The sequence below is a fragment of the Harpia harpyja genome, chromosome 2 (genome assembly GCF_026419915.1).
Source record: "Harpia harpyja isolate bHarHar1 chromosome 2, bHarHar1 primary haplotype, whole genome shotgun sequence".
NCBI lineage: Eukaryota > Metazoa > Chordata > Aves > Accipitriformes > Accipitridae > Harpia > Harpia harpyja.
The window spans coordinates 11,481,550-11,553,638 of record NC_068941.1 but is presented as its reverse complement, the minus strand read 5'-3'; positions in this window follow the sequence as shown (position 1 = coordinate 11,553,638).

Genomic DNA, 72,089 nt, shown 5'->3' with positions numbered 1-72,089 from the left:
ATGCCTTGCATTTTCCTTTTGCTTCCTCAGACCCAATGAATTGGGTTATATTGTGGAGCAAAATGCTGGAAGTTTCCATTTTAAAAATTATGGAAAGTAAAGTAAATAGAAAGAAAGCATGTGTTCCTTTTTATTGTATTTTTATGGAGGTTATAACCAGAGTTGTTTTCTTACAGCTTTAAGCTGAGTTGTTATGAGCAGTTATTCTTATGGAGTCAGTGTGGACCAGATCCAAAGTTGTTCAAGCAAATAGTGAGATTTCCAATGATTTCAGTGTTCTTTTGATCAGGCCCTTAATCTTCTAGAAAATGGTGAGCTTAATAGGACTATTGTGTACACGGTGCTGATGGTGTATGGAGTTTGCTTTTGTGCCTAAAGGAGAAGATGGAGATTTACTAACTGGTTGTCTGTAAGTATTGTTTTACTTCATTGTCATTCTATTCCCTTTCCAGCTGTTTTTGTATATAAAAAGTTCAAGTAAATCCCCTTTAAAAGGTCTGCTTTTGTGTTAAGGTACTTAAAGTTTAATGTCTTTGTGTCAAAGAGCTTTTATGAAAGAAGATTTGTCCAGGCATATCCTATAATAAACATCTGGAAACTGCAGGGGTTGGCTAATGGTGGCTATATAGCAAGAATACGGTTTAACTAGCTGGCTTTACATCAGGATTAATTTTCCCCTTTGTTTTTTTTTTTTTTTTAATCTTCTCAATTCACTTATTTATTTTGTAATCTGAATATTTATGTCCTATCACGGTTAAACAGTCTTAAATAGTCTTCTGGTTCATAGGTAGTACAAAACGCCTCATCCTGGATTGATGCAGGAAGGGCTGTATGAAAGCAGATTACATCTCTGCATGGTATTCACTGATTAAGTGTTTGAAGAGCAAAGTTGCACATCTTTAAAGACAACTTCCTTTAGTACAAAATATATAGGAAAACGAGTATTTCTAGATTAGTCAAAAGGAAAAGCTGCCACAGAGGTAATAGACATCATTTGTACGTGGGCCAGAAGTTCAATTAGGATTAAGCAAAACAGCAAACTAGAGCTTTAGCCTATCTGATATAAGCCAGAAGTGAAAGCCCTCAAACAATTTGGGGCGGGGAGGGAATTTAAGGTTTTTACAAAATGGAAAGGGAAAGGCAGTGAATAGTTTCAGTAGTAATAATGGAGACGAGGAGGAATTGCAGAAAATACCATAAAAGAATAAGGAAATATATGTTTGCAAAGGTCCCAGAGGGAAAACTAGGTAAGGAAAGTTCTAGCAAATAAGTAGAATATGAAGTGGTAATCCCTCCACTACATTTATAGTCCTGTGAATGAACAAGCAAAACCATAATCCTTATTTCGGATGTGATGATGCTGAAGGGTAACGAGCTGTAATGACAAGAATCACTGTCAAAGTTCTCGGATGACAATAGGAGGTTTTAGAAAACAATTTTAAGTGTATGACTTAATCAGTAATTCTTGGAGAATTATTATCACTGACAGTCCAGGAACAGATTAATTGAGTGGACGTGCAGAAATAAAGTTATCATCTCCCAGATTTAGCTGCACTTACCTAAAGTACAGCTTGACTCTTACAGACGAAATGGGGCTAGGTTGGTCAGGGTGGAAGTCAGTTGTGTGAGTCAGGCCTTGGGCAGAGGCACAAACCTAGATTCAGTCCATTGAGCAATGGAAACGGCATTTCCACATGCCACCAGTGCCTGCTGGGGCGCACAAAAAAAGGTTTACGGGGAGCGCTGCACTGCCAGTAGTACAGTGGAGATGATGCTGACTGAGGACCCAGAGGAAGCTGGTTCACCTCAGGACCTCATCATCTCTCAGAACAACTCCCCTGCGATGACTCCCCACAGGCCTTGCAGCGAAAGGAAGATTTTAATTACTTTGAGGAAGCAGGAGAAAAGTAAAGATGTAAATGAGAAATGCATGTGGCTGCAGATGCTTGCAGGTGTTCACTGTCAATCCCTTTGTTCAGAAAGTCCTCAGCCCCATTTGATTCCAAAGGAGGAAAAAATTTGCTTCTGAGATATTTAAAACTGATTCTGTTCTCATTTATGTGGGAAGATAAATTGTGATACTTATGAAACTATTTCATTTTAATTGCGTATTTTAAAAGATGTTTAGTATTCAAGGATGGTTTAGATTTAGTCCTAGAAAGTATATCTTATTGCTCTGTGTATTTCACCTGTGGATCCAATCTCAAAAAAGGCAGATTACAAAGCTGCAAGCAAAGTCTCATTGTATTTTTCTGCTGTGTTACCTCCGTTTTTTTCTGAAGAGGCCTGCCTTAAGAGGCCACACTTTCTAAGCCCATAGACTGTCTTGTATCTCAAACTGCTAATAAATGCCAACTAGTATTAATTATGGTGTTGGTGTGTGGCTCACATTAAGAACAGCAGGATTACTTTTAAAACTGAAGTGGCTGCAGTGTGTTGCAACAGTATGAGCAGGTAGCGGGTCTTCCCAAGTAGGAGTCAGCCATAAATAAACTTTCTCAGACCAGAACTGTGCAGACTTGTGTATTTTGAGGTTAATCAGTGCTCACATGGTGGTGCCTCTCCTTCCATCATCAAGCTTTTAACAGAGAAGAGTGCAGGGAAGAGCCATGCATAGCCATCATCTAAGTTTGGGTTGTGTCTACCCTGTGCAACCTGCGGGCTCATGCTTTTATCTGTATCCTGAATCCGTAGCGGGAGAAGACTGCAGGAGACGTTAGCTCTGCCCTTCTCCCTTTCACACAGTGTAATTTGGATGAGATTATCAGAGTGCTCGGGTGAGTTCATTGCCCTGAGCACGTGGGGAACTTGTGTGTCCTCTCCCCCTTCTGTTTTATTGACTTCCTCCTAAACAAAGAGGCATTCTCTCTTTTTCCTTCCTTCCCCCCAAATGTGATTCTGCCATCATTTTATCATGTGTGGAGGTGACTTCAGACTTACGTGGTTTGGGTTTGTCTCTCTTTGCTGGCTTGACAGGTTGTATGGAGCCTACTTGTCCACACAAACACTTAAATTAAGTGCCTGAGGTTAGCCAGTGGGGAATGTGCCTTGAACCCTCTACCACGGACTTCCACGTGCTAGACCAGACATAATACGTGCCTCAGATTTGATAACTGTAAGTATTTTAATTACACAGGTGCGTGTTACTAATGAAGGAATGTAGTAAAATTTAATTTTACTATTATAGTATGTAGTATGGATTCAGTTTTTAAGTTGAAATGGTCATACATAGGGTCAAATTCTTCAGCTAATTCCATATTTAAAATTGATTCAGACAATTTTTTTCATTAATTAAAAAAAAATCTAAAATACTTGTTTGAAATTGGCTGAAACAAAGTTTACTTCTGGTGTTCACAGTTTCTGCAATTACATGAAATCGTAGAGTTCAGTTTAATTGACCATGCACAATGTGTTTGCACGTTACTAATTTTAAAATCCAAGGCTTATTGTTAAAGTTAGAATTTGAATGAGATAAGTAGACAAATACAAATTTTTTATATACACTAAGTTTTTCACTCGCTATGTTGCTGATGCTTAGATACCCTATTTAATGATAGTTAATACAGTGATACTGATTTTGTCCCTGCTGTCTTCATTATTAACCCCAGAAGGTAATGGAAATTTTATTAGACTCAGTACTGGATATTAATACTGTGCCTGACTATGGTATGAAAAAAATGAAGAAAGAGCCTGCAAACATTTGTAAGTTAATTGCCTGACTTGGAAACCACTAATGTACATGAGTAACATTTACTCACGCAGATTGTCTCGGTGAATTCAAAATCCCTCCGATGGGTGGTTGTAGAATAAGGCCATAAATCACACCTTTATGGAAAGTCTAAGAAATGTTAATGGGAAGGCACCCACAAGGTACTATGGAAACTTACTAGGTTTTCATGAACGGTATTTTAAAGGTATATATAATTAAATAAAGGTACTGGTCAATGTTTAAAAATAAAGAAGAGCCAGAAGTTGAGCTCAGTTTGCCTATATATATTTAAAAAAAAAATAAAATCTGGAGCAGCTGTCAGCTCACAGTAGTTATTTCTATTCTACACGACAACCACAGCTGCTATGTCCGTGTTCCTTCACACCTGACACATCAAAATCAGTGGCTGAGTTACACATGCCTCCACATAGGTTTTTCCTTGATTTTTGTGGCTGGCCAGCATTGCAGTAGCATCAGTGGTTGGGCAGGCACCTGAGCCGCAGAGGAGCCTGGCACCCTGCTTTCACGTGGGAAGCGATGTTAGGACAAACACTGATGGGGCCTGTCTTACAACTAAGTGAAAATGCTGTCGTGGCCCACCAGGGTCTCAGCTATGCCTTGCGTACATGAACGGTGTAGCCATACCTAATGGAGATGATGACAAGCTCATGGTCAAACACAATTTTACCACCTGACTGCAGGTAAGTGATTATCACTCCCCTTCTGGGCTAGTTTATTTGCGTGCCTGTAGCCAGGTGCCACGATGTTCTGCAGGTGGAACATACACAGCTTGAAAGTATAAAGCAATTATTTATTGATCAACACACATGAAACATACCTAGGATTTAACGAGCTGCTAGGGGCCAGCCCTGATAAGGCAGCTGGGGAGGTTTTGTTGTCCATGTTGGTGTCAGCTCAGAGGGGAGGGTTTTGTCTTTGTGATTCTCTGAAGCAGGTCCTTGATGTTGCTGTCTTTCATCAGCACTGATGTTGCAGTCATTCATCTGGTGAATCTTGCTGGCCTGGCTGGATTTCCTGGTACGTTTGATTTGTGTGTGATTTTTTTTTGTTGTTGTTGTTTTGTATTTTTTTTTAGGATTGTGTATCTTTCTACGTTGGTGGTTTTGTTTCTGGCTGTCTGGTTGGGAGGCAAGGGCACCCTGGGGTGACAGGGGCTAATGGCACCCCGGACAGAGCTGTAGTGAGACCCGGTGCTGTGGCAGTGCCCGTCCCCACCGGCCTGCTGCCTGGGGGTGTCCTGCCCTGCCTGGGGGTGGCCTGGGCCCTCTCTCAGCTGGAGGATGACCAGCCCCTGTTAGATGCACGGGCTCCTTGAGCCCAGGCCTACCAGCTGGCTCAGAGGTTGCTCGCTCTCGGCCAAAATGGTCCTCGCTGCTGGCCACGCGGGTTGAGGAGGAAAACGGGCCCTTTCCCAGGGTGAGCCCCAGGGCTGGCTTCAGATACTCGCTAAACCTACAGAGCTGTCACGTAAAAAAAGTGAATTTTGTGGCACCGACTCTTTCTTTTCCCCTGCCCTGGCAATATCCCATGCAGGCTGGGGTGAGGTCCCTTCTTGGTGTGAGTCCCCTGTGGCTCTGCTCCAGCGGGGTGCTGGCACCGCAGGGGCCTGGTGGCCACGGGCAGGACCTCTGTGGGTGTGCAGCCGCTGCAGCAGGCCCGGCTCCCTGCGAGCAGGAGGCCGTGGGGTGCAGGAAGGCAAGGCCCTGTCTCCACTGCGGTGCTTTGGGGAGGCCTTGTATTCAACAGGGTTCAGAGAGCTGGGAAATGAGTGACTGGATCTATATATTTCTTCTAGTCGATGGTTTGGCTTCGTCCATGTATTCTCTGGTGTTGGTGGATGATTGAGCATCAGAAACGGTGGCAGAATTGGCATACAGTTACTTGTGGTGGGTGATGAGGATTTGGGGCTCAACCACGAGGAGTGTGAGGGTGAGTGTGCTGCCTGGAGAGGTCAGTCTTGGGATCAGGAAGCAGGCTGACAGTTTTGGAGGTAGATCTTCAGTCTATGGACTTTGTTACAGGACTTCTCCAGGCACTGAACAGCCAGAAAACCTTTTTAGCTGCCTCTCCAGGTGCCCAGCACTCCCAAACTGTAATTTCATGACTCTTCGGCTGGCTGGAAGTATACCTACAGTGGCTGGTCTATAGCCAGCTTTTTCCCCCCTTTGTACTCTGGTCCTATTATCACTTTTACCCATATTGCATTAAACTTTCTCTGCCGATATGAAGGTAAGCTATGTATAGCACAGGTTGTAGAAGAAATTCTTCACTACCACAGGTAGAAGACCACCTGTTTAGCCTGGCAGTTGTGTATCTAGGTGTAGCTAAAGCAAAGTCTTATGACACCTACAAACTGTAAGTGCATTAATTGGGATGTAATTAATGCTAGTTTGCCTTGAACCCAAGTAAGAACTTGCTAAGATGGTTAACAAAAACCTGTATGTGAGTATTTTGTAGCACTGATGGCGTAACTAGATATAACATATAATCAATGTGATCACCAAAGGGGTAAGATGAGTGTATTCACGCATTGGAAACACCCATAACAAAAAGTTGCAAGATAAATGTGCAGAGTGTCCTACCAAATGCACAGGGGTGAGCAGCAAAACCAAGATAAGCATTGTTGGTAGCAGGTGAGCCCCCCCTCTGGAGGGGTGGAGAGGAGCAAGTTGCACAGAAACCTCAAGGAGGAAGAAAGGCAGAAGAGAAGGCAAGCCTTCCTCAGCCCCAGCTTTCCTAGCTGAGGAGCTGTCAGTCAGGCCTGATCACATTCACCTCTGCAATGAAGAACTGCCATCAGCTCTGTGGTGCTGTGTGCTACTCGCAGCTGGTTTAGGATAGAGGTGTGAAAGGCTGACAGTTCTGCATGCAGTGAAAATGATTAACAAGGTGTAAGGGCTAACTATTAGCATGTTGCTGCCAATGAGTGAGCTTAGTACAGTTTTGATTTAAAGTTTAAAGCTGGCCTGATTTGTCAGTCTTCCAAGCCTTTCCAGCATAGTGCACTTTAATTCCCTAAGCGCTATATTGAGATAATATGTATTAATTTGCAGCATAGAGCTGCTTTTCTTGACAAAGCGAATTTGCAGCCAGAAGGAGCAGAAGAAAGCTAGTGTGTTTAGAGGAGAGGAGATGGTTGTGCTCTTTTATTCTGAGGAAGAAATCTGTATGACCATAAGACTATGATAGTTGACTTTGGCTTGAAGACAGCTGTAGATGGCTAAAAGTAAGATAAAGGTCTGAGGATTGACTGTCCCATTAAGGGCAAGTGCTTCAGTGTTATGATTTAAAACTTACACCTGCTGCTGCTCTTGCAAAACTGAGGCAGGGCTTTAAGACAGACTGTATGTGTTTAGCCAGAAGTCAAGGAAGGACTAATTGCCAACAAAGAGGGTGGACTACATTCACTTCCATTTACAGTGAATTGTTCATGTCGGTGGAAGTTAGTGGTGTGAGCTGCTGGTGCAACTGGTTTTGCTTTGCTTAGCATTTTGCTTGTGATGATCAGCTCCTTGCTAGGGAGCAGAGAGTCTCAGGCCTTGACCTGTAAAATGTTGGATTAGCCTTCAGAAAGGTGGTTGCTCACAGATTGTTCTGCCTTCAAACAGTTAATGTATAACTGAGATGCTTACATTAATGGCTGTTATCTTTTCATGTCAAGTGACTGAATTATTGGCAGGGAATGTTACATGCTCACATAGAGGCAAGCTTTGTGCAATGAAAATGCAGGCGTCCTTTATCTGCTTTAAAGATGTGATTGCATTTAAAAAAAAAAGTCTGTTACAAATAGAATACGGAGCAGTAACCCTTGCTCCTAAATGTAGGCAGTAATCTAATTTGAGCTGTGGAAACTGACTTCTTGAGCATTTGGTGAAACTTCTAATCCTTCTGGAGGAATAATTGTGTGTTAATTAAGAGCCAGAATTCCATGAGGCTTATTAGCTGTCTAGCTGGATCTGAGAAGCAGAAGGTTGAACAGAGTTTAACTAAAATTTAGAACTGTTAATTAGTCTCCTTTCTTCCTGGTCTCCTTTCTATTTTCTTGTTTTTGGTTTGTGTAGCGCACTTTGAATGACCCGTGAGAAACTACTGTGCTTCTGACATGATAGCTCCCAATTGTAAATGCTGTACTTTACTAGCTGTGAAAGAATAAAGCTTTAAAAGAGCTTGGCTTCCCTTAGCTACAAGCTAGCTTGTTATGGAAGAAGAAATGACAGAAAGTGGAAAAAAGCGGGCTGGCTAATCTTGTTAAATTGGCTGAATAATGTTGCATTCAGGATTCGTGAACTCCATGCTGGAACGCACAGATGCTTTAATAAACTTTAGATGACCTGTCTTGGTTTAGTGCTTTTTACAGGGTTCAGAAAATGTTTGATAGGTGTGTGGAAACATAACATGAAACAGACTTCCTCATAGACCTCCATTTTGGTAGTTATGAATATGGGAATTTGTGAATGTGTGAAGGTTGTACTTTGCTGATGCGTACCTGGGCAACATTGGGGAGGGGAAAGTAGACCCTGAAACTTGTTTTAGTACCTTTGAAAGTTCGCACATAGAGATGTGAGCTGTTTCCTGAGTTTTTCCACTTTGATGTTATGATTAAGTTTACTTTTTGGTGGGGAGGGGTGAGGGGCATGCTAGCACACAGTACAAAACTCCCCGGGATTCTGGTATGATGTGAGGCGAGCTGAGCAAAACAGCTGCTATTTCAGCTCAATAGCCCCTGCACCCCCCAGTGAAATCATTTTGAGCCTGCTGAGTAGGAACGGTTTAAAGGTCTATTGTAAAAGACACAAGAATTCTATTCATTAATTAGACTTGTCAGAGTCTGCTTTGTATTTTCAACAGTGAATACACTTCATTCCAGGGGTGTAGTTAAGCCCTTAAGCTAATTTGACTTCCGGCTCTGGTCCTCTTATATTTAATGCCTCACCTTTAGATGTTTTGTTGTTCTAATCACTGAAATGTTTATATTTTCCTTTCAGTTTATAGTATGTCTCAACTAAGAATTTGCATTAATATAAATGCATTTGCCTAATACAGATGCACTGCAAAACAGAATATGCATCAGAATGACTAATCCTGGTAAATTAACTGGTTTCACACCAATATGGTATGCCTGTATTTTAGTTCCCAACTTTGGCGGGGGGGTGGGGTGGGGGGGCCAAGCTGGAAAGGGAAGTGCATTTAGTGTAGATAGCCCTTGAACTATAGATGGAAAAACTACGTGGATCTGTAAAAATGTCCTAACTGTGCAGATTAGAGTAGTTGTGTATGACTATCATACTTCTACCGTCCTATTGTTCCAAGTATTTGGGGGTAATGGATTTTCTCCTTCCATATTTTTGTTATTTTCCCTCTTTTTAAAAATACGTATTTGCTTTTTATTAAGGGTAGCCTGAGTATAACTCTTAAAGCTAAATTTGAGGAGCACTTGAAACAATAGGGTGCCTGATCATAACTGTGAGAATCTAGGTATGCATGAATAAGAATCCCCAAAGCTCTGTTACAGGGTGCACTTATTGAGTGATTCTTTTGGCAGTGTTTGAGTAGTTCCAGTACTGAATCTCGGGTTGGTTTCTTGTTACTACAGTAGCTTTTCTGTCAAGTATACCGCACGCCATTCTGATCTGACAGCCACTTGGCAAGAGTTGCTTGCTTGGAACTATACTAAATATTTCTAGTTTCATTTTAAAGTTAAAGGATTGTTTTATGAAGGGTTGTTTGCCATATGCAGATCAGGCTCTAAACTGTAGTTTTGGACAACTGAATCCTCTTCTCTTTGACAGAGGAAGAAAACTAACTTTTAAAAATATTAGTGGATTTATAATTCCAGTTGTCTTTAAGTGACTACGATTTGGAGAACACAGTATCTGGAATGGAAGAACTTGGATCTTAAGGCAGCTCGCCTAACCCTGTTTGGTTGAGGAACATCTCTGCATGTATGCCCTGTTGCTTACTCCACAGGGTTTTTTTTACTTTCTGTTCTGTTTTACCCTCTGAGACACTAACACTGAACTTTCTGATAGCTATTACCTCTTCATCTGTAGAGCCTCTCTGTTGTTGGAATGTCCTGGATATAATTTATTCCCATTTCCCAGTTACAGACTCCTTTATACAAAATGTAACTGCAAGCAAAGGTACCGCGTTGTCCTCACCGCATCAGTTCAAGACAACATGTGTGTAAGGTCTGTGTAGACTGACAAAAGTAGTTCTAAGATTATAGCAGTGTCAACAAATAAAGCTGCACTGAATTTTAATATTTTGAAGAAATACCTTTATAGTGGTACCAGTTGAGGTGTAGATCCTGTCAGGAAGCAGCTGGTTACTTTAGAAGATGACAAAAAAGATTATTTTAACATTGAAAGGGGAAAGAAATCCTTTTTTTGAGAAATATACTAACATGAATACATGGTATTGTAGAGCACCATTTAGAATACTTACAGTTACTTACTAGAACATAACAGAAAATATATGCCTGCCTACTAGGAGATATACAAATACAGGCCTAAATTACATGGAGTTATATTGTAAAATCTCTGGGATAATCTGGAGAAAGACAAAGTAGATAAGTGTTCCTTTGTTCTTCTGTTATTTTTATAGTCTCCTGTGTTGCAGGGTAAGGTTGGAAACACTCCTTGGTGATAGCTGGTGGGCTTAGTGGAGAGCTATAGAAAACCATGGACATCTACATAGATGGAGATACTGCTTCTATAATCAAGTCTGCATCCCAGGTTCAGCTTCCTTCAGTGGTCTGAAAGGAACTATATGGAAACGACGCTGTAAAACTGAACTCTTTTCACTTTTCTAACTTGCAGGGGGTAGAGGAACATGAGGCTTGCTCTCCATACCTTACATATCCACTTTTTCTACTACAGTTAATTAAAAGTATGCCTTCAAAGAAGGTATTAACACAAGAATCTAGACCAACTGTGAATGTCCCATTCAAAACCATGCCAAAGACACTGTGACCTTATTTTCCTAGTCTTGGTGTGTTATTAATTTGCTTGGGGTTGTACCCTGTAATTCTCTCTGCTGAAGCAAGCTGAATTTCTGAATCTTTCCTGGCAAATCGAAGGTGCCCTTTCAGGATGTAAGGTAATGACTAAATCTGTCTGCTTTTCAGGCAGAAAAGAGAAATACTTGAAGCTTTTAAGCTTGGATTGCAGTAGTACCCACATAAGAAACCCATAGACATCTGAAGTGATGGCATCAGCTTTCTCAGTGTGGGACAAAACAACAGTTGCCCCTCTCTGTCATCCAGGGAGTGTCTTAGAGGTCAAATCTCTGTGCCAAAAGAGGGAGATTAGCACATGGAAGGACACCTTTGTGTATAGCTCTGTGGGGTATAATCCAAACTGTAAATCCTTCTGAAAAGAAAGGAGACAAATCATTACAGGTTTGGTATTCAGAATAAATGAACCTGTATGACCTAACCCTTTTTTAACTCTTGCAAGCTGAAGTCAAATGAATTCTAAAACTGGAAATCCTGTTAAGCTGTTTGCTTTCTAATGGTTAAATGGCTTAAAGGCTTTAGAAAAATCAGGAATTTGCAAAGTGTAAGTCACTAGTGTTTTATACTGTAGTTGAAAAGTGCTGTATCTCCATCCCAGTTCAGATCAGATCTGACAGATGTGTTTAGCCTTTGTGCCTTAATGCTACTGCATATGTATGTGTATATAATATTCAAAATATGTATTCAATGGAAATTGAATTTCAGTTAATATCTGCATTAAAATCAGGGATTCATGAGTGATAAATTGTTCACCTTTCTTTCCTGACCTAGGAGATGAACAGAAGAAAGCCAGTGATGATATGTTGTCAAGGTAAAATGACATTGTTTAGAAAAGGGGAATATTTGGAGTTCCTGTTTCAATGAATAACATCACTGGAATGCTCACCCCATCAGGCAGCTCTGGAAAACAAGCTTTCAGAAGGTCACCAGCTCGAGCTTGTAACCTTGCTGCCATTTGTCTGGTAGGATCTCTCTTCATCGTAAACCTGAATGTGTTTATTAGGATTGCAATGAAGAGAGTCTGAAGAGAATATTAAAATAGTCACTATAGTGCCTGGAAGAAAATGTTTGTTTCTGCAAGTAGTGGAGCCCACAGAGCTGTTGAAATAAAAGGTCATTTTCAGACTGTAGAACTAAATAGGATATTCTTGTGAAAGAAAAGAGGGGAGATGCTAATGGGGGAGAAATGAACATTGTTTCTGTTACTCCCACAAAGAATCAAAATGTTTAGATGTTCACTTTTTAAATTGTTTATTTTTTTAAACCTATAATGACTAAATACTATGTTCAAATGATCCTTCAGACAGACATAAGTTGGTTTTTTTTAGATGCAGTGATGTTGGAGAAAGAGGCAGGATAAATGTAAATACTTTTGTTTTATCTATCAAGTTGATAATGGAGTTCACTAAGGCTATTTTTGACTGTGAGGGACTTTTTGAATTGGGGACGATAAGACACCCCACTTGCACTCTGTTTTAGGACTGGAACTTAAAATTGCAGTGGAGAAAACAGGTATAACTGTTGTGCCCAATTTACTTTAATAGGACTCTGAAGTTGCAAAAGTCCGGTCTTACGCTGTCAGTGGCAGGAAAAGTCTCAAAGACATTCTTTTGAAAATATTAAGTTGCCAAGGAGGAAGTAAAGGTTGTGTTCTCCTTTTTATTTACTTTTCTGTTCATATCTATTTATACATTATTTCTAAGAGCACAGGAAAAGAAGTTCTCCAGCTAAGAACTGTGGATTATAAATTGGTACCTTTGGAGTAAAAGGAGGGAAAACAAATGAGTGCCCTTCTTTATCCTGATACAGAGGTGTGATGGTGTATTATCTGACAGAAGCAACCATGGTTCTAAAGAGAACATCTCACACATGTTTATTCTCCTAGAAAACCTTTGAGACCTAGTTTCATATGATCTGTTTTTAAGCAGTGAGCAAGGGAGAAACCTGCCAGGAAACTAAACCAAAGCAAATTTTTTTCCTCAAATGTGCACTAAACTGCATCCCAATTTAAAGTTCAGGAAGAAGAGAATTACCAAATCCTGTTCTTGTATATATCACTCCTTTTTCTTCTGACAACAACAATTTAGGCACATGAAACAAGTTTTCTGTACTTAAGCATGGTTCCCCCCCCCCCCCCCGCCATAGGTGTTAAGATAGTGAAATTTGGCAGTTAGGCACTCAGATCTTCCTCTGAGAAATTTAGTGCTACACAGTGTTAGGGGGTATGTTGACATCTGCTGTAGATATAGTTAAATTCAAAAGAACATGGACAAACATCAACAGTTAGATGGTTGGTTTCATTGCATTAGTAGCACCTGCAGGAAAAAAAATAAATCCGTGAAGTCAAGATCCATGCTGGCTGAATCACTTCACTTCATCTGCAGGTGGACAACCTGCCATTGTTTATATGTATTTCCTAGACTTAGTTCCACTAGATCTATTGATATTTTAGGAATTGGTATACCAAGGACCGTGTCATCTTGAAACAGTTTACCTTTATGCTAGAGTCAGATTTTGTATTGTGAAATGTGATTGCTTCGGGTGAGAGAGACGAGGCTCGAGTTGCATGAACGATGCTGGGAAGGGTGGGCTCTGAAGGTGCTTCCTCTGCTTCCATGGATACGGGTCATGCAGAATTAGACAGTCTCACCCACACTCTGTGGAAGATCATCAGCTAGCTTCAGTTTTTTTCTTTGAAATGCAAATGATCAGTGTCTCAACCACTTGAATACTAAACCCAGCAGATCAGAGCAAGTGTAATGCTGGATTCTCTTTAACTCGTCTTCTGAAGAGTGCTGTTCTGTTTTCTTTTTCTACCATATACTACTCCTTTTTCTGCTGTATCTTGATTTATCCTTTCTAAACTTGTCAGCTGAAAAAGCTTTTATTTGTTAGTAGGATTTTGTGGGCACATTATACATAAAGGTCACTCAAATGCAGATTTGCTGGTTTGCATTTGAGCTTGATGCTGTGTTGGTTCCAGATTTTTATGTAAATGGTGTTAGGATAGTATATTTACTACCAGTGAAAAGACAGTGCAATCAATTTAAAAAAGCAAATGGTGCTGCACTAGATCACACAGTTTCATGGCTAAAAATAGCAAGTTAAATGCTGGGAGTTGCTGAATGCTTTCAATCCTCACTCTAAGGTAGAATTTCAAATTGGGAGTATTTCCTAACACTAGGTCCCTGATTTAACAAACTTCTTAAGTGTATCTTTCTGGGCTTAAGTTTATTGTTATACGGTAAAAGAGTTAAATTGTAGCCCTCTGTGGAAATATTGGCTTAATATTTCTGAAATAGGCAATGTATTTTAGAAAAGAATTGTAAGATCACAGGAGCTCTTTTCCTTCCCCTGCCCCCAGCTGTGTGTTTGTAACACCTGCTGAGAGAAATGGGATCTGTAGGTCCCTGATAGTCTTTAAACTCTAATCTTTTGGTATGTAAGAGAACCAGCTGGCTAATCTAAAGACATTCTAGAACAAATAATGCTTTTTCCCTGTGTATTAGCAGCAACCTTTATAGAGTTTGCATGCGTACTTTTACTTAAAGGTTATTGTGCTAATTTAATTTTTAGATGATTTTCCTCATACTATAAACATACATAATCCCATTTGTTTATTCTAAAAATACTGAAATACTAACCACAGTATAAAAAGTGGAAAATATATTACTTCCATCGGCTTCATCCTTTGTGCTAAGTCAAATGGTAATAATAATGGATTTTAAGTTCCCTGTGCCAGCTTTTCTTGGCTGTGTACTACTAATAGGAAAAGACAGTGGAAGCAGGCCTGGTATTGCCTTGGAAGTAAAAGAACTGTAGGTGCTTGGGAGAAAGAGAGATTGCTTAGATTGATCTTTCTTCCTTAAATTAAGGCTATTTTCCTTTTTTCTCAGGCCTTCCTTTTTAAAATGGGCTGTGTTATCAGTAAAGGAAATCTTAATTGAGTATTCTTTTTTCTGCCTGGATAATTTTTAGCATGCTATAATATTGGCTATACTGTTCTGGAGGCTGCTCTGACCTGAAGTGTTAAGTAAAATTTCTTACATAAGGCAAAATATCCTTCATATGTACCTTAGTTGTCCTTGGATTTCTATATACCTTACAGCTCTTGGTAGTATAGTATTTTCTTTCCTTCTGTCATTTTCATGGATGCTGTGAAGTTACAGCCTACAAACTGTGGGTTTTTTTATTCTATTTTTTTTTGATTTTAAGTCTATGAAAGCAAGCTCATGGAATGACTGCACAGGTCTGGACACACAGGCCTTTCTTGTTTGGCCCCCATAACCTCCATGCTGGTCACTTGCCTGCCACTTGTTCCAGTACAGTTTTTTTTGGAGTTGGCCCTTAATTTATCCTCTCATATTATGGGGCGATTGGAAACTGGCTTGTGCAAGGTTATGGGTCTACACCTGCGCAGCTAGTGAAGACAGAAGTTGTTCCCTGATGCTACCCACCATGTTGCCTTCAGCCTGGGGGCCTTCCAACAGTTAAACAAGATATTGAACCTTCAGAATTAACTTTTTTGTTGAAGATTAATAACTTTTAGATTACAATGGTGCTTGAAACTCTGAATTTTCCCAGCCATAATGAAAAGAAACACTTTTGGATCTAATGGAAGTAAGAATGCTTACTCTTCTAGTGATTTTGGTGGAGTACAGACATGCTCACTCCTCCCTCTTCTGTTCTTCATATTCAGTAACACCTTTTCAGGAAACTCATCCAGTGGCTGTTGCTCATGTTCTGTTCACATATTAGACTGAAACTTGCTTAACGATTCTAAGAGAAAATAACGAAGGAAAGTAAAGCATAATATTATGGTGTTTGAACTGTGATGGCAAATGCAAATCCTCAAGAATATTTACTTGCAGAAGACTTAGTCCCATTTCCATCTGATGTTAGTGTTTTTCTTCTAAATTTGACAGTGTGTTTCTTCTGAGTATAACAGAACTAGTACAAAGACTGGGTGTTTATTTGGCAAAATAAGTATGGCATGAGAATCTTATTTTAAATAACAGCAAGCATTACAATAGCAAAATTGGGATGTGGAACATTGATGGTGCCAGTTAAACAAAAGATTGTTTTCCTTAATTTTTTTTTTTAAACCAACAGCACAATAGTGTCTCCTATTGATTTGTAGTCTGGTGCCAGACATTATTACTGCTAAAATATAGTCCATGTAAAAATCAATACATGCATACTATAGTACATTAATTACTGTATGTTTTTATCTCCCAACTAGGTATTTACTGATTCCATATTAGGTCTTCAAATGATAAAAATCTAATGAACGTACCCTCTATAATCTGTTATACAATATTACTGTAGATGTAGAACTGATTTGTTGACAAACTTCAAACTTCATGGCAAGTTATGCCATAATAGTTGCTTCCCAGTTTTTGAAATTATTCAGCTTCTTCAAAGACTGTAAAATGTATCCTAGAAAATAATCACTGCAGGATTAGATGAGTAAGTGGAATGTGCATGTACCTGAAATGAGGAGCTACTAAAAATTTTCATTTAAAAAAATGTATTTCTTTGTATGTTAAACTCTACGTGTGCTTTGCTTTCTCTCTATCCATACTATATTAACGCCATCAGAAAGGTGTAAACAGATACACAGTTTACCATTTTTGTTTTTAAGTGAATGGCCTTCTCTTACAGAGTTCTCTTTGGAGAAATCATCTTGCATCAAGGCTTGGTTTTGTACATAAATGGGTAATATTTTTGAAGCACTTAATACTATTTCAAATAGGCATAAAAAGCAGCTCATGAATCTAAACAAACTGAAAACATGTATTACAGAAACAAAATCCCCTGCTATCCTGTAAATAGCTGCCCTCTCAAGAGCTAAGAAAATTTACTGCTTAGGATTACAGCTGGAGTTAAAACAACTAATCAAAACACACTTCCCTTTTTCTAAAATAGATGCAGATGAAGGTGATTTTGACTTGGAAATAATTGCAATTTAAAAACACTCTACTGCAGTCCCTAAACCTGATATGTTAACCTTGTTGGGCACTTTTTTTTTACCCGGACTTGAGTGCTTTGAAGCTCAACTTCTACATCTTAAACTTGTTTGGCCTAACTATTTGAGCATCTAGCTCCCTCACACATTTTACTGTGATATGAAAATGGTTTGAATGATGCAGTAAGCAGTTCATAATGTTCTTTACATGCACTGATGTAGTTACTATTAATGAACTAGATACAGAAAACGTTCTGTGAAACCTCACTAAAGGAGGAGGATACTTACTATGTTACATTCTATGTAAGATATCCAAGAAGTAGAAAATGTGGATTTTAGCTTAAGGAGTTTCACAGCTGTGTTTTTTCTATTATCCAAATATGTGACCTGTCTGATGTGCTCAGTTTAATGTGGTGAAGACACTCAGTATCAACACTTCACGCTGAGTAATTTCTATTGCTGAGCTACTGCTATACCCATTACCTTTTATCTTTCTGGTCCAGATAACCTTGCTGGGTATATTTGTACTGTATTTTGCTTGTGTCTTTCACTAATTAATGCCTTAATGTTAACAGAAGTATATTTTTTTCAGTTTTTTTTGAGTCCTGTCATAGCTTTCCAGTGCATACCTTTAAACTGAGGGTTTGAGTCCCTTGGTCAAAGAGCATTTCATGTGACACTTAGAATAAAACTTCTGATTGCTTTTGAAATAGGAAAAAGTATATCTCCAACCATCTGCCCTCAAGGTATAATTCTGTAGTCTGGATCTTGAGAGGATGGAGGCTTTTCTTCACCCCCTGGTCAAGTGCCTAAGTCTCCTTCGTGGGAGAGGCAAAATTTTGGACATACCCAACTGGAAATGCGAGAGGGTTATCTCTGGGTAGGTACCTAACTCGTGGGGCTTGTTAAATTTATTCTTTCATTGTTGCTCTTTAAGTACCTACTCTATTATATATCTAATAAATGTATAATATCTATATACAGAGTCTAGGTTTATAACAAGACAAAAACATCTATGCTTTTTGCGTCTAGGATAACAATACAAGTCAAATAGAAGTAACATAGCTGTCAGCAGATTCACTTAAAAAAAAATTTTTTTAACTAATAGTGTTCTGCTTTTTGCCACTGCCTATAACTAAAATTCTTTGCACTTGAAAGATTAGCAAGTTATTAATCAAGTCTTTAGAAGGTTATATTGTTTGGTTTTTGTACTAAGTTTAGAAAGACGAGAGATGCAGTTTCTAATTGGGAAGACTAACCTAGAATGACACTGACTAAGACCTAGGTACTGTGTATGTGATTCATCAACATGTTATAGTGGAAGCCTAAAAGAAAGGAAACCTAAAAACAGAGTAATGTGATAAGGGACTCTGCCCTTGATGCATAAGCATTATTAGCTAGAAAGCATGCCCAAACTTGCTAAGATAGATATACATTTTACCATGAATATTCATTATAGCTACTGCTTTAATTCAGGCAAAGCCTAATTTGGAGGTACAGCTTTCTAGAGAAATAGCTGTGAGGGTATAGGCTAGGCAGTCGCTGGAGGTACAATAGATAGAAAGGCTGAATACTGCTTACCTTGGAGGTTGTGGAGGCAGATTTAACAAAAACATTATCTGGACTTTCTGTATAAAACTTACACTGCCCTATAGCAAATTCCACATGTGTCTCTAAGCAGCTCCCCATACTCTGTATGTGATATCTACAGTATAAGCATTGCATCTCCCAACGTGCCTGGGAGAGAACAAAAGGATAAGATAGCAAGGCCTAGCATGCTCCTCTTGCTTGTGTCAAGAGGGGATGGTATGTCACTTAAAGATATCTAGAGCACTACAAATGCTAATCTGAACTAATTCCCTGGTGGAAAGATCGACCAGGTCCCATATGCCAAAATAAATCTTGCAAATATATCATAAGGAAATCCTAAATTGATGCTTCTCCAAATGGCATGACTATTTCCAGTAATATGTGCAAGATGACACAAACATTGACAAAACCCTTCATACTACTGAAATCTTTAACTGTTTAAGATTTTCTTTCTTCTAGAAATACCTGCACTTCTGTATACATTCTCTCAAGGTCAGTGGCATGCCCAGTAATGCCTTTGGTGCAAGCAATTTGTTAGTATCTTCCAACAAAAAAAGTTGTCCTTTGAAACAGATCTTAATGCTCAGAACTGATTTCATGGCTGGGTGATGACCAATTATGACCCCAAATTAGATGTCTAACTAATGTGTTGTCTTTAGAAGCCGTATTTTTTTCAGGAGTAAAATTCAAATTACTTTCCCTGTATTTCAGTCCTTCAGAGCTATAAAGTAATCAGAATTAATTAGCAATAAGTGTGTTCCATGGAAGACTCTCTGGGCCTAAAATCTTTCTGTCCCTACTTGCTCACCAAGGAAGCATCGCATGAACAGTTTTCTTCACACAAGGCTTTGAGTTTGGTCTTGGCAAAAAGGACAGGACTTTCATTCCCTCTTCATAAAACTAGTCTGTCATTAAGTCGCATAAGGAAGGAACTTGTACTCCGAAAATCTCTTTAAAAAAAAAAAAAAAGAGCAGGAATTGGTTAAAGATGTGACACTAGTCCTTGCTTATTAGGCATGTAATGAGATGAAACTGCTCTATGAAAAGTGGTAAAGAGGGGAAGAGGCTTTAAAGTACAAGATTTTTAAGTTTTCATAATTTCTGGATTATTTTTAATCCACAGCTGATATCATCAAGTATATTTCCATACAAAGAAGACTGGAAACTCACTTGAAATTTAAAAAACATTTTTTTCAGATAACATGCCTTGAAAGGCTGAGTTTTTAAAAATAATGGATTTTACAAAACCAGTTTAAGAAAGGTTTGCAGGTGAAATAATTTTCTATCCTTCACATAATGGGAGAAACGTGGGAGGAGTTGTGATCATCTGAATCGTGATTTCTCTGCAGTGCAGTTGCATATCCTCATGACAAGATCACAGATCCAGAATATAAAATTATAGATTAGTTATGCATGTTTGAAAAGTGTTTAAAAGACTTGCTAAGCTCTAAATTGTGGTGGAGTTGTTTCAATAATAATTCAGAATTAATTTACAGAGCTTATGAAAGCTAAAGTTGACACTGAGGCCATGATGACAGAGTGCAGATATCTGCAAATACCACAATATAGGGCATGTTCATTTAGAAGGCTTCTAGTTTTGACAGTGGATTTAGAGTTTGAATCTACATTTTCCAGTGGTTTGCCATGGGTGTGTTTGTTCGTCTCTATTTCAAACAAATATAGCCATGAAATAGAGATTAACTTATCCTAGGAGTAAAACTGAAATTCTGTTCTTTTTCTATCAATGGCAGATAGCAATATCCTTTTTTTTTCAGAGGAGAATGAATTTGACAACACTTTTAGTATCTGATAAGAATATAGTTTTGTGAATGGTATTAATCTCCCAAAAGGGAGGGAACCATTCAATATTTGTCTTTTGAATCCATGAAGACTCTTTGAGTCTGAATGATGGCTCACATTGATTGCATTAAACTGAATAAAATTACATCTTCAGTATTGTGTCTATCTCCTCCCTCTACCTTTGACAGACTGTGCAAGTTTCAATTAAGTTGGAGGCTGTTGGAATATTTTGAAAGCTCCCATTTAAGGAACAGTAGATATTGCCATAGTGAACTGGGCTATTACTTGTTGGTGAGCAAGGAAAATGTTAACATGTGAAGAGAGTTGTTTTGAATATGTACAAGTAAGAGTCATTGCCAAGCCATACTACAGACATTTGCAACTGTTTAATTCTTATTATCTTTGCTTTCTAATTCACCTTCTTCTCTTTTAAATTGCAGTTCAAATGTTTGGAGATTTGAACATATAATTAGATTTTGCTCACAAAAGAAAAAGTCCATTGTTCTTCCTGTCTGTAGGTTCTCTGTGGGACTATGTTGTAAATTCCATAATGGACTATAAATCAGACCATTACATAACTGTACATATAATTTAGTCTAAAACCTGTAGGCTGTCAGGTAATGCCAACATGCCCACAGCCTCTGCTAGCTAGATCAGGCTGAGCTCTGGGATGACTGCATAGACCATGTAGTCACACCTGAGATAGCACTGAAGGGGTATAGACAATGGCTACAAGGGGGGGAGGAAAAAAAAAAAAAAGGAAAAAAGGGTTTGACAAACCAATGCGTGGGCTTTTGCGGTACCTTCCTTGTTAAACTTTTCCTGAGTTAGAAATTATCCACTTATTTTACCCCCAATCTTTCCCTTCCATGTGATCTTTTACCTTTCCCCCTGACAACACTGCTGCTTTGATATCACTTAACAGACTTTTAGAAGTGTTTGTTTTGTCATTGTGGTCCATTTTGTCTACTGCATTAATGACTTCATTATTAATGAAATGGTGGGGGGGGAGTTATTGCAGGAATGCTGGTTATTCCAACAGGTATCTACACATATTGAAATAATAGAACATCTGGGAAGTTTCATTTTTAACTGGCATTTCAGAATTGATTGATGTTTATACTCTGTTACATGGTTGGGAGATGAAAGAGAAATCTTTATTTCTAATGGGTTAGATCTTTTTGTGGTTAATTAAAACAGAATAGTTGAGTTCAGCTGATATGAAATGGTTCAGTTTAGTTGGTGATCTGAACAGCTAATTCAAGGTTTTATCACCTGATACTTGAAGTTGTAAGAAAACAGCAAACAAACAAAAATTGCTGGGTCAAAAAGAATGTGACCATAGAGGTGTAAACACTGAAGTACCAGATGTAAGCAAGTACTTCTGAATCCTCAGAGGAGTCCCTAGAATGAGCATGTTACAGAACCTCTCATGTGTTTTATACGTGCTGGGGCAAGGATTATTTCCACTTCTCATCTCTGATATTTACAAGATTTTATGCTATTTCCCCATGTTTTTGTTTGTTTTATTGGGTTTTTTTTTCCCCCTTCTGTTCTCCCCATGGCTAATATGTTTATCTCTCGCCGTGTTGGCAAATAACTGCTCAGCAGGCAAATGCCTAATGCAAGAACGTGGCAGAAGTTCAGGCCAATGACTCAGGACTCCACAGGAAAGCATTTTCTCTGCTGTCACTGCTCAGTGACAATTGATAGGCTGCTTCAGAGATGAATTGCGCTTTCCTGTATCATTGCTGGACGATGGAGGGTTCTGTTTGAATGGGTTTCTGTTGCTATGTGAGAATGATGGTCTGTAACTTAGCATAATAAGAAAATAAGGATTTCCTCAGTAATTCTCTTACTACATAGGATAGACGCTGCGTTGTTCTCATTTCACATTTTGAAAGATGAACCCTTAGGGTTCATGGAAATCTAAAATAACAACAAGCTGCAGATTAAGAGCATGTGTGGGATGTATCATTTTTTGACCTCCCCATTGCACTCTTTTTGATTGAGAACAGATAAGATTAAGTGACCTGTGAGGGACAGAGGAGTAAACATTGTTCACACCTTCTGCTGAGGTTGAAGGATGCCTGTGTGATCCCTTTGGAAGAAGAGAGTGGAGGAGAGAGACTTTCCTATGTTGGGGTGAAGTCATTCACTGTCTTGGATCCACATTCTCTATAGCAATTCCACTGGAACTTAAAGGGTGGTAATGGAGGAGTAAATTAGCCTGTACTTACACTGGATTTAGGTACTTAACACAGTAATGTATACCTCCAAAGATCACTGTCCTTTTATGGAGCATGTCTTGCTATGAGTAATTAGTATTACCAATAACAGAATTTTGTTATTAATACAAGCTTGTTGCGTTTTGTCATTGAGACATGAAATATTTCCAAACTCATGCTATCTTTGGTTTTATGCGTGTTCTCAAATTGCATGTTTTTCTTCCAGTGGTGCCGGAGGCTTGCTGGGTTAAATGATGTCTGAGGAAGGCTTTAGTGTTCACTGCTTGACTGCTTTATGCAGAATTAAACATGCTTAATGATACAGTATTATGGGTAGTGATGAACAAAATATAACTGCGGTGTACGACACAGATTAAATTACTGTGTTTTTCTTAAGCTAAACTTCTACATCAAGATTTAGAAGTTGATTAATGTTAGTCATGCATGAAAGCCTGTCCGAATTAGATTCTCAAAGCTGCTATAGGTTATACTCAGAGAATTCTGATGCCCTAGATTACTTATGTATGATGTTTGAGGTCGTCTTCAGTAAGATGTGATGCAAGTACATGAATATGGAAGAAGTTTAAATTCCACTTTTTTCCCCTCTAAAATGTTTAGGAAGGGTGCAAATATTGCCACCGTCATAGTTATATGTGTGTTATAAAATCTGTACCATTGATGCTGTTAAAGAGACAAGTGTGGCCGGTTTATATAGTTCAGGAGTTGTAGCAAGGATATTAAGATCATTCAAGTGTTGTATGTTCATGACCTTAATAAACACATGACAGCTTTTATTATCTGAGGTTTCAAACCTAGTGTGTGGAAGGAGGGATGGTGCTAAGTCAGGCAGAAAGGGGAAGTGGGTGAGCTATTGCTTGTTTGGTTTGCTTATTTGTTACAACACTACTCAAGCATAACTTCCTTCATGACCTTTTAAATTATTTGGTACTTGATGATGTACTTCATTTGAGAGTGTGTCTTTAGCCTTGAGATTTAAAGTGGTTGTTGCAAAAGAATATTGATGTGCAGGCAGTTAATAGATTTTGATTCCATTGAAACACTGTGGGGAAGCTCAGTCATTTGCTTTTTGACACTGACTGCATTGTGACAGTCAAGTTTTACTGGATAAACAAAAATAATTTTTTTAAAGCAGCTGAAACGTGTTTTGTGTTGACTTCTATTTTTTCTTGTGTTAGTCCTACTGAACAACAGGTTTTAATTCTGCTAATGCACAGTGCTACTGTATTTTGTTTTGTAAATCACTTTCTTGGAATCTATAGGAAAAACCTATTTAATGAGTGAGAATTTTTTTTTTCTGCTCATGAACCTTTTGTGGATTGATTCTACCTTTTAGACCTCGCTTCAAATTTTCATCGAATATACCTACGTAATTCTTGATTATATCTTACTTGCATGCAACTTATTTCAGACATTCCCAATATTAACATAGGTACAGATAGTTATGACCTGGCCAACTGAAGGAAAGGAATGGATATGTGATAATTCACCTTTCAAAAGTGTCTTCCATTCTTCGCTTAAAGTTTACACTAATAATTTCCTTTTTCAGGAAGGATGAAGTATTCTTTCGTATAGCTTTTATTTCTTCTTAAGAAAAGCTTTCCAGTTCTAAAGCTTATAGAATCCCCATTAGTATATAAACTGATACAATGACTGTAGTTTCTTTACAGTTTTCATGTCATTTCTGCATTAAGCTATGCATATGCCTTGCTGTTTTTAATGGCTTTTTTTTTTCAAGGCTCACATGAAAAAGATCTCGAGTGAGATCTCTTCCAGTTGAGATTGAAACTTCACTGGAGTTATGAACCCCTAAATACAGAGACGTATTAGGAAAATGCTGAAAAACATATTGCAAATATAATTCCCTAGTAAAATGTTGTGAATATCCCACATGCTGCTGCATGTTCTTGTTGTCGTTTGTACAAAAGCAGTATGCAAGGGGGAAAAGAAATCTGTCGCTGTAAGACATTACTTCCAAGAAACTGCAATAACTAACACTTTTCAACAATTTATTTCTGGGAAGAAATGAAAGTTGCAGTTTATTCAGCTCCACTGTGTTAGTGATTGAAACACACATTAAAAATAAATCTCATTCAACTCTGAGGTCCCTAATTTTCACATTACAGTCTTAGAACATCACATGGAGTGCAGCACAGGACTCATTTAATTGGATTGTGTTGGAAAAGGCTACCACAAGACACTTGGGACCAGATTCCCTAACAGCCTTAAACACGCCATAATCCTTCTCACAGAGTGGGTGGGAAACACTATGACTTTTGACATGATTGCATTTTACACTCGGTTTACACGTGCAGATGTTGACGCAAGGTTCACAGCAAAATAAAGGGTGTCTCCTTACAAAGCAATATAAAGAGAAATAAGGTATTCAGCACGGATCAGGTAAATGCACAGTGCTATGAGTATAGGACAGATAATTCTTTTTGTTGAATATAAAGTCTAATGATTTCTTTGAATAAATCACTGATGATGGGGTTCTACTAACAATGCACTTTTTTTACTACTAGCTTAGTGTGCATGAGAGAATGCAACACACATGACAGCTGATTTTTGTTACTGTTTTCTTTAAGGCAAAAAAGAAATCTGGATTCATACTGGTTCTTCAGTATAAATCAGATTAATCTTGCTCTAACTGTTTTCTCTTTAACTTGCCTTTCTTGAAGTCGTCTGACTTCTGCTGTTTTAAAGTCACTGAGAGGGTGATCTGTCTTGTAACTCGGTTTCCCAGTTTCTCTTCATGATAGAAACTCATCCCCCCCCCCAAAAAAAAAAAACCAAACAAAAAACCAAAGTCTTAGTGCTGCTCTTACTTCCAGGGTAGTGACAGTATCTATTGTGAACATACCTATCACAAAAGGTGAACTGGATAATTACATGTTCAACTCCAGCATCAAGCTGATAAACCAGCATCACCTGGGCTGTACCATGTATAAATAATATGCCTGACTGTGTCTGAGAGTGCAGCCAAAATTATTTAGTTCTGGTTGGTGTCCTTTGTTCTTCAGGATGGCTTTTCTAATATCTGTGGATAACTGTCTGTGACGTGGCCTCTAATCTTGTACAAACTTCAATGGGATTATTTCATAAGGCTGATATTTGCAGGCTTTTGTGGGACCCAACTTTGGACAAGCTGTCCCCTACAGAACTTTCTATTAAAAATTCTCATGTTTTTTCCATGGGTCCTTTTAAACTACTGAGTAATTTCATAACATTTCAATTTTGTCAGCCACAGAAAACATATGGTGGTATTCTTCTTTCAGAAGGGGATGGGCTCCACCAGTCCCACAAATCACATTTGTGCCTTTTCAGTTCTCTTATAATTACAAATCCAAGTGATACTATGAACAAATGGGTCTTTGATTTGAGATTTTCTTAAATATTCAAACTCTGCTGAGAATGGCTACAGGCTCATTACTTTGTAAAGATTCACATTTGTCTTTTAAGGCTTTAAAATTCGGATGACTTGCCAGTAAATGCCCCCTCGATAAAGGCAGCCACAGTGGAGACAGCAGAGTGCTGAGATTCTAAGCAAGCCATCCTGAGCTAGCTTCTCGGGATAGAAGAGACACAAGTCTGAGGATGACTTTAAACTTAACTGATACTTTAAAGACATCTGATATATTGAATTTGTATTAGCATTTCTGAGTATGTTGCAAAGCTTCGATAAAATTACTGTTGTTACTAATACTGCATTCACTGGTATAAGTGCTGAGCTCAAACCATGAAGCAGTGTAATCTCTTTATATCAAAGAACTTTTCCTCAAAACTTGAGCTAACCTAACAGAAATAGCCTATGGAAGAAAGTGAAAACAGAAAAAAGAAGGCTTTTGTGCCTATAGGCCTCAAATAATTCCCTAGCTCTGTCAGGTACTCTACAAAACCAGAATAAGAGATTGTGCCTCCTAAAAAAATCCCCAAACAACCACCACCCCCATCCCAACAAAAAAAGCCTCACACAAACCCATATTTTATAAATGCCTTGCTTCCTCTGTGGTGGGAGAAAAATGGAGACGGTGCAATACAAAGGCCTGGGACAAAATGAGGAATAACAATCAAGCCTGAGTCTGAGTTTAGTATTCTGTTCACTGTAGTGCAATGCCTTTCAAATGGATCAAGAGAAAGAGCAATCAAGTGGTGAAAGAGACTTCAGATCACAAGTCCATTAATTATGAAATCTAAAGAATAGATAGCATAAACTTTGAAGATGCGCTGAATGGTATACACTATTACATGTGTACCATGCAAATTGCCTTGAACCCTGTGTGAAAAGTAGTGGGCTTTTTTTGAAGAAGAAAAATAATGAATACACTTTAGAAAGGTAATGACATGCCTATACATCACTGAAACAGGAGGCAGAACACAAAACAAATTAATGATTATTTGTAAACCTAATAAGGGAATGTCAAGGACAGCTAGTGCACCAGACAGTACATGAATGTGAATGTTAAAAGGGAATGCAAACAGCCACTGAGAAAGCTACAGGAGAAGTACTGTGTTATTAAAACCAAATATAAAGAGGGCTTATGATTAACAGAAAGACTAACCACTCTGTTTTTCCTAATACCCAGGGATGTTTGTCAAAAACTTTAATGTTGTAATTCTCTACTGTCAAATAAGGATCTTTTAGGGGGTGAAAGTATGGAAAGAGAAAAGCAGGTTCTGAACAACAACAACAAAAATCCTTTGTGAAGCTTGGTTGCTTGTGTGGCTATGAGTATGGAACCACCCTACCTGTGCACAAAGGGGTTTTTTTAAACATGAAAAAACATTTACAAAATGCTAACCCTAAGCTGAGCCTAGTTTTTGAAGACTTTTGAGCAATGGCTGAGACATTGTTTTGAAACTTTAAAAAAAAAAAAAAATTAAAAAAATTGGCATGGCTTTTTTCCTTTGGAGGAAATGCTGTACATTCTGCTACTGCACATTGTAGAGTGTTTCTGATCTAGCATCTCAAGCTTTTTGGAAGAAGAAAAGAATAAGAAGTGTTCACCTAGGCTGGACATCCTATGTAGAATCATAGAATGGTTTGGGTTGGAAGGGACCAAAGATCATCTAGTTCCAACCCCCCTGCAATGGGCATGGATACCTTCCACTAGACCAGGTTGTTCGAAGCCCCATCCAACCTGGCTTTGAACACTTCCAGGGATGGGGCATCCACAACCTCTCCGGGCAACCTGTGCCAGTGCCTCACCACCCTCACAGTGAAGAACTTCTTCCTTATATCTAATCTGAATCTACCCTCTTTCAGTTTAAAGCCATTACCCCTTGTCCTATCACTATGTGCCCTTGTAAAAGTCCCTCTCCTGCTTGGAGGCCCCCTTTATGTACTGGAAGGCTGCAATAAGGTCTCCCTGGATCCTTCTCTTCTCCAGGCTGAACAACCCCAACTCTCTCAGCCTGTCTTCACAGGAGAGGTGCTCCAGCCCTCTGATCATCTTCATGGTCCTCCTCTGGTCTTGCTCCAGCAGGTCCATGTCCTTCTTATGTTGGGGGCCCCAGAGCTGAACGCAGTACTCCAGGTGGGGTCTCACCAGAGTGGAGCAGAGGGGGAGAATCATCTCGACCTGCTGGTCACACTTCTCTTGATGTAGCCCAGGATACAGTTGGCTTTCCAGGCTGCGAGTACACATTGCTGGGTCATGTTGAGATTCTTGTCAACCAACACCCCCAAGTCCTTCTCTGCAGGGCTGCTCTCAATCCATTCTCCACCCAGCCTGTATTTGTGCTTGGGGTTGCCCTGACCCATGTGCAGGACCTTGCACTTGGCCTTGTTGAACTTTGTGAGGTTCACACAGGCCCACCTCTCAAGTCTGTCAAGGTCCCTCTGGATGGCATCTCTTCCCTCCAGCGTGTCGACTGCACCGCACGGCTTGGTGTTGTCGGCAAACTTGCTGAGGGCGCGCTCAATCCCACTGTCCGTGTCGCCCACAAAGATGTTAAACAGCACAAGTCCCAATACCGACCTCTGAGGAACGCCTTCATCCCCTGTGTTTCTCAAAACCCCTTATGTTACTGTGGATTCTTGCTGTTGGAATGTGTCCCAAAAGAATGCTTTTGTATTGGGAAAACTATGTTTCATTGCAACTGCAACCTTCTGAAGGAGTGGACCGATTTTTACAAGGTATTCTAAAATAGTATAAGAAGGAGATAGTATTTGAGGAGTGCTACACTTCGTCCTCACCAGGGAAGAACATTTTAGTTTTTTCCCCATTTAAAAACACTAAGTTTGTAAACTTTATATCTTATGCTGTAATATAAATCTTCAGTAATGAGGTAAGAGAATTGTTGCAATTTGTCTGTCTTGCTGAGTTTCAACTGACTCTAGTTCTAGCCTAATGAAATTCAAATAGCTGGACTGAAGGTTAGAAGGGGGATGACACATGAGGCTGATATTAATAATGTATGTGAGCAAATAGACTTGCAGTAGCAGTTCCAACAGTGTGGAACAAGTTACAAAGAGAGGTCTGTCTCAATATGACCTGTGCTAGAAAACAGGATTGAAACTCAAGATCTGCAGTTTCAAAACATAGCTTTCCTGTCCGCTGAGCTCCTGTCCAATAAAAGCCATCCCCCGCTGTGCAGCAAATGCCCACATCATTTTGTAACAATCTGGCCAAATAAGCAGTTACAGATTTTTTCCCCCCTTCTGAAGCTGTCAACCTTATCAAATGTGATGTGGAACTGAATTAGTATCTATGCTTGATTGTCACAGTGGAAATAACAAGTTTTGGTGCTGGTTTGGTGACAAAGCAATAGCAAAGTATGTGAGATAAATTACCCCATGTGCTAGAAAAAATGAAACTGCCTCATGTTTTGTGCTTCCCTAACAAGTAGAAAATCTTTGTAGTTCCATTAATTGGGTATAGATTTCCACCCGGCTAAATGGTCATGAAGTACAGTATCAAGACCTTCACATTGCTTTAGATTCTTCTGTTTAATAATACTGGTTTCTTTTCAAATAATGGTTTCTAGCTTCCTGTATTGTTCATCCTAAAGTCTGTCAATGACCTGAAAGGAAGATAATCTTGTCTGTCATCTTCTCTTGAAAATCCAAGAAAAATGAATGCATCAGATAATGCTTATGTCTTACATGTTTGTTTTTGTGTCAGATTCTGGACACACCTATGCCATTTTCTGGCACAGGGTGAGTGGTTGGATATTCAGCTGAGGATTCATTGGTAAGACAGTCTTCAAGTCATCTTGAACTCTCCCCCTACCCATGCTGCCCACCCCTCTACCCCTCTCAGGATTTGTTGGTGGCAATTTTTCTTCTAAACACCTGACAAGTATCTTACATAGTGAATTAAGATAAGCTGGTAATTTGGGAAGTCCTGAATTAATGACCATGCTTTAAATTTTGATCAAGTGTTTCAGTGATTTAGAAAAAGTTGGCATTTGCTGAGACAAACCTAGAAGTTAAGGGATGATCTTTATTGATGGACTGTCGTTTATCAACCAGCTTCAATGGCTACAAAACTTTAGAAAGTGACAAAGCAAGCTAGTGATAACACAGATAACACTTGAACAGGGTATTTATTCACTGTTGTCAACTGGGATCCATCAGATTTAGATTAAAGTAGTTGATCTGATGGTAAACACAGCATGTCTTTGTTTATAGGAAAAAATCTAATAATCTTCCAGTGCAGCATTCTACCAAAAGCTTTATCAGTTTTCTTTGTTGCTCAGTGAATTTATGAAGTCTTTCTTCCTACATCATCCTCCTGACTCAGCAGTATCTGCCGTAACGATGAATGTTGTCACACCAGAATGGATGTGTCTTCCACTTTGATCCGAACAGTCTTGCATTATGTGACAACTTTCTTGGTGACCGAAAGAGCAAGAAGTGTAATCTCTTACACTTTTAGCTACATAACTTCTTCAGAAGTACTCTTGTTATTCACTCGGTGCCCCTGGAAAGGATTGGAGGAAGATAATCTGCCTTTCACAGCAGAAAGCATCAGAAGTGTCAAATCTGTGGTGGTCTCTCGGTGATGTTGTTTGGCTAGGCAACACAGACTGCAAGATGCCTGCTCCTGTGAATGTAATAATCTTTCTCAAAGTGCTTTATTCTTGCATAAGATTTTCTGGAGTGTTAACAGCATCTCATAACAAGTAACTCAGTCTGGTCTGTGTACCGCTATGCTTATGTACCTCAAGGGACTTATGGCAGTTTTTTGGTAGCTAACCCACCACTGAAGGAGAAGAGATGAGTCACTCTTTCTCTTTATCTCATCCCTGTGCTTATAGTTAATTTAATCCAGGAAAGATGCTAGCTGATTTGCCCAAAGGCAAAGAGCAAGTAGGGGCTAGCATCCAGAGTTGCTCAGTCCACTAACAAGCAGTCCTCATTTAAAAAAGATGTACATGTCCTCATGGTCTGCTTTATGGTCTTCTGCTAGCAGACTTCAGCACATTTCTTGCCCTCTGGGGAACTATGAATAGGCAGCTATGTCACTGCAGTTAGCATGGTGGTGAGCTGAGATCATAAATCCTACTGAGAGGAAGCCTTTAAAGCTCAAGCAAAGCAATTCGCTAGCTATCGCTATCCAGATTTTGGGAGTCCTGCTGGTTTGCATCCAAGCCCAGCGTATGGACAGAGCGAGTGGATTAGCCCACAAAGCACTATAGAGGCGTGGTGTTGGCTTTGTTTGCCTAAGAGAGCTGTTGCAGGGATTGTTTGGCAGCAGCTCTGGATCAGCAGTAGCTCCTCAGTATCAGATGCCGTTTGTGGGGATGAGGAGCAGTGCTCACCTTGGATGTGGGAGACAGGAGCCTTTAGGTTTCGGTGATTTCTGAACCATTCTGCACTGCACTAGTCACTCCTGATGTTGTATTCTTATTTTTCTTTGTTGACTTGCTTCATTACTCTTCCTTTTTTTTTTTTTTTTTCTCCTAACAGTTACTTAAGTCCTGCTTTTGTGCTCATAGAGAATGAAAACAAATTTTGAATTCTTAATGTAAACCTTCGTAAACTGAGAAGCCAGCCCTGGGATATAGCTCTCAAAGTATGTCTTTAAAGATTTCTCTTCTACTGCCCTGCTGCTGTCCTTGTTCTGCATGCTTATTCTGTTGCTGAGGTTGAAGCCTCATTATTACTAAGGAGTGAGTTTCAGAGTTTATGATAAATAGTCCTGTGAAAACCTCAGCTCAGTAATAATCAAAAAAGAAAGCAGAGTGTTAGGGGTTGTTGGGAAAGGAACAGAGAACAAAACAGATCGTGTATTAATCCCTGTTTTGCCTGCATCTCATTGAATACTGTATGTAGTGCTGGTTCCTGTCTTTTTGAGGATATAGTACATCTGGAATAGGTTCAGAGAAGGTGTCGTGGTTTAACCCCAGCCAGCAACTAAACACCACGCAGCCGCTCACTCACTCCCCCCCACCCAGTAGGATGGGGGAGAAAATCGGGAAAAGAAGCAAAACCCGTGGGTTGAGATAAGAACGGTTTAATAGAACAGAAAAGAAGAAACTAATAATGATAATGATAACACTAATAAAATGACAACAGCAATAATGAAAGGATTGGAATGTACAAATGGTGCGCAGTGCAATTGCTCACCACCCGCTGACCGACACCCAGCCAGTCCCCGAGCGGCGAATCCCTGCCCCCCCACTTCCCCGTTCCTATACTGGATGGGACGTCACATGGTATGGAATACCCCGTTGGCCAGTTTGGGTCAGGTGTGTCCTGTGTCCTGTGCCAACTTCTTGTGCCCCTCCAGCTTTCTCACTGGCTGGGCATGAGAAGCTGAAAAATCCTTGACATTAGTCTAAACACTACTGAGCAACAACTGAAAACATCAGTGTTATCAACATTTTTCGCTCTGAACTCAAAACATAGCACTGTACCAGCTACTAGGAAGACAGTTAACTCTATCCCAGCTGAAACCAGGACAGAAGGACAGCAATAAACTGTAAAGCTATGGGCTAGTTTCTGTTTTAGGAAAAACCGAATATGGAAAAGCAGAGTTTCTCAGCTGGAAGGAGTTAATAGATGGGGGTAATGTGATACAAGCCTGCAAAATAAAGATATTTCAAGAGAGAAAAGAGAAACAAAAGGAGTTGAATTAGAGAAAAAAAAGCACCTGCTTAACCTACTGCCCTGAGGGGAGGGAGGGAAGGAGAAGCCTCAAGTGGGGAAATGCCAAGTACTGGGAGAGGACCCCCATGATGTCCTTCCCTTCCTACGCCTTTTGGGGTGGGTATCGGACTGCAGAGTCCAGGGTGAAAGCAGCAGCCTCCTGTGCTGGGGCAGAGCTGGGGCTCCAGTGCCTGGCCCTGGGGGTTGTCCCTGCCTTCTCCTCCAGCAGGGAAGCTGGTGCTGGTTGGGATGCTGTCCTGGGGCAGAAACTCCTGGTAGTGCTGCAGCCTGACTGCAGATCTTAGTGGGCCTGGCTCTTCCCTTCTGGATACGTGAAAAAAACAGGAAAAGGAGGGCATACAAAAATTCGTTATGGGTTCAGAGCATGTTTTTGAATCCACAGTCAATTTTTCCTTTAATTGAGCTCCATTTAAGAATACTTTTTTTCACATGTAATGACTTTTTTTTCAGAGCGAAGGAAAACTGGAACTCTCGGGGTTTTTGTTTCTGTTTTGGTGGCATTTTGGTACATAAAGAGAATTCTGATGTAACCCTTGCAGGCTGACAGTCAGTTTAAAAAAAACAGGCAGTTTAATGATTGAAAAATAAACCAACTACATATTGGCAAAACCAGCAAAATTTAAATTGGGTTAACTAGTTACTATAGCCTCAGGCTTCTGCATCAACTAGTTTGATAATTACTTTCCTGCTTGTCAGAAATGGAGAAGTGCTAAAGGCAAGCTCTGTACCATGTAGCACACATGCATGAGTTCTGCATTTGTGCTTGCTCACATGCTGACAGTGTGCTCCAGAAAAATTAATGATGCCAAACTCTAATGGCAAATGTCTTTTAAAGAGTGCTATTAAATAAGACAAGTCAGCCTTGAGAGCATTTTTTTTGTTTAAGGGCGGGGGGCAGGAAGCAAAACTGATTTGGGTTACATCTTAAAATTTTCCTCTGGGCTTCTGAGGAGCAATGCTGGGAAACTAGTTTTTCCACTCTCAGCTCCTCAGCACTAAATTAAACTTTTTCTTTGGTTTCAGAGTGCATACAATAACCATGTCTTTTACTTACATTTGTAACCAGCTAAGCTAGTTTCAACATATCCCAGTTCTGTTCTTCACAGCAAAACCAGCCCATGCCATCCTCAAATCTACCTGGTAACTTTGATTTCCACAAACATTTCTAAAGAAATTAGAACTTAGATGCATTTTTTTTTCTCCACTCTAACTGCTTTTGAAGGAAGACAGTGCTTTGCTTGAAAATAAGCAAATGACAGAATCAAGACTGGGTAGTAATAATTCCTGTTGACATGGAACTGTTGGAATCGCAGAGATATTAAAATTTTTTGGGACAGGAATAGATCTCCAGCCTTGGATTCCTGTTAAAAGTCCTTATAAAGAAATCCTGTTGCACTACTGAGACCCAGTGCATCAGGTGAGGTTTGTTAACAGGACAATGTTTTTAATAAAACCAAAATTACATTAAAATCACTCGCAGAAAAAGATTTGTAATAGTCATACTGTGTAAGGCTACAGATCGTGCAATGTTGTGCAGTTACGAGTGTCAAAAGATAACAGGAGTCTTCCCCCAAAGGCTTGTGCTGCAGAGGCAAGACAGAACAGACATGGGGCCGGGTGTGACTTGTAGCATGCTTCCTGGGAAAGGGTAGGAGCTCCTGAACCAGTGATTCATGTATACTACTTCTAAATGATTTTTTTTTTAAAGTTGCTTAATTCATTAATAAGTATAATCACTTAATAACTGGGTAGTCAAACTTGATGTGTTTACGCCTATGAAATTAAAAATTGCATGCTATGACATACCTGTCTGTAGCTAGGAAATGCATGTGTTCTACACTGTTTGTTTTACTGGATCTGAAAGATGATTTGATTGAAACTATGGTAATTTATTTTGTGGCACTAGTTATTAATAAGGCACTAAAATAATACTACTAATTACAGACTAAGAAAATGACATTAGGTTCCAAAACAGGGATCACAGTTCAGAATAGGCTATAACTTGGATCTGGTATATCCTGAAAATTGATATGCTGTCTCTGCAAGATTTTTAGCTCAAACAGTAGGAGATTCAAATTTTATCTTAGTCAGAAACTCACAAACTCTGTGTGTTGAGAAGGAGCAGGAGGGGAAAGAAAGAGGCTCATATGTGGCTGCTCTGAAATCAAATTTATGTAGATAAAGTCACAAGAGGTGAGTATAGCTGTTTACACATACACGTGTGTATGCTCTCTGTAAATTTAGGTGAGGGAATCAAAGTTGCTTAATGTTTTATCCATTTCTACTGTATGTAATAGCAGGTATTGAGTACACAGTTCAAAGATTCTCATGGACAGCCTAGGTGAAGTTTGGTAAGATGATTCCCACCATTTACTTGTTCAAAGAGGCAAAGGCTGTGAAGAGAGGCCTGAAAAGATCTGCTAATGAAAAGACTTGAGGGAGAAAAGGAGGAGAAGGATGGAGGGAGATTCACAAGAACAACTTTAAGTAGGACATAGTATATTGTAGTGTATTGGATGACTTGCACAATACAGAAGTTTGTTCAGTTAAAATGTATTGTTGGAACTTAAAAGCAAGTTGGAACGGATGAGGTTTTTTTGAAATGATGCTAATACCAAATCTTTTCATTATCTGGATGTGAATAAAATACAACTTTTGCTCAGTTACTCTCATTAAGGAAGAGAGTTTTAAAAAAAAACCCCAAACTTCAAAGGATGTGTAATTTGGCTAAATTAATTCAGAGCTGGGGAAACACACCGACTGAACTTTGTTCCTGCCTCTGCCATGGCCGACCCTACTGTTTTGTACTAATATGTTTTTATGAAACCATGTGGACTTATTTATTCTTTCAAATGTGTAGCTTGTCTAACCTTCCAGTGAGAGAACTTGAGTCACGTAGTGAATATACTGAAACAAAGAAAAGTGCATTTGATCATTATGTGCAGAAATAGTATCCCTCAAACAAGCCACTTATGCCAAATCAAGTTCAGAAAGTGTGCTGAATAATTTCAAGGGATGGTAGGAGTTGTGGAAAGGTTATATTCTGATAGACTTTTGAATAGCTACCAGTTTAGGCTGTCAGTTTCCAATGTGAGATCTGGAACTGTGTTCAGCATCTAAACTTCTTATATGGTGTATGTGGAGAGTCGGACATCTCTGGTTGCAATACTGGATCAGTACGTGTCGTATAGATAATGTATTGCTGAACTTCCCTGAGGGAAATGCTGAGAGTGGGAATGGGTCTTTTAACTCCTGTAAAGCTAAAATTTAGACCCCTTTCTTGGTTCTTCTGGGGGATGCGCTTTCACTTTGTGGTTGACAAAACAGAGTTATTTTCTGAATATTGATGCCTATTTGGTTTTTTCTCATGTTGTTTTGTTTCTTTAATGGATCGAGAGATTTAGGAATGCAAGCATGTGCTCTCCTTTCTTCTTTTCATAGAATGGTTTGGGTTGGAAGGGACCTTAAAGATCATCTAGTTGCAACCCCCCTGCCATGGGCAGGGACACCTTCCACACTTTTCCACCCTTTCCCCTGCTTCGTTCACCAAACATAGCTCACTCGTTAGTACACTTATGTAGGATGTGAAATCAAGGTGCAAATTTCTTCAGGATGGGAGTTTGCTATTTTTTGGTTTTGCCTTCTAAACTATTTTGCTGAGTTAGTCTGTGGTATTTTCTAGCTTTTGAATTTAGTTTTGTTATGAACAGTGGAGCAACATCAAAGATTAATTGGGCCAAATGCACATTACTCTCCCTTCCCAGGGAAGTGACCTGATTATTAAGTATAGGCCTGGTTCCTCCATTTCCTTCTTCAAAGATTACTTATTAATATTATTGAAATTATTTATTCAATATGAAATGAAATGCATGCTTCGGGATGCAGACCTACATAGCTACCAAATGACAAAGTGGTTAGAGCTTTCTCCCTCTAGCCTATTGCTTCTTTAATTATTATTAGACATTTTAATAGCTTTAATAAGAGGGTTAGAGAATAATTCTATCTCAGACGTCCATTGTTCAGTTTTTAGGATGGCTTCCCAGGCTGAGGGTCATCTTTATTTTAGTCTTCTCTAGCAGAGGATAATTGTGACTCTACTATATCAGGATGAAAGCGTTCCTTGCTTTTGTTCAGCCATGTCCTTCCTTAAAGGAAATCGTGGGACTAAATATCTATCAAATCAGGTTTCTCAAGAGCAGGGTGGAGAAATTAGGCCTGGCTCATGCCTAACAGAGCAACAGACGAGAGGCAGCTCAGATCTGGAAAGATGGAGACACTTCAGGCTGTATGGAAAAAAAACCTGCAGCTGCCTAAGTCTTCTAGCTATCAAAGGCTAAGACACAGTTTTTTTCAAAGTAAGCAATAATCAAGTGGGGATTTTTAGGTGCAGAGCTGTAGACTGCTTTATTCAGTGTGGATATTAATTTAAGCCTGAAGCTTTTTTTTTTTTTTTTCCTCTGGCCATTTTGCACCCTGAAACAAAGGCAAATTGGTGACTATTCGAGTGATCCAGCCCAAGCTATCAATTCATGAGATACCATGAGCTCGCTGCTGGAGGAGAAAGTAGTTTATGCATTTTTTGGGATGGTGCCTCTGATCCGTCCAGGCTTCTGACCTATTAAATAAATGCATTACAATGTCATCTCCTTAAGCAGGTAAAGAGTATACTTGAACACCACTATATAAAAATATAGAGTTACTGAAGATTGCTCATAATATAGGTGACTCTTAGACTTTTTTTTGTGACTACTTGCAGTGTTTTTATGGAAATGACCTTGCTGATTCGTGTCTTTCTCTTCAAATGTCACCAAGGAGACACCTCCCCCCAACACATTAGATATGCAAAATTTGCATGAAATTTCAATTTCACTTGAGATCCATTGCCCTGAACAGTCACTATGATTACAAAAGTTAACAGTCTGTCCAAATATAGTAATGACGGAAGTTATGAATTTTATGTGTCCCCTAAATACCTTACTTTCAAAATAAATTAATTAATACATTTCTGATCCAGAAGACATGCTGTTTTATTAATTAGCGTACAAGGAATTGTTAGGTTAGATGATTATGTTCAATTAAGTATAATGAATGTAATTAATATAGATTCTGGTTTTAGGTGGTTGAGTTAATAGTGCCATTAAATGATTTTATTATGGTACTATTTGTTGTATCAGGGAAACAAAGTTTAAAATTAAAGAGGCATGAGTATTTCTTCTTCATTCCTCTCTCAGTGAGCAAAATAACTTCTCCCTGGTTGTATCATATGCAGAATAGTTTACATTTCTTTGGTAATTGCTAAAGCTTATAAATAGACTATATTAAAATGTGTTCTAAAACTTTGCAATGTATCCTTTTAAAATATTTCATTACCATGTGGTTACAAAATACTATTCACAATAAGGGGAGTGTACTTGCTTCAAAGTATGCAGGATTTATTTACTAAACACATCGTGTTCTGTTACATAGGTCTAGAAAATTGCCAATAACCCACAACAAAAACTATTTGAAAAGGAAGTGGTTCCAAGTAAGGATTTCATCTGGCTGGTTTTGTGTCTTTTTGGTTTCTGCTTTTTTGTTGTGAGGAGGTGGTGGTGGAAAGATGTTTCTCATGGATTCACAGAGGGTACTTTTATGCCTCAGAGTTCCTAAGCCACCAAATAAAGAAGAAACTTGTGACGAACCAGCTCTGGAAGCTATTTCATTTCTTTAGTCGTATTTAAATGAGACGAAATTAAATTTTGCAGTGTAACCAAGTGTTGACATAACTATTTCTTCAGGGTTTGTTTATTTCATGCACAATGGAATATAGGAGTTTTGGAGGCAATGTGATCACTGCCCTTGGATGCAAGTCATAGTCTTAAGGGTCAGAAGACTATGCTGATCCAATAGCAGAGAACACTCTTAACAGATCAGTCTCTCCAGAAAATGCACTGATGATAATCTTAGGAAGGGCTAGTGTGTTCTGCCAAGTCTTTCTATATTAAAAAGCAATATATTCCTACTTTTAAAAAATCTGAGCAGCAAAAACTTGATTTAAGGAACATATAAATTTGAACCTCGGGAGGTAACTACATAGCCATGTAGAAATGGGATAAAGAAACATACCAGCTAGCCATAAAAGAGCATTTGTTTTCACATGGCGATTAGTGCTGCAAGTAACCTGTAGTTTCATTGTGCTAATAAAATGCAGTTCAAATGTGATTTGAACAATTCCTATTTGTTTGATGTTTTTAAGAGAAATATTTCAGCCTTTTCTGCTCTACAGCTGGTAGTACTGCATCTCTCATCGCTATTACATTAAAGCAAACTCTAGATGCTTTAAAATTGAAGGTAAAATTGACCTGTTACCCATGCTGATATATGAGCTTTGGATTGAACAACATCTGTTCTAAAAACACATCTTGTAAGGAAATACGGTGCCTTCTATATTTCCTTAGTGACAATTGACTGGGGTTTTTCTTCTCCTTCCTTTGCTGTGCAAGAATGAAATTTCAGCCTCTGCTAGATGGATTTTCCCACAGTTGTTACCAACTTGCAACATGTCTCTGTGGTGTTGCTGCAGCTGTGGGTGTCCTGTAGCTGGCTTACTTAGGCCTCAGTGCAACTCGGTTCAGCTTTTTGCGTGCATCTGAGAAAGGGCAAGCAGCAGTTGCGTGTACTTTCTTTTTGCTTCTCCTACTTATGGAGAACTCTGATGTATGAACAGTGAGTGTCTCCAAAAGCAGCCCTTTCTCAAGTCAGCTGTTGCTAGAGAAGTTCTGTTTTTTATGAATGATCTATACGTGAGCTAATCACTTTATTTGTATGAGGTCTTTTCATAGCAAAGCCAGAAAGATATAGCCCTAAAGCAACTATTTTATATTTTGCTGCTGCATCTGTTCCCTCTACATCCTTGCTCTCCCAACAGAGAAGATCCTATTATGGTTTTTTTTTTCCCCCTTACTGCTGAGAAGCTCAAAACTATGATAATGTTCTGACTTCAGGAGCTGAAAAAAGTGGCCAAGAGAGATGCAAATGAGAGAAAAGCTTTTCAGTATTGCACAAACTGTACAAAATTATTCTGCTGTAACTTGGGTAGTTGAACTGAAAGAAGGAAGCAGTGATTCAGAGATAAGTGGCAGAGGCACATTTCTTGTAGATGCTGCTACTTCCAGTTCTTTCCCACCCCAATCAGGGATGGAGCTCAACTTTATGCTTCACATGGGATATTCCTAAGCAATACCAAGATAAAGTGATACTGAACAGTCTCATTTAATGGCACATATTTCTCTGACACATCCTACATTTCATAAACATATGATTTATTGCCTACTTGGGTTTTGTTTGAAATGATAAGGCTGAAAATCATTATGCAATGTCAAATTCTGCCTAGGTTGTTTCGCTGTTTAAGGACATGATAAACCTGTAATTATAGCAAAGAGAATTTTTTTTGTTTTTGAGGAGGGATGGTGAGAAACTATTAAATTCTTGCACAAAACTAAGAGACAACAAGAAAAGATGTTACTGTAAAACCTATTCAGGCTGTTATGTTATAGAAGTTTTTTTTCCCCCTTGAAAGATACTTGATAGGAGATGCTTGTGTCTTTCAGTTATATAAAACACTAGAAATGTAGAATTCTAGTATTGACACTGAAATGCTCAACATCAGATGAATATAGCCCTGATTTTTGTAAGAAACTTAAAATGGTAGTATGTAACTGATGGGAGTATGAATGGATTTTTTTTTTTTTTGTGCTGTCATAAACAAATGTAGATCAGTGTCTTTGATCTAATCTCTAAAAATTCCCTTCTCCAATTGCATGTGTGTGTTACACTATCCCATTTTTTTAATAGAGAAATCATCTCTCTCCTCCTGTGCATATGTAATATTTTAAAAGCAATGATGATGAACTCTTCAACTGTTCCTGTCTACAGTGCCAATCCTTTGAACTTCACAATTGGCATTTGCTCCTTTTTCTATGCAAAAGTGAAACTTAAGCACACTGGCTGCCTTGCAAGTTGTGATGCCCCATGATTTTCTCACCAGTTTCATTCTGTGACCTATCAAACTCTGAATAATTTTCTACTTTCTTAAGCAATCATATTAACTTTGATGGAGTGATGCTGCTTGGATCAACATTGAAATTCAATTCGATAGCCCATGATGCAGAAACGTGTTTGTATAGCAGTAACGTAAAAATAATAAACCCTGCCGCTTCCTTGCCGATTTCAACATAAAGGCCTACTGACCAACTTAAGAGATGCGTTTGAGTTGCGTGCCACAAAAGCCTGTACGGCTGTGGAGATGCTACAAAATGAAGTAGAACAGGAAAGAAATCAGAAGTACTTGAATGACCTGAGTGCATGACACTAAGGTGGTGAAAGTAATGTAAAATGCATTAAATGAGGTCTGAGACGTGATTTTCTTGAAGCTACTTGGTGTGTCAGAAGGGGAGTTTTGTGTTTTAAAGAACTTCCAGTTTGCCTTTGACACTGCTGCAATAATTTAAAAAAAGTTTTGGTCCCTGTAATTGAATATGGTTTCTGCAGAACCTTGTAAATTCTTCAGATGGAGGATCTGTATAATGGGAGTTAAAGGAGGTCCCCTGGTGTCCCTTTCAACAACAAAACAAGATTTGTTCAGTGTAGATGTTTGGATACTTGAAATTCATCATCCGTCTGTAAAGATGATGGCACAAATCTCTATCAGTAGAGTCTACAGGCTGCAGCCAAACCTTTAAAAGGTCTCCTCTATCAGCATGAAAGGTTAGTGTGTTCTTCTGCAGGTTTCTACATCTATCTTTTATGATGTCAACTGCCACTGAACTGAGAAGAGATGAAAAAGAGGAAGTTTCATTAGAGAAAGGGATGGGGTAATATGGCTGGTGGGGGAAGGCAGGAAAAGTTTCCATTTGTATGCAGGGAAATTTTAGTATCAAAGGGTCACTGCAACCTTTAAAAGGGGATTTTTAATAGCTCAGTGTACTTACAGTTCATATGACAAGAGACTTTTCAGAGGTGGTCTACTGTTCTCAGGCCGGTTTTTATGCAGACTGAGCAAAAGCAACTCCAGAGGCTAAGCTAATGCATCTACTTAATATACTCATCTTGGATCTTGACAATATTGGTTTTTTGGCTGCAATGCTGGGTCTGCTTCAGCAACAGAGCCAGCAGCTATTGGTTTCCTCTGTTGTCACCAGTAGATACCAGTGCAGTGATGTGGAATTACTACCAAATGCTTCAAACAGTGACATGGACATCTCCTTTGTTCTTCCCCAGGCAGCTGCCCAGAGGCCATTAATCCATGACGGGAAAGAGGAGGATTTGGCAGTGATTTGGCTTGTATGTTGACGGAAGGCACATGAACAACTGTTTATTTCCAGAGTGTTCCTGGGTAACTCTGAACATATTCCTCCTTTCATGAAAATGTAGCTGGTTACGATCTTGAGTCTAGGGGGAGAGAGAGGAAGCTGCATATTGATGTTTCTAAGTGCCCCTCTTTACTGTCTTGCCCTCCCTATAAAAAATAAATGTAATTTAAAATTTAAATGATAACATTAGTGAAATCTTATTAAATTTAATTTGATTTAAATTAAAATAAAATTAGTAAAAACTTAAATTTACATAGAAAAAATGCATAATAAAAAATTTAAACTGTGGAAGTCCTTAGGGAGAAGCACCATCATAACCCTCTTTTTCCTTCTCTTCTACCTCTCTTTTCCCAAATGGCTATATCGTGTGCACTCAAATTCTTTAAAATCTCATGCACTTGAAGAGTAATAGACTTTTCTGTATGCCAATAACTGCGAAAACATGCAATTGCAAGTGAAGAAACTGGTATGTAAAGGTTCAATGAGTTCTTCAAAGAACAAATGGAGCTGGTGTTAGTCATTATGTATCATTGCTTATATGCACGGAAGTGGGTATATTTATATCATGTTCCCAATCCTAAATAAATTGATAGTTAGACATATTTAACAGGAACAGCTGTAAGTGCAATATTTATATTTTAGTTTTTTTGGTGAAAATCTGCACATCACAGACTTCTACAAATGTAAGCATAAGATAATCCTTCTTCATCAGAATTAGTCATAATGATTGTGAAGAGATCTGAATTTTTATATTGCTCCTGCCCCTGTTGTGAGTTTCTTATGGATAAGATGATAGTTTCAGTTTTCAAAGATGTCAGGCCAGCATTTTTCATACCAATGACTAACAGCAGTTGTTCTCTGGTAGCAATTATTTTTATCTTTCACAGCATATAAAGGCTTGATGTGCCCTTAACTAATCTTCTTGAGGTGAAAACTTCTTTTGCTTTTGTCTAAAGTTTTGAGTATTTTAAAGAAAAATCCTCTAGCTGTCCATTAGAATGAAAAAATGCTTTGTCAGCATTCTGGGATATGTTTTGATTACTAGTTACCTTATGATTGCATTAATATTGTTATAATTATTTTAAAGCAGACTTAGGGTCCCGCCTTTCGAATCCTGCTCATAAAAAATTGTACCAATGTAAGGAAGGTCTGGCATGTTTTTGATGTAACTAAGCCTATCATCCATTCTCGCTGGGTAGGGTATTGGCTTAGGATGGTGATTTGGGCCTAGTTTCACCACAGATATAACATGTGCATAAAAGTTCATAACTACCTGTGATAGACTACTTTAGGGACTGTGAGTAAATAATTCATTCTAGGTTTTGATGATCTGAATGCTTATCTGTCCCAAATAAAATTACTTTTAAGCAACATAAGAAAACATGCTATTATTTGAAATTTTAAAAATAGTTGTATTTAGTTCAAAAAATATTCTTCTGTTTCAATATATTTTCAATGTCTTTCCTGTTTCATAGATGTTATGAATTTGACTTTAAAGCAACCCAATGATAAAATATTGCTCAGAACAGAAAGGGCAAGTTTTGGGGAATACAATACTTAAAACTTGTGATTCAAGAGGAACACAGACAGTAACTTGAGACCAGGAGTCATTCAAAAGGCATTCAAAATTCAAGAAGGGGTAAGAGTTAGATTTGAAAATGAGAACGTTATTCACTTCAGTAATATATCTTAAAAGATTTTTATGTTTTAACGTGGCTCATGGAAAAGCCTAAACATAGTAGGATTAAAACTTAACTTTTATTTCTGTATTGAAGTATGGTGTATAGCACACAGGATTAACGTGTGTGGAAGTTTCTTGGTGCCTCAAACTGAGCAGAGCCCAAAACCACTGACAAGAGTAAAGTCTAAAGTTTAGTCTCCATGTTTTCCCATTTGAAACCAACTCTTTGGGGCAGAATGGGAACAGAGTATAAGAAAGGTATCAGAAATACTTGGGATAATGTCATAAACATCACAAAAAATAAACATGGCCATTTATATGCTCATTAAAAAAATCAGTACTTGACAGAAAATTGAAAGATCAATTCTTGCCACACTTCTTGATATCTCCTCCTAAAATGTGAATCACTGATCCCTTGTTCCTTGCTTTTACTAAGGCAATAGGAAGGGAAACCTACAGCATGTCATACAATGCTATTTACTGAACTGGGGTGCGCGAGGAGGGCAGGGAACTGGCTAAGAAAAGCTCACAACCAAGGGATAAGATTTGAGTTACGGTCTACGCTTAACAGCATGTATGGCAACTAATCGGGATCCCTGGCTATGTCCAGGTATTAGAATTACAGCATCATTTAATACTGTGAACCACCATCTTCTGGTGGATGCTGCCTCTCTCCTTCTAGTCTCCTCTTCCTTTAAATATACTTGAATATTTAAATTTACCACCTGCAGCCTCCTGTTTAATCGTGTGGAGATAGGCAGTCTAAACAAGTTCTACTAGGAAATCCATCTCCCAGCTGAACTGCTGAGCGAATAAAAGACTTGGCTTTCATTTTGTCAACACTGTTTATTATATGAATACAATACTGTTCGCTTCAATGGACCCATGAAGGATAATCGTTACTTTCCCAGCACAGTATTTTTCCTGATTTAGGGAAGGAGGAGTAAGAAAAAAAATCCACTCTGATCTGAGGCCTGCAGTCAAACATACTCCTGTGTAGGAAACAAAAATGTTTTTCTTCCTCACAGTCTTTAATTTTCACTGTCTTAATACTAGCTAAGAAGTCCTTTCTTGTATGAAATACAGGATTTGCAGTTTTATTTTGAAAATGTTCAAATGTTCTTGTTGACTTTTAAGCTTCCTTTCTCCTCCCTGCCCCAGTTACACTGACAACAGCATTGAAACCAGTTTATCATTCTCTCATTTTAGGAGTTTTTTGATGAATAGATATTTTCCTGAAGAAGCCATCTAAGACTTGCAAACCAGCTCCACTGTTGGATCCCTATATCTCTCTATTTTCTTCCTCAGATGAAGCAACTGATAAGCTTTACAAACAAAGACAATTTGATCATAATTGCATCAAAATGTGCCATTTCATGAAACGAGCTAGTTTTACTTGTTTGCTCTTAAGCATTTAATCATGTTTAAGAAGATCTATTATTTGTGACTGTCAAGCTTCATCCATCTTCTATAACAGAAAAAAGTCTAAAACTAAAACTTGATCATTTATTTTAAGCCATGTTACTGTGATAACGGCTCCGCAAGTGGTCTGGGATACCAATTTTGTCCTCAGCATCCTTAATTATATGGCTGTCTAATTGGTTCTTATTATTTAAACATCACAACACAGATTATCATCAGTTACTGTCTCATTAATACCACCTGGTTTGATGCACAGTGATACCTATGCAGTCAAGTTTTCTGTCTACGTGTGGAATGCAAAGCTGCGTAATGGTCTCTGACAAACACTACAGAATGAATAACACTTGGAGAAACTGTCACTGGTTTGGTGGCCTTTATTTCAACAGCTTTTTGGCATCCTTCTGTAAAGACTGGTGCTGTGTTGGGGAGGACAGAGGTAGGGTTTGCTTTAGAAATTTTTGTTAGCATCGTTATATTCATAGTTTCTTTACAGTATTGGAGAATTTGTGGCTACCAAATTCTTGGCCCTCAAATTGACTACACAAATTGCAAGTCTGAGAAAATGAGGCTGGAGCTGAAAATGCTTCCCTGCAGTCTTGTGCCAAACAGAGGTTTGGCAAAGAAATTAATCTACAAAAGCCTTTTTGTGAAATACTGCTGTTTTGAATCAAATACTTTATTTTATGGTGCTGGAAACAGTGTAGTTTGCTTTTACTTTTTGACCCTCTTAGATGTGCTTGCATTCTTTTACCTTTCTTTGTGAACTTAAAGAAAAAGATACTAATCTCCACTTATACCAGGTTATGATAAATCAGAACATATCTAATAGACTAGTTTGGAGAAATGTCCCAAAGGCTTTTTTAATTTGTTTTACTGGAACTATTTCATCTTGTTTCTGCTCTACACCAGTTCTCTAGGAATGCTAAAAGCATTTTGAGTTCAGAACTGGGGGATTTTTCCTTTTTGCGTATCAGCTGCTGTTTGAGGTGTAAATAAGTAAATTTCAGCCTTGACCACTGACAACTTTTCCTGTAGGTAAAACTTCATGACTATAAATTCCTGAAATAAAGTGACCAGAAACCATAGTCTTGTATAATTAGGAAAAAAAGGTTTAAGTTTTCCATTAAAACTGAAAGCATGTGCTTTCAGGTCTTGGAAAATATTAAAATAGTGGAAGGTACAACTACACATACAGGTTTTTAGGGGACTTTTGGAGAAAATGTCACAGCTCAAATGGAGACCTGAAGAGTTGCAATCCTTTTACAGAAAAGGCCCAACATATGCATAGAAAAAGACAAGAAGTATTCCTTGTAAAGCAGGGCAAGAGCAAAGAAATAAAGCATTCTCCGATACCACTGTGTAAGTTGCCATTACATTATGCTCCAAGGAATGACAGCAGTTGAATGGAAGGAGAAAATTGGAGGAGTTAGAGATGGCAGACCATAAGAATTGTGCATGAAGTGAAAATTGAGTGATTGAGTTGGCTGAACAGGGAAATAATTTCTCCTCCTAACCTAATGCATTAAAGGAGAAAAAAAATCTGAACTGTGGCTGTGGGCCATGAGGCCTTTCAGGTGACACAGCTACTATCACCTGGTTTATCCTTTTATCAATCTAGATGTTAAATATCCAGTTTAAAACAAAACATTTTAAAATGGTGGGCTATATATCTTAGTACCAAGGTAAAAGTAGAGGATGGATTTTCTTGCTGTTATCTTGGCAGCTCTGCTTGTTACAGCTCTGACTGTTTTCATGTTAGATGACTATTTTGAGACTGCAAAGCAATGTGGAATGAAGAGATAGCTTGCCTTTCACAAAAAAATTTAAGCCAAGAACTCGAGACAAAATTTAAAACAACATCTTGAAAATTGCAGGCCACTCCAAAATTGGAAGAATCAAGAGAAAATATCAGAACACCTTTCATTAGTTTGTCAGAATGACAAATAACTGGTTTTTTTCTTTCTTTTTTTTAAAAGGAAATTAAGAAATACACTTGAAAGAGCAGTGTAAGTTGTATCTTATTTACTTCTGTTCTTTCTTGCAGGTCAAAATTAAAATTACATTGAACAAGATATTTTGTCATGAGCTAATGGCCTGGATAAACTTAAGAAGTGGTAGTAGTTTAATAAAAATAAATGGTCTTTATTCTCCAATCTCTAAATGATTGGAGGGAGGGGAGGTGGTCATTTCAGTGTAATTCCTACATAAACTAGAAGTGGGGGAAAAAAAAAAAGTAGAACTAAAGCAACTTATAGTTCACCTTAGAGAAAATATTTGTCAAAGCAGCATCAAAGTCTGCAGTGTCATGAACTGACACTGAGAGATTCCTCCTGAGAGAGTTATTATATTTAAAATGTCTTTTCTCCTTCGTGCCCTCTTTGAAATACTTTACTTTCATAAAAGCTATAGATCCATATTTCATTCCAGGGACACACAACCTAGTGTCCATCAAAAGTTTCCATTTTATAGATTAAAAGTAGAAGCTTTGGAACGGGACACCTGTTTATTTTTTTTTTCAGTATGTGTGAGGCTTTAATTTTCCTTTAGTTCTTTGTGTCTTGTATTTTAGTTACAGGCACTCTGGAGCGAGGACCCAGTTCTGTTTCCTGCTTGCCCCCTGCTTGGCTGGTGGCACGCTGCAAGTAGACTGCTCTCTGCTGCGACAGCATCCTCTCCGAGTGCACGTGTGTAGGATCAATATAATTCCAGAAGGCTCTGGAGTGGTGCTAAGAACGGCTTATCTGTTTTTATGGCTTCCAAAGAGACATCGTGTCTGTGTCTGTGTGTGTATTTTTATATATGTACGTGCATGCAGTGTGAAGATGACTAAAAGTGTATTTGAATTTTTTTCAGTACACTTACATACTTCAGAGAAGGGGATATGAATAACTGAAAGTGCCCAGGCTTTTGACAGCCTCTTCCTCATTAGTCCCCTGGCTTGCAGAGGTGGACAGCAGTCAAGGCACTGTATATTGTGTTGTGACACCGGGTTAACCTTGGGTGCTCTCCCGTTCATTCTCAGAAATGTACGAAATGGTGTCTCCCTGAACACAGGAGGAAAGGAGGTGCTTGGTCACAGCTCTAGCTCTCGCTGCCCCACCTCTCCCAAGGGGGGATGCCCTGTAGCACCGTCCCACCGGAGTGTGCCTGGGTACTGCTTTTCTCTCTCTGAGCCATCTCTCTGACACATTTATCTTCTCTCCTATCTTCCTAATGAACAAAATAATTTCCAGTTAGAGTCTCTGACCCTGGTTACTCGATTTCCTCAGCAGGTCATGTTTTGGACGGTTTGGGAATACCTACACTTGCAGCAATCTTAATTAAACAGCTGAATTCAGCAGTTTCAGCGAGCTCCAGTTTCAATCTGACATGCTGTATTTTGGCTCTACACAGAAGAATTGGTTTATTTTAATGCTCATTAAAGCTAAACTAAGACAAAGTCTAGGTGTGCTAAGAAGATATAGGCAATATTACAGGGAGAGAGGCAACAGGACAGTAGAGATCTCTCCATAAAAATTTTAGTTTCATAAAAATGCATTTGAAGTTTGTAGATGCCAGTTTAGAAGTTTTTGCATACACAAATTCTCTGAAATACACATCCTTCTTTTCCAAGAGCATTCTGGCTCATTAGTTTTCTTAATACTTAAACTGTTTATTTTGGAATACTCATATCTGTAATTTTTTTATTGCTGTGAACTAGCAGATAGTCTAAGGTTGCTGGAATTTCATGACCAGCTTTGAATAGCATTTCAGCTTTTAAATGCTTGAACTTAGCATTAAGATTTTTGTCTCAATTCTATAATGCACTTTTTTTCAGAGTGGCTGGGTGCAGATTTTCATCCAGAAAGCCAGAAGGCTTTGGAGAACAGGTAAAACTTGTTCTTTGTGGTGACTAAATGTGCATGAGTTTGAAAGAGTTTTTTAAACCTTTGCCCTTTAGCCTAAATCCAGCTCTCAAATTGAAACTTAGCCCAATCTAATTGGAAATTGGATCAGACGGGTGTGTTGCTGTCTTTAACATTTTTATTTATACATAAAACTCTCTTCCCTTTTGTCTTGTTTTTATTAAAATGTAGTCTTGAATAAAACATTTTTGCCCCATCCTGAGGCTGCATGTTAAAAAAAAGAATAAACTGAGGCACCACTATTTCCAGTCACTCTCTTTAACTGAAGCTGGTCTGTGAACTTTAACTACTCAGTTAAAGAAAATGTACCAAGTCTAGAGCATTACTTTAACAAAGTGTAGTTCCTAGCTTTACATTTCCTTTTCTTCCTTTAATACAAGGCTTATCTTGGTCTGACCTGTGTTGTTCTCTCCCAGGAAGTCTGCAGCTGTGTGATTTACATGTAGACCTTGTGTGGCTTCCTAACAGCTGCTGCCTGAAATACACACAAATTCAGAGCGGCCTGCAATGACTTGTTGAATGGTGCATTAAACCATCTGAAGAAGAGGTGTTTATGCAAGCCAGTAATGTAGAGTGTGTTGCCAGCTCTGGTTCTAGGGAAATTATTGTTGCCATTTGACACATGACTGTGCCTTGTTTTATTGTACTGTAATTTTAGAGCCAGATTTAAAGAAGTGAAACATTTTGGTACCAATAAGTTTTGTGCCTGTGGTTGCTATAGGTTCTACCTGGCCTTTAGCCAGCAAGCCTCTGTTGAAAATTAACACAGTAAGCACAGGCCTAAACTACTGAAGTTCATTCTTTTGATGAAAGTAGGATTTGCACTATGACTTCATTTTATCAAATTCGCTTGAGTACTCTAGGCTGACCGCCCTAACGTGTTGGCTACTACTGAAAGGCCAAGCGCCTCTGTACAGCTCCATACTGCGCAGTATGTTGCTGTTGCAAGAATCCCTTCTCTGGAAGGAAGAAGGCAATTTTGTGGAGGTCTGAACTGAGGTGACTATCTTGCTGCCAGTATCTCTAGATCACCTAGAGCAATGTGGGGAGTTTTGTGACTGAAGCACTCAGAGGCAGATTATCAACTTCTAAATTATATCCTTACTTCTGAGAGCCCTGGGTGCCTTTGGAGATTTTATAATCAGTTATCTACCTTGAACTCCACTTACTGCCTTTAGAATGGTCTTTCCTTTCCTATTCAAAGGTTTTATAAGATAAGAATTGAGACTGAGATAAGAAACAGAGAGATATAAGGGCTTTAATTGGTTGCTAGTTTCTAGTGTTCTGTATTTCCGTATTTATAATGATGTCTCTTTGGTCTCTTAGTACTTACTACAGGGAATATTTACTCCCCTCCTCCTACTCCCACTCTCTGTCAGAAAGCCAGGGTATATTGACTCCACAATCTTGACATACAGTGATTTGATAAATTGACTGTTTAGCCAATAATACCTACTCTGTAGATGGTCCAAAATATTTGTTGTATCACTACAGCATGAACTGGTGACTGAGTACTGGCAAAGAGCTCAAGCTATGAAAGTCACTCTGTCCCCTAACTCTTGGACACTGCATCATCTATTGAAATTTGGATACTCAGGTTGCTGAGTAACCTCACACTGTGCACTGGAAGGTGCGTGAGTGTGATACAGAGGCAATAGCAGGCTGGGTGGGAAAATGTCTGAAGCTAACCGTTAGGAAATGCTGGGTCCAACTTCTCAGCATACTGTGTCCAGCCTTGCTGGAGGTTCCTAACAAGAAAGTGCCCTTTGGACTTCGTGCCAGATTAGCCCCCTTTTCATCGCAAAAAGAATCATCTGCATCTGTGGTCTAATGTCCCACTGGAATCTATGAAAGTTTCAGTCTTGTTTGGTGCAGAATTTAAAAGTTTTTTGCTTTCACTGAGACTATCCCAACACCGCAGTCTGTGGTATTCTGGGAACCACTTGCCTCAATTACTACTTCTAAAGCTATTTTTAATCTCTAATCAAAGATGAGTTATGCCAAGCTTTTGGCCACGAAGACTGTGGAGGACAGAAAAGGAAGAGAAAGTGCCTACAGCACTCACCAAAGACAAAGGAAAATCAGGTACAAGTCAGTGTTGCGATTTATAGTTGGGATTCAGCAGCACATAAGCTCTGAAACACCATGCTAAGTTTGTGAACATGCTGTGTGCCATCATCTCTTTGTAGAGGGGAGGTACTTTGCCAAAGTATCGCTTATGCCTCCTAGATGATGTCTTTCTACCTGCCCTGGCACCTACCCAATGCTATTTGTCACTATTTAACTTAGTGTTGTTTTTTTAACTCTCATGTCTCTGAAACATAGATCTGTGTCCGGTATGTGCCTCCATATCCCAATTTTGTCCAGATTTGCTAGGGAGACCCCAAGGTTTTTCTCGTTCACCTGGACATGTATCCAAGATTAAAGTCCAGTCTGAGACTGAACCTCTAATTTAAAATTTGGAACCAACAGATTATGGGAAAATTAAATGTAAATTTAATTCCTATCGGAGCTGAACAGCCGGGTTCCTCGCTGACTGCTTCCTTCATTTGGAGCTGGGGCTGAGCCTTCAGTGTCCATAACAACAACTTTCCCTGCAAATGGTGTCCTAATTCTGTCTAAAACTGTCCTGGGGGACTTTGACAGCTCCTCTGAGTTCTCTTTGCTATTTCTCTTCATCTGTTCCCCTTTATCCAAAATTCTTTTCATGATGCCAGTCTGTTGCAAATACAGTTTTGAGGGGTTATTTGAATATTAGCTACCATTTGAACAATTTCAGCCCAGCGCTTCATGGGTTACTACTGAAGTTGTTGAAGTACTCAAAAAAATCATTCAAGCTTTTATATACATATTCAGCGGAGATTTTTATCTTTAGAATATTCTATATAGCTCTCTAACACTTCACTGATATGAATAAAAAAAATCTGATCATTGGGTTGTTTTTTAGATGGATGGAGAACGTATTTCCATTTCATTTCCCTCCTTCCCTGTCCCCAAACATTAAGAATTGGAGAAATCCAGTTTTGTCAGAGCATGCCCATGGCCTGATGACTGGGCTGTGGTCTTGGGAGTTAGAAATCCCTGTCCCAGAGAGAGGCATTTCAAACTTCAGCGAAATTTCAAAGCTGATTCACTGGTATTCAGAGGGGTTATTGAAGCACTGGCATTTTAGGACAGCTTTTTTCACCTCCACATTTCCTCACTGTTTGTGTGTTAAGAAATCCAGCGTGATAAGATATTTTGAGAGCACCTATCAGATAGATCTGTACTAGGTGGAGACAAGGTGACAGATGAGTCTTGCTGCCTCTACCCCTGGAGCTGTAAACATACTAGTCTTGAAATCAAGTGTGTTTTTATATGACTTGTGGTGGAAACAGTGATAGCTAAGGGGTTTTAAGGCAGCTGATGAAAACTAGCTGCTTTGATATTGTTGAATCTCAGTGATACACCTAAAGAGTTCTTTATTTGCTTGAAATTCTCTTGTGATCTATCCCCAAAATGATTGCTGGGGTTCTGCTGGAAATGCTTTTTTCGGGGTTTTTTTTGTTTTTTGTGGTTTTTTTTTTTGTTAATTATGTTCTTATCTGCAGTTTAATGTTAGCACTCCTATGATACCTGGAGAGACCTGGTCAGTGGATTTCTTTCAACTTGACACTTAAATCTGATTTCACGCATCAGATTATTTAATATGATATAGTTACCTAAGAGAAACAATTAGATGTAATTTCCTAACTTATTGGAATAAATTAATACCTAGCGTAAATACAGGAGCCATTTGCTGTCACTTGCTCAGTTCTCTAACTGAGAACTTGCACTTTAGTGTAAAAATAAACATGATTTTATTCCCTGTTTCTTTAATATTTCTAATATCTAGAGTATCTATCATTATTACCTACATGTTTGGAACATATAGCAAAATATAGTCCCTATTCACAAAGGCAAATACAAAAAGGAGGTAGAAGAAACTAATTAGGGATGAAATGATTCTTATCTTTGGAATAAATGGCAATTGCAGAATATCATCTGCCTAACCATTGTCAAATTTTTGTAAACATCATGACAGAGATGGGTTTTAAGAGTAGTTTGAAGAGAAGGACAGCTGTAGCTTTGTGAATAATCATTTTTTTGTTGTTGTTGTAAATGCTACAAACAATAGCATTACTGAAAACAGAGATGGAATATATCACTTGGTTGCTCATCCTTTTAGTGCTTCCATTCTGTCAAGGCCCAAGTCCCTACAGTACACTTTTGCGGAACATATGTTGTCTGCCAAAACTCATCTGAAATCTGAAAGCAGAATAATGTTTTGCTTAACTTTGTTTTTTCAAATGTAAAACACTTACATTTAGGGTGAAATGCTCCTTGTAACTACACAATACTGTAACTGTACATCACTAAGTTTTTTCCAAATAAGTTCAGGTGTTTTAAAATTTGGCTATAGAGGCTATTTTTCAAGGCATATTTTTAAGCTATAAAGATGTGTTTTCTCAAATTACTTGAAAACTAAACTGACTAGAATAGGAACACCAGACCAAGAATTTTAGAAGTGTTTGTGCCTTACAATAAAAATAAGTGCTTAGGGAGGTTTCCGTACCAGCTAAGCCCTGCAAGTATCTCATTACATCAAAAAAACATTCTTGCCTTTCTGGATGGAAATAAGATAGAATTCTAAATGGGCAAGCATGGTCCATGAGAGCTGCTGTGAGGGCTATGGAAATTCACACTCTGCCACCACCTTCCTGAAATACTTAACAAATTGAGTCAATAGTTTGTTAATAATAGTTGCATATTTTGCAGGCCCAGAGTGGAGGGTCTTTGGGCAGCAGAGACCTGCAACCTACTGGGAGTGCAGAGACGATGTGCTCCTGCTGGCTGCCTTACCCACAAGAGAGAGACAACCCAGCTCTCAACTAATTGTATAATATAAAAATCCTTTCAAGATAATTTACCTAAAGACATAACTCAGATGGAGCTCTATTCATGGTGCTAGAGTATTCCTGATAAAGGAGAAAGGACGACTAGATTTTTTTTTTTAGATTTTTTTTTTTTTCTGTCTGCATGTAACATATGCACTTTTTCTAGCAGACTGCTGTCCTTGGAGCACCTGCCTTGCTCCAAGGGCCAATGCAGAGGCAAAGGTAGTGGATTATAGCTTTCTGTCATCAACTACCATTTTATTTCCACTAGCTTCAGCAGAAATGTCATCCCCAAAAGCACCTCACCTAGGTTTAATTGTGAAAAAAGTTCAGAAATCTTTCTCATTATGGCCCAATCTTGGCTTACTTTTGAGGTTATTTACTATTAACTTCAATAGGAGGAGGATTTAACTTGCTCAGATTTGTCCTTTTCAGAAAGTATGTTAAATTAAAACGTATCTATGTATGAATGAATATATAATATCAGTACATAAAGCCTTATGCATATGATAATGTGTTTTATAATACTTTGAGTGAGAGCCTGGCTGGATGAACCACTTGTGAATATGGGCATAAATTGCTCAGTTGATTATATAAACTGCTTCAGAAAAGGTGTCCGGGGCAAGTGAGAGCACTGAATACTCTGAGTAGCTCACAGCACTGTTAGGATGCTAGAAATGTAAATAGTGCCAGTATATACAAGCTGAGAACAGCTACTTGTATTTTTTTAATTGTTCACTACGCTGTATTGCAGGAAGCCAGCTTACCCATTTTCATTGCAGAGCATGAGACCACAGTACAGCACAGAAAGGCACAAACCCCTCAAGGGTGTGGAGTTAGGGGGGAAAAAAAAGGAGATATTTTGCTGAGAGTATCTGCAGTGAGTGAGGTGTCCTGCAGCAGGATCAGCAGGTTTGCTTTCATGATGGGGCTGAAGTTTTAGATAATTACAGCAGTCTTCAGTTTTGCCTGAACCTGAGCCTCCCAGCTGAGCAGTAAGAGCAATCCAACGTTTAAATCCCATTGTTTTGGTGCCTTCTCAATCCTGTTATAGTAATTAATCCAAGTTCATGACTTTGTTTTGCTGAATACTTGCTAACAATATATAATTTTAAAGTACTGGCTATCTTACTGGGTCTTTCAACGGATTGACACTTCATAGTTTTAAGCACTTCCAATCCAAATACTTGATATAGTACAAAAATGCCTAATGCACAGGCTGATGTGTCCTAGCTTTTGCGAGGTAATTTAAAGTGTCAACGTACAGGTTTATGAAACAAGTTACTGGTACAATAAATAGCATTTTAATCACCTGCTATTCATTTGTTAACTCTGGGGTGAAACTGAACTTCTACAATATAGGCATTATACGCAGCTACATCTAAAGTATTTAATTAAGTTGAAAATATCAAATTTTTTGGTTTCCTTATGTACAGAGAAGTCAGATAATGGAAACAGAGAAACTTGAAATAGCAATCTGTTACTTTCTGAGAGCTCCTCTCTGTCCTCACCAATGAGATTTACAATGCTGTAATGCTGCAATTTCATCATTATTTTGTAATCTTCTTAAATGAGTGTCTCATGTTAGTGCAGGCAATCACAATAACTGCTTGAATAGGATTTGCTGCTGAGCAAAGCTGCTTGTGTTGCAAAAGCAACTAGAGGAACACACAAGCAAAAAAATATTGTGCAAAGGTGTTTACTTTCCCATCGGGTTTAGAGTGAGTCCTGAGAAGGGAATTTAGTTATGACTTCACCCGTGCTAGCAGGATGCCAGCAAATGGTCAAAAAAGGAAATAATACTCTAATAGCAGCTTAAGGCAAGTTCAAAAACAAAGGAGATTTGTAACCACAACACTTATTTAATGTGGAATACTGTCATGTTTCTATAGAGTAAAAAAGAAACTTGCCTCCTTCAAAAATTCTCTTGGCTTCGCAATGCCTACTGCTCCCATGGTCTCTTAGCCTAGGAGAGGACTTGCATTGGGTGAAGCACGCTGTCTGCACGGCAGATGGTCCTTCATACTCAATAGCTGTGTCCTGGGCAGGGGAGGTTCAGGAGGTTCCCTTCCCTCAGAGGTGGCGGCGGAGGTGGTGGAGGCAAAAAGAAATTACCCCAGCAGATTGTGCCTGTTCGCATTTGGACATGCTTGTCTTACAAATGACCCAATAACTCTTTTTAAAATGAGGTTGCTTCAAAACCAACCTTTCATTAAGCATTATTTATTCATGTTACAGTGTACTTATTCCTTTCAGATAAATATTGGCTGTGCGTTCGGTATATGTATTATCCTGATGAAATCTTTGAGACTATTCACGTGGGTAAAGTTATGTACATGGGTCTGTAGTTATAGGGTCTGAAGATGACATTTCATCACTAAGGTTCATGGTTAACAGAGAGGCATTAAACAGCACAGTCCTAGCTTGATTTTTAAAGGATTTTTTTTCCCCAGAAGAATATAGCAATAATATCAACATGTGACTGTTGTATCATACTTCTCAATTTATTTTCCTCTTCAAACTCAGGCTAGGAAAATATTGCTACTCATTACTACTTTGCCTGTACACAGCCTGCTTAATTCTGCTTTTGTTCTTTTTATCAGAGATATTGATCTATGATCTGATGTCCCTTGACTGAGTCATGCTTCAGGCTGTTGGCCCTGGGCCTAATTGTACTTCTGGTTTCAGAATTCTTTGTAATATCTGCCTGGAGGCTTCTCCCATTTAAAAAACAAGATTGTAGCTCCTGTACAAGTAATAATGTAAATGACATAGTACCATTGCTTTTTCTGCTTTATTTGGATTCCAGGTTCCTAACAGCAAATATCTTATCTTCATTTTTATTTGCAGGTTTTTGAAGTGGTGTGAAGAAAAAGTGAGAATTGTTGTAATCCTTATTATCTTCTTTAGAGCCTTATGGATGTTCTGTAGTTATCAAAATAACAGGCCCTTCCCACTCAAGTCACAATTCCAAATTTCTTCTTCTCCATAAAAGATTTTTTTTCATGCTTGGTATTTTTAAGTTGGTGTTTCTTGAGACTTCATTTAAAATTTAACTTTATGTGTGAATTAAGATGCAAAATAAGTAAAATGGTAAAGAAAAATGACACATTTTTCTCCAAAACACCATTAAAAATATGATCAAATATTGTATCTTGATTTCTATAAATACGAAAATGTGTACTGATTTCAGATAGAAGTTACCATGTGCTAATAACTATTGCATTCAAATATTTTTATCCCAGTGCATTTATCAGCTGTAATTAATGTTGCAAAATTAACGTTGCATTGAAGCTACGGGGTTTGGAGGATGTTTATGTACCAACAACTGATGACAGAGTTGGAAATAAAGTTGGCCTACCCCTGTACCTGTGTAGGCAGGGTGCTCTGATGTAATAATGTATGACAAAGTTAGAAGGATTACATCATCAGACTATACTGTCACTTGCTGATAGCGTCAGGGCTGCAACATGATGCTTCTAGCACTACTGAAAGCTGATTAATTCCTTTTTGGATATCGCAGGACTCACAGTGGTGACTCAGCCAGAGGTCACATCTTAGCAGAGTAAAAAAAATCATTTGTTTGAAAGAAACAGGTTTTATTCTAATTTTCAACCCCTGGAAGTAAAATTGAAGTTTATTTATGCAATCCACTGGTTTCTCCAACTGACAGCAGTTGCTGTTAATTCTTCAAAGACACTTCAAGCAACAGCTAAAATGAGGGATGATGAAAATTTACAGGGAGCTTGCTTACTTTGTAGGCAGTTTTACTTGCTAAAAATAGTACCTAAAATGCAACCAAAAAATATGTGGGCATCTTTCTTTTATAAATGCAGGGATAGGACAAGGCCCTTGGCTAAGGATTTTAGTTATTTGAGGATCTTCTTATGAACGCACTTTTCTCAATCAAGTAGTTTGCCAGTTAGCTGTTGTACACTTAGAAAATGCAGCAAAAAAAGCATTGGGCAGTTTTAAAGCTGAAGTATCACAAATCTTGTTACATTTCCAAGCTATGTGCTAGAAGACTTGTTTTTATAAAGATAGGTATAGATACATCATTTTCTGGCTTTAGACACAGTATCTCACTCTGATTTTCGCATGTTAAAATGTGACTTTCACAGCTGAATACTTTCACATGGACCTTTTTTGAAAAAAAGACCAAACCACCACCAAAAAAAAAGTGTTTATAAACTGCAATCTTAAAGGGCATGAAAAGCATCTTTATACTCAACTGACACACATTTCAGTTCTGCAACTAGCTCTGTAGGGGTAGACAGCACATATGCAGCTGCTTCAACTTAACGGAGGTCTGCTTATGCAGCACATACAGAAAAAGCAGTTGATTTTTCCACTCGTGGATGTAGGAGGACCTGTGTTGTGTTGGAAGAGGTGGGTGTGAGGACAGTACATGGGAGAATATGGAGTAGCTGGAGTCCTTACCGGTGATGCAATGAAATTCCTCCAGCAATCATAGCAGACATCTTTGACCACCAACTCTGAACCAATATGAGAGACAGGGTAAGGATGTGGAAAAAAGGAGATCAGTATATTTTTCCAAGCTAGGCAGAGGTGTTCTGTGTTAATGTAGGTATTGAAGATTTGAATTTTACCTGCAAAGATAGAAGATTATTGAGTATTAGAGTCCTCAGCTTATCTCTTTTCACACTTTTACTCCCCTCCTTTCCCCTCCATACTTATATTTGACATTACAGCTCTCCACAATTATTTACCAAAAAAAAAAAAAAAAAGTCTTAATAAGATGAGAGCCTGCAGACACACTTAAGATATTTAATTTTCACATCTGAGGGTTCTGGGAAATTCAGGAGGTAGAGAAGGGGTGAAGATTGGTTATTTGTTATTTCACAGCTGGAAATACAGGTTTTCAGAGAGACAGCAAGCATTGACAAGAAACAAACTCCAGTCCTATTTGACTGTGAGAAGGCAATACGTGTAATCACTGCTAAACCTAAACAATACAATTATCAGTGCATTTAAGCAATAATGTCTCAGTTAATTTTCAGTTTTTGAGATAGTATTTATAGGGTGGCAGATTTAAGGAAATAAGAGGGCACAGAGAAAGAATATTAGGGCAGCCTGAAATTAACAGCTGAAATTATATTTTAAAATTACTTTTAAAAAACCAGGTTGTTGATAGAACATTGATTTTTAGCTCAGAGTAGTAATTTCAAACAGCTGGAGAAAGATCTCTTGCATACACCTTCAGCTCTTGGTTTGATTTAGAACATGCAAATAGATGTGAAAAAGTGGCTGCCATTAAAAATGGTAGAAAGCTTTGTAAAAAATACCACCCTCGGTTAAGCAATTTCGTATAGGGTACATAAAAATGTAACTTGGAAGGTGGCTATTTTGTAGGTATCTCCAGTTATTTAGCATCTGGTAAGTACAATAGGCTTGCTTTGTTATACAGAATTTACTTGTCTTTTTTGCAAACATTATTTTAGGATTTTTTTCCAGATATTTTTGCTTGTATTGGTGTATTTGCCTAACTTTTCATATGAGGAGGCGTGGGGAAAAAAAAGAGATCCTGGTGGAAGGGGGAATCTCAGATACACTAAGGAGAAGAGCCAAGTTGTTCTTCACTGAGAGGAGGAGATGGGAAACAGGACGCAAGTCTCAAACTCCAGTAGAAGGACTTTAATACTCTATCTGGGTAGCTTCTCTAGCTCAAAAAATGCATTAATTGCACAGTTTATTCTGACTCATATAAGGACATGGGGAGCTAATGATCTCTTTTTCAAGCCAAAGGAACCGTCCCTTATTTTAGTTAACTATAAGCTACTTCAGAGGGGAAAAAACTCTTCATGGCTCCCAGAAAACCCAACTGTCTTTGAAGACAATCACAGGTGAAAATAATTTAACTAAAAGCAAGAGACTTTAGTTAAAATGATGTGTCCTCATAACCAGGAACAGGTAGTCCAGTCCCTTATGTTTCAGTTTCATTAATAAAATTTGAACAGAAACCAACTTTGTACAGGTTTTCCTAAGAACTGGTGGTTTAGGTTGGTGATGTTTGATTCACACAAGAAGTGTTTTCTAGCTCTCTTTGTTTAAGAAGACTGTGTGAACTGTTACCAAGGAGCAGAGCCTGACAGAAGCCCTTCTTTAGGGAAGGATTAATAACTTCAAGTAGACTAATGTAATGAAACTAAGTAAACAATCTTCCTTGTCTATCTTCCTATATGTTTAGGACAACTGCTGATGGCTGGATAAATTAATAGTCTTCTAAAAAGCAGTATGTTCTTCTTTAGAGTTTGGAAATTATAGTCTTTCTTCATGCTGCATTACTTATTTCAGACTACAATGCTCAGCCTAAATCTGGAGAAGGTTAGTTAGCCTTCCCACAGTATGTGACATGTACCGCAACAGGTAAGATGGTACTTGCTTGGAAGAACCTGAGCACAACTTGTTTGCTGAAGGTAGGCTGACTGTTCATCAAAGCAGCACCCAGAAAAGAAATCTGGGAAAGAAAAAGCAATTTCTCAGGCAGGAAAGCTTTCAAAAGACTTCTGTTGAAGGATGTGTTGTAAAGACTTTATGAAGAAGGCATCAGAAACCAAAGTAAACAAGACAGAAGGTGTTGTAATGAAGTGTAATAAAGAAGCTCTTAAAAAATTAAACCCAGAATTATGGCAATAGTGTTTAATAGATTTAATGTAGTCTTACCCTTATTCTAAAATATGCAGAGATATTTTGCAAGGCTGTCGTTCTGAGTATAGACAGAAGAAATACTGCTTGAAGAATCCCACATGTTCCCTGAAAACAAAACTGAGGAAGGACTGAACACAGCAGCAAATGTGTTGTGGTTTCCTCTCACTCAACTCCAAGAAGTCATCAAACACATCCAAAATCGGAGTTAGTGACTTAGGTGGGAAAAGAAGTTGCATAAACCACCCCTCCCCACCATCTCCAAAACTCATATTGATTAAGAAGTTGTGAAAAGTACATCACCCTATCACAGCTACCAGCACAATTTAAAAATAAATAAATCAATAAAAAACCTCCAGTGAATCTAGTGAAACTAAAATCCCACCACTGAATAATCAGAGAACTGTGTCTACCATCAGGTGATCTATGGAAGATTCTCCACTATGCCAAGTCACTAGGAGATGTGAAAATTGTTTTAACTTGGATTTCTTGTCCTGAAATAAATCATACATGTTACATCCAAAGAACACTTCCTGCTAGGTGTGAGAGACTAATGAAATACTTAATCAAAGGTCAGACAGGCAAATTGGTATCTTATACAGAATACAACATACTTTTTGCTTTTTCTTAGTAATATTTTAAAGCTCTATTTCAGAAATCTATAAAAGTACATACATATTTATGGTGAAGGTATACTTTTATAGATATTAATTGAGGTAAAGAATAATTCTTGGAAATCAATAGATTTCACAAAGAAAGAAAATGAGCCTTTTTTTTCTTAAGTATGCTGAGCTATCATTGGCAATGCTACAAACAGTTTTGTTTTAAAAAAAAAAAAAATCTCCCTAGAATTTGTATGAATTTCTCTGGAAGCTTTCATAAAGAACAGACAGAACAAAAGTCTGAGGCAAAATAACCTCCTTAACATCTGCAGACTTGTACAGAAGAGTGTTTGAGGGAGTCCATTACAGTATATATCCCCTTTACATATTTTTAAAAAATATTCAATTTTACCTAATGGTTCAGTTCAATCTCCAGGTCAAGCTGATGCTAAATCCATTCTGATTCAGTGCAAAGAAAGACAAAGCAAAAATCCCCTGCTCATCAGCTCCTGTAGGGCTGAAAAAGTTTTGAAGTTCAAAAGTCACTGTGTTTCTTGTGATGGGATAATATAACTGGGAAAGATAAGTGATGAACTCATACATGCTATTATGAGAGGTAATGTTTTCCAAAAGATCATCAAATTTGGACTATTACTTGTAAAGGAAGAGTATAAGAGGAAGTAATTTTGGTGACACAACAGTTGATACAGGGAAAAGAATGATGAGGTTTAAGGAAATGTAATGAGTGGTAATGGTTGCTTGCCTTTTTTTTTAAGAAGGAAAAAATTCTTATTTTCAGTGAAATTAAGCAGCTATCAAGGGGAATGAAACAAAGATGCTAGAGAGGAAAAGAGATTAAATGGAACTGCACATTGAGAAATGGGTAGAAAAGCAGAAACACTAATTTTGTGATTTAAAAATGGGATTTAATTTATGTTTAATTTTCTACTTTATTGAAGTTTTTGATCGATATCTTGTATATATGGCTGTATATGCTATGTAGGAACTTTTTCATCTCATGACAGGGAAACATAAGGATGATTAGGTGGCTTTGGTTCCCGGTGTCATCAGTATACAATTTAGAGAATGTTTTTTTGACTTAGAGGGATGTGTGGGTGGGGAAGGAGTGCTAGTTTCACAAATTTAAAGTCATAATGCTTCACATCAATGCCATATTTTTCTCTCATCAGCTATACTGACTGTAGTAATTCAGAGGTGTGGTGGTTTTTTTTGTTTTTTTTTTTTGTTTTGGTTTTTTTTTTTTTTTGTAATGCTTATATGTAAAAGCACCTGCTGCTGCTTGGGGATTTTTTGGTCTCATCTGCATTTTGGAGGCATTTGACAACCCCTTCTTTGCTCTGTTTTCCTTGTAATTTTAGAGTATCTCTATACAAATTAGTGTTCTTAGAAACCATAAGGCTTCTCTGAGGTTCTCAGAAACCATGTTACCACATGAATAGGATGCTGTTGCTGAGATAATAACCCCTGCTATGAATTTGGACTTCTGGGATAATCATTCACTAAGCACTTGCATATGTTGGGATATCGACCTGCAAGTGAAAATCCTGAGATTTACACCTTTTGCAGGCAGGAAATTCAATTCTACATCTTCTCCCTTGCTCGTATCCTGATTTTGTCCTCTAGTGAGGCTATTCCAATAACAACCCTTATCTCTTCAAGCTGGTGTTCCATATGGCAGCTAGAGGACATGACAGAGGTGATTTTCCACTTGCTCCTGCAGGAGAATTTTCTAACCAACATTATGTAAGGGTGGTGGCTGGGGGAGCTGCACACCAGGGGAGCACCACCACTGTTTGCCCCCCACTACAGCTAACTTTAGGTTCATTTACCCTTTTCTATAAAGGAAGATGCTAGGGGAATCATCCTCACAAAGATAAAAAAGCTATTTTAGCATATCATCAGACACTAAATGGAAATGGAGAGATACACAGTGTAGTTAGTCACTGGTAGTGTGACTTTCTTATCAAGGTTTAAGATTTTAAGATAGAATAGACTAGACTATTTCAGTTGGAAGGAACCTACAATGATCATCTAGTCCCACTGCTTGAGCAATTCAGGGCTGACCAAAAGTTAAAGCATGTTATTAAGGGCATTGTCCAAATTCCTCTTAAACACTGACAGATAACTTATTGAATAAGCAAGTCAATAAATAAAATATAGTTAAGCAAGATTGACTAAATTGTATGCACTTCTGCAGTGGGATCTGGATACTTGTGTCTTGTCTTGATGTTCTTTGGCCAGGACCTTCCCTCTGATTTCTTCTGTGCCCTCCTATTGCTATAATTCAGATTATTTTTTTTTTAAGGCTCGCAATTGCTTTCAAATTGCAGACTTTGTCATATCCTTGAGAGCCTTGGCTTTTCTTTCTTATGTCGTGTGGTTTTGCCACATTTCTTGCTTCTTTCTGCTCTGCTGGGGGCTATCCAGCTGTCTCACTCTTGTTTCTATCGATAGTGAGTGAGAATGAATGCGGGTCCTGCTTGCTTGATGACAGAGTCTCATTTTCTCCCTTGCTTGGTGGCTGGCAGGTATCTATCTGGCTTAGTCTGGGACTCACACTGCAACAGCATCATCCTCCATCCACAGCCCGGAGTAATGAGTTTCTATGCGCATGTGGAGACATAAATTTAGGCATTTAGGGGGTACCAAAATTCATTCGGTTATTGTATTTTGAGTGGAGGAGAGTCATGTTGGTTGCAGGGATGAGGAATTGCAGGAACGTAGCTGTCTCTGGTCCCAGACTTGCTTACCTGGTCCATGTCTCTCCCAGCTATATTGGCCAGAGTCTTTAGGAGTGTTTGTGTCCTCCCCCTTCAGGTGGAGCACTTGGCATGTCCATCTATTATTAAAAACTGAATAGTAGTACTATCCCCATTTGAAGTTTACTAAATTACACTGAAGATTTTTCTGTTTAATTAGACTCCAAATAAGGCACCAGGCAAGCATTAAAAATCTGATGTCAACTGATCACCTGAGGACTGTATATACATTAATAATATATGTAAGTAATGAGTATATGCTATATTATGAACATTAGAAATTTTTGACCATATACATTATGTATATTCTAAATATGCACGATACCTGATACTGCACGTAGTTGTTACTGCCTATATTAGATATTATTCTATTTATGGGTTTAACCCTAATCATACATCCATACATGGTATGAATAAAGGGAAAGTTTAGCATTGGATACTGTTGGAGCATTCCCATTTGGGTTTGAGGCCATGACCAACACCTCCTCAGAGCATTTTGGTTCCTTACTCAGGTGAACACGCTGCCTCGTGTTGTACTGTCCTCCCTACTACTGCCATGGTCTTCCAGGGGATCATCTCTTCTCACGTGCAGCTCTGATTGCATATTTGTTCTGTTTGGAGGATTTTTAGTTTCCTATGTTTTATTTCCATTTTTATCTAATTTCTGAAACTACTTTCTAATGCCCCCCCCTATTGAATTATTGTACTACACTTTATGGATTAGTAGAAATAAAAATAAAGACTCTTTTTCTCTTTGATTCCTCCTCTGCTTTTCCTCTTATCCCTTCTCTCTCTCTACCACTCTTACTGTGAAGTTTCTTGTTTTCTGAAAGGAATTAGGCCAAAGACTAATGTGCTCTCTGTGTAATTTATGTGCGCATATTGCAAATATTTTCTTTCAGCAATTAACAGTTGTTTTTGGTTTTGTTTCTTTCAAAAAGATCAAGAAATGGTGGTTAAATTAAAGGAGGGAAACAATATATGACAATGCTGGAGGCTGGTCTTGTGTTCTGAAACAACTTAAAGGAAGGTTTATATTAGGAAGCGTGATATTGAAGGGAAAAATTGCTACAGAGGTAAGGCAGCATGGCAGTAGTTGGGGATGTGGAATATATTCATAAGATGAACGCTTAAAGTATTGGAATTTCTTTAAGAGTTTTTGTGATGGCGCAGGGTTGGGCGTGGTATGGAGAAAACAAATGGCTTTCAGCTTAGACTCCTCAAAAATGTGTGAAACCAATTATATGTGAAAAGGTAATAACAGTAAGAAAGAAAATGTGAGAACATATTGCTGGTGTGTCTATTGTGCTGGAGAAGCAAAATTTTTCTGTTTAATGATAGGCCTTGTCACTTCAAACAAAAAGGTGTAGCTGATTTAAACCCTGAAGATGTTTTCTTGCTTGTTTAGTCACAGCTATTCCATATTACCATTTTAAAAACTGGATCATTCTTTTGAAAAAGTTTTTACAAGAGCCATTTTCAAAGCACTAAAGATCTCATCATCTGTCCACTGAAGTCAATGTCCAAACTCCTTGAGGAATAGGAACAGGCTCAAAAAACCCCCCAAAACCCCCCAAACAACAAAAAAAATCAGAGCTTCTTTACAGAGCCATTAATAGACAGTTTCATTGTTTATTTTATACTGATCGATCCAGTCACAATATAATGCACAAAATCAATTTGTCAGACCGTGTAAGAGCTTGGCTAATATTTACTAATTTGGTTTTATACTTTAATTATTTTTTTATAGTCTGGGAAGGCTACTTCAAATGAGTAAATAATACTTAGGATGGAATGGCATTTTTACCTATCATTAAATGCATTTAAAAAATTCTATTAAAAAAAAATCTTGCATCTAAATTTTCCATTTCAAGCTTATTTTTACATAATATTGTATATGGCAAAAATAATGCATTTTGTCCAATATAAATAACTGTATTTCTAAGGAGAGACTTGCACCTAGATGTTGTTAAGCATTAAAGATATGAAATAACCTGCAACTATGGTGGTGTTTATAAATGCCTTTTTCTCTCTTTTTTTTTTTTTAATCTTTACTATTTAAATTGGAGTGTCTGTGCCTAGTTGCCCTTCCGCACTGAAGGTTCCCGAAGATATTAACAGAAGAAAGTTTTCAGTCTCAGTCACCACACAAGTCAGAAGTTTATTAACTACACTGGATTTTCTTTGAAATGGACAACCTGCAAATGTTCTCAGTCATATCCACTTTAAAAAGAAATAGCAGTCAAAACCGGTGTTTAGTGTTAACTATCCTTCTGCAAATTAAAGGAAACTCCATTACTTAGTCTGAACTGATGTAACAGGTACAATTTTCAGGATATCCATATTCTGTCCTCTCTATTTTCTAGTTTCTCCTTGCTGTTCTCCAAATCCAGATGGAGGCTCTGCAATAGATTAAGTGAAAGAGGAAGGAAAAATAAATTGGGCTCTTCCATTGCTTTTAGTCTGTCCATAAAAAGGGGATGATACTTACAGCAAGTGGGACCGAACATCAGTGTGAATAAAAAATATTGCAGGGTTAGTATCAGCCATTGTAATAGCAGTTTGGAGGGGATACGAAACCTCATAGCTCTAGAACCTAAAAGACAAACTGAGCAGTAGGAATAAAGCTGAAATGCTTCGAGGGAAATTGCTTAGACCAGCCAGGCCTTACACCTTTGTCTTGCACAAGGGGTACAAACTCCAATGGATCTTAGTAGTCCCTGAACCTTTTTTGGCTGACGATGCTTCTATAGGAAAACTGAGTAGTACTGCTTGGTTGCTGCAGCTTGTTAGGCAAGAGCATCGCAGAGGGAAAGCTGCTTCTTGCAGTCAGTGTTTGCATTCAGCCCACTTGCTCCAGGTGCTTGAAGCCTGTGCCAATATAACATTGAAAGCCACTGAAGTGTATGTCCTATACTCATATCTTGGTGAAGATACTAAAATTTCTCAAACCACCAAAAACCTGCTGCTTATGGACACAGTGGTAGCGACGGAACTGGCTATGGAGGAGGTGTGTAACCCTATAACATGCTAGTTTTATACTGAATAATATTGCTTTGGTTTCTGTGAAACCTCATCGAAAGGAACAGTGTGAGAGAATGCCATTAATCAACATCAAGATTTTAATGCTTGATGGATTGAGTCGTAGTAGTTTTACATGTAAAATGATGGCTCACTTTTGAGATGCCACTAGTTGTAAATCAAATTCTGAGATGTTCTGTCAGAACTGTGACTGTGGATGAGCATCATCATTGTTTTCAAATTGCCACTTTCATTTGGATAGGAAAATATATCATTAAAGCTTTGATTTTTAATATATCTTTATTACCCAATGTTTATTATCATATTCTTCATTTTGACTTGAGCATCCTGTGAGAGAATTTTTATTTTAATGGTTATTTGGTAAAAGAGATTAAATCAACCTTAAGAGTGTATTTTACTTAATTTCAATCATGGTTTATTGCTCAGAATGTATTTATAAAGATATGCATGATTATATGAAAGGATTCATTAGGAATTATGTTTCCAAGGAAATGATGTAGTGAACCTTTTCTTCAATACATATTTGCTTTAAAATATTACTGAATGGAGGCTGGAGGGCCCAAATATGAGACGACTCAAGTAAGAACTTTTCTGAAGAATAATGTGAATATTGTGAGCACTATTTTCAAAAATACCTAAAAAATAAGACCACTCTTCAACGAGACTTAGACTTTCATTCACAACAAGCTGTGAATTCTCTGAAGGAACAAGAATTGCACTTTTCAGGCTAGGCATCGGTGACTAATGCTGCAATGCTGATCACCATTTTTAGCCATCCAAAAAAGTCCACTTTTCGCTTAAATAGGCTGAACCTTTGTTATACTGAAAGGTATCCGAATGTATCTGAACCAAGCCTTGCTGACTTTAAGCAACCTTTTATTCAATGTGAAGAGTTCTCTGTATGTAGGCTGATATTTAGCATCCAGTTGAGAACTCATGTGGCTCTCAGACAAATTGGAGAAGTTCAAAAAAGAAAGGAATTTGCAGTCCAGAAACTAGGTTTTCCTTATTTTTTTTCTGGAGACTGAGAAGCAGAAGGAGAGAAGGAAACACATAGCAGAAAATTCAGAAGTAGATAGTATTTAGGAGCCAATGAAAGGGAACATGACCACTTTTAGGTACTTTATTACTTCCTTAGGTTCTGCTGACAAATGTAATATATTTATGAAGATGTGTTTGAGCACATGATTATGATCCCAGTTAGCTGTTGGCATAAACTTTGGGCTGAAAATGTGTTAAAGATTAGTCAGCACTTGGTACATACATACAGATACTTATACTTTTAAGCATCACACCCTCTAAAACACCCGTGAGTAATGCACTGTGAAAAGACCCAACTAAATAAATTAACATTTCTTTCAACTAGTTTCGAAGGAACCTGCTGCTTGCAACTATTACGTTGAACACCGAAATAATTAAATCAGTGTAAAGAGAGGTATCAACATGGCAGCCACATCAAGCATCCTTACTGGATTATGGTGCATGAATTCGGTGTTTCCTAGCAGATGAAGATACTTCTTCATGGACGACATAACCAGTGAAAAAATTTTATCTGAAGGACAGTTATTTGATGATGTGAACATAAACTAAACCAAACTGTGGAAAATACAGTACCTGTATATTCCCAAAAGAGTGAAGGCCACTGTTTCAAGCAGTGGAGGAAAAAAAAAAAAAAGTTTTGCGTGTCTGACACAAAATGTGCTGAAGGTTTTTGTTCTAAAGCTGAGCACAGAGATTTCATAATGAAAGTGCCAGCTCATCCTGAATTATACAGTACTTAAACTACATCTCTGCACAACATTTTATTGTGTAAACTCATTAACAATTTGCTTTACGTGGTATTTTGCTTGTGGTACTTTTAAAAGAGTAATCTCTATAACATTTTTTATGTTGGTTTATTTTAACACCAGCTGCACAGAACTGCAAGGGGTCATCAAGCTCTCTATTCTGTTCAGACAGCAATATCACCCTGACCTTTTCATAAATAGATCAAAGATCCTCTGAATATTATTCAGTCCTGTCTAGGAACTTCACTGCTGCAGAAGTTAGAGACATTCCTCTTACGGTCAATTGTCCCCATCTTTTTTTTTTTTTTTTTTCCCCAAGGTGATTTTTCTGATTTCAAAAGTATTTCTTTCTCCTGGTGCTTCAGCCTCCTAAATTATGTATAAAGAACAAATATATGCCTTCACAGACTTTGTTTGAAATGGTAAACGTGATTTAAAAAAATTATTATATTTTTTAAGTTTTATCAGCATTGCTATTTTAGGCCTGAGTTTTATGAACCTCTATTGATATACCTATGCTGAATATTTAAAGGTGGGTTGCAGGTTCATGCAACTCAAGGAACATCCTGAAACCAGTCATTTCTTATGCAGCTAAGCCTGCAAAAAACCAAATCTTTAGTGACAGAATTTAAAGCAATTTTTGGTAAAACATTCATCGTTCTGTGTGATTTGAACTTTGCGACATAGAGATTGACATAGCTGTTCCACATGTTTTCATCTGGTAGTTACTGTTTCTCCATCCTTTGACTGAACCGTAACTGACTGTAAAGGTGTTTGCAGTTCCTTTCAGAGTGTGGCTTGATCTGTGGCTTGTAATTATTACAGTTAATGACAGGATTTGGTATGCTATAGTTCATGGAGATAACCTCCACATTAGTGTAGGTGAGGTGTAGGTTTAAGTCATATCACTGAGATAATACCTTTGTAGTAATACATTGTGATAATGTGATTTATGAACACGTTTGTTATGAAATGAAACCAAACTTGACAACAGGTAGATAAACAATACAAGCTGTTATCACCTCATGTTACCTTGTCCTCTGTTGGGAGAAGAACTGAGCAACATGACGCTAATAGTCCTATTTGGGGAGGTTTTCTGTACTGTACCCCTTGATCAGAGGCATATTTTATGCTTGACTCACAAAGGTGCTTCCACTCCAATGCCTGTGCAGAGGTGAGAAATGTTTTCCTTTTTCTACACATGGCTATGTCTTTATATGCTCACTCTACTGGCCACATGTCCCCTGTGGCTACCTGCAATTGTATGCTGGATATATGTTAATGGCAACTATTGGAGCACTTTCAGGGTTGTACTTCTTATTTTAATTAGCCAGTTACTGTCATTTTTCACACTTCTAACAAATAACTCGAAATACATTGCTCATGGTTGTGGTTGAGACGTAAATCTTTTGTTAAGAGATGAGTGAGTCATCTATCCCATGGTCCTCATTGCCACCTATTACACAATTATAATAAAACTTTCTCCGCTAGAGATCCACAGTTGTTCTACTTCAGTTACTGCAGTATAGCCAAGCCATGTCCAGAGCGATGCAATAGTAGTCAGGTGATGCAGGACAATCCCTTGTCTAAGCCTGTTAGTTTTGCATGAAAACTTAACAGGACCACAGTCAGTCACTGTGTGACTTTGTTATCACTTTTGCAAACACCTATATTGACCATGAATTGAGTTTGTGCGTGACTTGCTCATTAGCACTGAAATACTTTTCAACCTATGTTAATATTTTAGGGTCACAGGTCCCTTGGCCCACCCGAAAATGGAATTTGAGCCTGTGAAGTAGTTTTACAGGTAGATAGATAGAAAGCATGTCTGAAATCTGCCTTTGGGCAAAAATACTGTGGTTTTACCTGGTGAGATAGGATCTCCGTGCTCCTCTGCTATCTTCACAGAGAGTGCACGTAGGAAAATATAAGGAGGAAGAGTTGCTAGCTCTCCACTCTGGGATAGAGAAGGATTTGGCTCAGTCTGCACTTGTTCTAAATTGTTGCACCAAGGCACTTTACTGCCCATTTCCTATTTATAAAATATAGAGACTCAAAGTCTCTAAGGATAAATTAATTTGCAGCGGACTCAATACATGAGTGAACTGTATCTTAAAAAAGACTATAATAATTGTTTTGTGCCAAAAAGCTCACCCAACAGCTGCTTATGAAATTTTCCTGCAGAGGAAATTGAAATAAAATATTTAGGTTTTGAAATATTTTGGAAAAAAGTAAGAATTTAAAAGGAGCATTTTTATCAATAGATTAAAAAAAATAATTAAATTACTATTATTATGTCATGAAATAATTTAGTGAGTAATATACCATGCTACTCCCAACACATACTTGGAAGAGAGAAGAGAGGTGAAAGCTGATGGTATCCAAGCAATGTGAAGTGCAGGACAGTTTTGCTTTACAGTTGTCTCTAAGACCAACCCTTCTAAAGAGTTGGTTTCATGGCTTTCCTTGAAAGATTGAAAATATATGCAAAAACCCACATATAGTGAGCTAAATTCTGCTAATCTGAGATCAAAAATCCAAATTTTTCTGGTTTCCTAGAAGAAGAGATTGAAACTAAATCTGCAGGTAGAAATAGCAGGAGGAACAAAGGTTATGTCCCAGAAGAAAGTCCTTTTCTTACTACTACTAATATAACTTTTTCTTAACAAGCATCAAGCAATTGCATATTATTTATAGTTACATATTAAGCTCTGTAAGGCAAAGAATTGTGGCTATTATTAATATGAAGTTATTAAATTCTGTATTAGAGAAATTAATATTGGCTCTGCAAGATTAAAATTGTTTTTTGAGTTTTGCTTATGGAAAGCTCATGGCTCATCTCTTTGCTTTGAGTCTTGTAAGAGCTGGTATTTTTTGCTCTTCTTACGTCGACTCGGTGCTACTATAATACATTGTCTATGACTTTTATTCCAATATTGCTAAGCTATAACTTACATTGTTCATCCAAAGGAATTTCTTAAGGCACACAGCCAGATATGTTAAAAATCTACTACAAGATTTAGGGTTAAATAAAAGCTCTAGGCTTGAAAATAAAGGCCAATATGTGAAGTATGTGAGTAGAAAAAGCTTATATCTTTGTTTTCTACTGCTTGGCTTTAAAATTTCTCTTTGCAGCCTGGGCACCATCAAAACCACAAAAAGCCTAGTAGGACTGCTTTAGACTCCAAGGTTTTGCTGCAAAGGGATGTTATTTAAAAACTAGTATTTCAGGATTTGCAGCATTCCAGGATTCTAAGATTTTTCCTAATTTTTAAAGCTTTTATTTTTGACATCCTTGAAATGATGCTCTTTAAAAACATAAATGTTACTAAAGAGTTCAAGTATCCATGAATGAAATTTATCAAAACAGCCAAGGTCTCCTCTTCTTTTACTTGCAAACTAAATGCCTTTACTCCAGAAGATAAGCACAGTATTTTGGAGGGCTAGAGTCACCAGTGAGCTCACCTTC